Source organism: Vanessa atalanta, chromosome W (genome assembly GCF_905147765.1).
Source record: "Vanessa atalanta chromosome W, ilVanAtal1.2, whole genome shotgun sequence".
NCBI lineage: Eukaryota > Metazoa > Arthropoda > Insecta > Lepidoptera > Nymphalidae > Vanessa > Vanessa atalanta.
In genome coordinates this window covers 8801149-8873237 of record NC_061901.1, presented here as the reverse complement: position 1 = coordinate 8873237, position 72089 = coordinate 8801149, and the positions used below count along the sequence as shown (strand labels likewise).

The following is a 72089-nucleotide window of genomic DNA, read 5'->3' as shown; positions in this document are numbered from 1 at the left end:
CTGGGCTCTCACTATGGCTGTCTTAGGGAATTTCTGTCAACCCTTCTTTCCATCTTTGCACAAGGACGGTGAGTCATTGGCCCATACAGCGAAGTAGAAAGCTGATCTTTTTGGCTCTATCTTCGCGGCGAACTCGACTCTAGATGACCCAGGAAAGTCACCACCAACAATCCCGCGGTGTGATACCACGTTGCCGGAGGTTAAATTCGGGCAAAGTGCAGTTCGTTAAGCAGTTCTTTCTTTGGACATTCATAAGTCGAGTGGACCCGATGGCATCCCTCCTATCGTGCTACGGACATGTGCTCCCGAGTTGGCACCGGTCTGCATGCATTCGGCGTCGTCCCGAACTCCTGGAAGACTGCTTTGGTGCATCCGATTCCTAAAAAGGGTAACCGCTCAGGCCCGTCCAATTATAGGCCTATAGCCATAACCCCCTTGTTCTCCAAGGTAATGGAGTCCATTGTAAACTGCCAGCTCCTGCGGTTTCTAGAGGAGTACCAGCTGATTAGTGACCACCAGTATGGTTTCCGTCGGGGTCGCTCAGCCGGTGATCTTCTAGTTTACCTTACTCATAAATGGGCGGAAGCAGTTGAGAACAAGGGGGAGGCATTAGCAGCCAGTCTGGGCATAGCGAAGGCCTTCGATCGCGTGTGGCACAAAGCGCTTCTTTCGAAGCTTCCTTCCTATGGGCTTCCCGGGAAATTATGCAATTGGATTACCAGCTTTTGGCAGATCGGAGCATCAAGGTCGTTGTCGACGGTGCATGCTCCGACCAAAAATTCGACAACGCTGGTGTTCCACAAGGCTGCGTTCTGTCAGCCGCGATCGTGCAGCGGTAGGGTTCCGTAGGGAGGACGGAGGGCGCTAACGCAGAGGAGCTGGCGGGCCGCATGCGCAGTTCGCTCAAGGAAGTCTGCGATGAGGCCATGCCTCGGACCCGGCGCAGGGTTCCGCGCCGGCACGTCTATTGGTGGTCACCCGAAATTGCCGACCTACGGGCGACGTGCTGCCGGGCGCGGAGGGCCTACGTCCGCTGTCGAAGGCGCAACGGCCTCGACACGGATCTGGAAGGACAGATGCTGGACGCTTATCGCCAGCTGAAAAAAGATCTGCAGCTGGCGATAAGCAAGGCCAGGGAGGAGCTTCTGGCGGGTCTCAATCGAGACCCGTGGGGGCGCCCGTATCGCGGTGTGCGCGGGAAGTTCCGCAACCAAGGCGCCCCCGTCACTGAGACGATGCCGCCGGAACTCCTCCTGCGCCTTGTCGGGGAACTCTTCCCCCATCCAGGCGAGCATGTCCCTCCACAGATGGCCCGCTCCGTGATCGAAGACGCAGTGGCTCCACCACTGACCACGGAGCGGGAGATGGAGATGGCCCACGGCCGCTTGAGGGCCAGGAACACGGCGCCGGGTCCGGACGGGGTTCCAGGGCGTGTTCTGTGCGACGCCCTGGAATTCCTGGGTGCAAGGCTTCAGGAGCTGTTCGACGAGTGCAGCGGGCAGTTTCCGAAGCCTTGGAAAGAAGGTCCTGTTGCCAAAGAAAGGTCGGCCGATGGATTCGCCTTCGGCATACAGGCCGATTGTGTTGCTGAACGAGACGGAAAACTCTTCGAGAAGATCCTCGCAGCCCGTCTCGTTCAGCACCTCGAGGAGGTCGGCCCGGGTCTCTCAGAGGCTCAGTATGGGTTCAGGGCGGGCCGGTCGAGGGTCGACGCTCAGAACGCCCTGAAGACTCGGACGACGGAAGCGGTAGCCCGGGGGCAAGTCGTCCTGGCGGTGTCACTCGACGTGGCGAACGCCTTCAACAGTCTCCCTTTCGAGACGATACGGGAGGCACTCCGATACCATGGGGTGCCGACCTATCTCAGGAGGCTGCTGGAGGCGTACCTCCAGGACAGGGAGGTCCTCTGGGCGGGGGTCGATGGGAGGCTGGTCCGGCGTCAGGTAGGTTGCGGCGTTCCACAGGGGTCGGTTCTCGGCCCAATTTTGTGGAACATCGGTTTCGACTGGCTCCTGCGAGCTCCCGTCCTTCCCGGGATGGGGGTGTTGTATTACGCTGACGACACCCTCGTCACGGCGACTGGACGGGACTTTCGGGAGGCAGCTCGCCTCGCCGAGGTCGGAACGGCTCTCACCGAGGACCGTATGGGAATGCTGGGCTTGAAATACTCTCTCTGAAATAGTAAATTGGTTTAGTGTTAATAATTTAATGTTAAATAGTAAAAAGACTAAATGTATTAAATTCACTACTCCCAATGTAAGATGTGTCAAAACGAGTGTACGTTTAAACGGGGAAGCATTAGATGTTTTAGAATCAACAGAGTTCCTTGGTATGACAATAGACCCTAAGCTCCAATGGGGCCCCCATATAAATAAATTGGCGAATAGACTTAGCTCTGCAGCCTATGCGGTAAAAAAAATTAGACTTTTGACTGATGTGGATACGGCTCGGCTTGTGTACTTCAGTTATTTCCATAGTATAATGTCGTATGGCATCCTACTCTGGGGTAATGCAGCTGACATTAATACTATTTTTGTACTGCAGAAGAGGGCTATTCGTGCAATTTATAAGCTGGGCCCAAAAGATTCGTTAAGAGGTAAATTTAAAGAAATTAAAATAATGACTGTCGCTTCTCAATTTGTTTTTGATAATGTTATGTATGTACGCAAAAACATAAATGATTTTCCCAGAAATTGTGACGTACATTCTGTTACCACTAGGAACAAGAATAAACTTGTTACTCCAAGTACCCGATTACACAGGGTTAGTAACTCTTTTTTGGGGCAATGTATACGGTTTTACAACAGGATCCCAGAAAACGTTCAAAATTATTTAATTATAAAATTCAAAAGAGTCGTTAAAGAGCGTTTGTGTGCTAAAGGACATTACAACACTAATGACTTTTTAGTTGACTGCACACCTTGGGAATGAAATGATCGCCTCCAGGGTGTTTCAAATAACTAAAATTTTACATGGAAAATGGTTAAAAAAAAAAAAATATATATCCCGCTGAGTTTCTTTCGCCGGTTCTTCTCAGGTCTGAGGTGCTTAATTCCGAACCGGTGGTAGATTTTTGACAATCAATAAGCAAGTGTATACACTTCTATATTGAATAAAGATTTTTGACTTTGACTTTGACTACCGATCATAATGAGGGTCTCCATAACTAAAACGGAGGCCCTTCTATTCCACGGTCCACGGAAAGGACCCCCACGAGGGGCGAGTATCACCGTCCGGGGGACGGTGATCAAGGTGCAGGCCCAGATGAAGTATCTGGGCCTCATCCTGGACGGTCGATGGAGCTTCGGGCAGCATTTTGTCCATCTCGGCCGGAGGCTCATCAACGCCGCCGCCGCTCTCGGCCGCCTCCTTCCGAATGTGGGTGGACCGGGATCGCTATGCCGGCGTCTTTATTCCGGCGTAGTGAGGTCGATGGCGCTGTACGGTGCTCCGATCTGGGTTGACGCCCTCACCGCTCACAATCGGGCCCTGCTGCGGAAGCCGCAGAGGGTTATAGCGGTGAGAGGCATCAGAGGGTACCGTACGGTGTCGTGGACTGCGGCGACACTTCTCGCGGGCGATCCTCCCTGGGAGCTCCAGGCGGAGGTGCTCGCGGAGGTGTACCGGTTCCGGGTCGAAACTAGGAACCGCGGCGACCGTCCAGGGTCGGCGGAGATCGGGCGGATCAGGGCTCTAGCCCAGCAAGCCCTGATCGTCCGATGGCAGGAGGATCTGGGGTCACCCACGGCGGGCCTGGCGACAGTGGAGGCGATCCGTCCCCACTTGAGTCGCTGGGTCGAGAGGAAGAAGGGCACACTCACCTTCAGGATGACACAGGTACTTACCGGGCACGGATGCTTTGGTACCTGCACAGAATAGCGCGGCGGGAGGTGTCACCCTCCTGCCACGAGTGTGGTGCGCCAGTCGACACGTCGCACCACACCCTGAGTGAGTGTGCTGCGTGGGGTCCCCAGAGGCACACCCTGGCGGCGACTATGGGCGGAGACCTCTCGCTGTCGAGCATCGTCAACGAAATGCTCGGTAGCGAGACGTGCTGGTCGGAGATGCGCTCCTTCTGCGAAAACGTGATGTCGCAGAAGGAAGCCGCGGAGAGGGAGCGGGAAGAGGATGCCGCTGCAGACCCGCTCCGCCGAAGACGACCAGGGAGGAGGAAGAAGCGCTACGTGCCCCTTCTCCCCCCGCCTCAATAGGCGTCGCAGGGACTGGGGGGGGTCTCAGTACCCTGAGAACCCCCTCTAGGTGTTGGAGGCCGACCGTCAGGGCGTCACGGTAGCATGCGTAAGCGATCCCGTGGCGCTCGCCGAAAGACGGAGAGGGTACCGCTGGTTTTTTAGTGGGTAAACCCGGCGTACCTGGGCGCACTCCGCGTCCAGGGCTCCGGGGAGTCCCACACACCCCCCCACTTACCATCACGTGGGGGAAGCGCGTAAAGCGTTTTTCCAGCGAGAAAAAAAAAGGCTGTGTTCTGTCACCCACTCTGTTTCTTCTGCATATCAATGAATTGTTGCAAATCAGGAACATTCACTGCTATGCAGAAGACAGTACCGTTGACACCTCATACACCGGCCGTGCTAATATTTCTCGCGAAAACGAAAACCGCAACAAACTTGTGTCTGAAATCGAATCTTCGTTAAACGAAGTCTCGAACTGGGGCCGGCTAAACCTAGTCCATTTCAACCCCAAAAAGACGCAAGTTTGCGCGTTAACCGCCAAAATAACACCATTCGTCGTATCTCCACAATTCGAGAACATTCCGTTAGTCGCTACAGCTAGTAAGCGAATACTTGGCGTTGATATTTCGAGCCTCGTTCAGTTCCGCGGTCAATTGAAAGGCAAAGCCAAATTGGCATCAAAAAAGGTTGGTGTGCTCAGCAAGGCAAGACAGTATTTCACGTCGGCCCATCGCCTAAGACTATACAAGGCTCAAATTCGGCCTCACATGGAGTACTGCTCTCACCTTTGGGCGGGTGCTCCCCAGTACCAGCTCCTTCCATTTGACCGTATCCAACGTAGAGCAGCTCGAATTATCGACGATCAAGCCCTTTCTGATCTACTCGATCCTTTGGCTTTGCGTAGAGATGTTGGATCACTCTGCATCTTCTACTGAATTTTCCACGGGGAGTGTTCCGAGGAATTGTTTGGATTCATCCCGGCAGCTGAATTTCACCTCCGGACATCTCGTCAAAATTCCCCTGGTGTTGCAGTTGTCCATGGGCGGTGGTAATCACTTTCCATCAGATGAGCCTCCTGCTCGTTTGCTTCCTATAACATAAAAAATACCATTAAACTTATATGTGAGGCGGATACGCAAATATCAATTGTTAGTAGTGAATTGATAGATCGGCCGCAGCCCGTTCCCATTGTTCCATCGTAACTACGTCATCAAGGGGCGGCGCTTGCGGCGATGCACCAGCCGCTCGGCAGTCAGCTAGTACGCTCACAAGCTATCTACTCATTTCATATTCTCACAAATCGTATCCGCCGCGTCCTATTTTAATTAGTTTATTAATTATGTACTGTATTACCAATTTGTTGTATTTAACTACAAATTGGTGACCCCGAAGTGATATGAGAAATTACCATTACTTTTACTGATGATATTGCGTCTGACAGATGGGCAGACAATTAAATTATAATAAGCAATGCCCAAGCAAGGAACAGACTTAGAAGCTTTCGAAGCTACGCTTCTGTATGGAGATGGTGATGAAACTGGATCCGTGCTCAAGCAACTAGATGAGTCTGTTATAACTTCAGTGAGGCGAAGAAGTCTTAATCTGAAACCATCTGAACGACGAAAGTCTAAAAAACAAGAAGCCAAAGAGAAATCGAAGCCAGTCCAGGTGGAACTAGACAACACAATGAACACACCGCGACCTCATTATCGATACCAAGGATAATAAAGAGTTGAGCTCAGTTCTCAAGATGCGAAGTGAGCGGTACGCGAGACAGGCGCATCACATTATACAACAGCAAGAACTGCTGAATAACTCAAATGGAATTTGCAATGGGCTATTTGAGAAGAACGATCAGTGGACCCCGAAACGTAACTACAACAATAACGGTACTTGCACAAACACCGATAGCACTTTCACTAATTCGAGCGTAAAATACTCCATAAACGGCACAGTTAATGGTACCGTCATATACAATTCCAATGACGTCAATGGACAAGAGAAGAAGGTGACTTATACAAACAGAACCAAACCCAGTTACATACCGGTAGTTTTGATGAATGGAAACCAAAGATACACAACCGGGTTGAAACAGAGGATCCAGAATGGGACTTTGGGTCACAGCGTCAATACAACGGATATTCTGCCCACGGTGAGGACCGGACAAGACTTCTCCCCAGACCCAAAAGTGACAGGGAGATACTGCTGAATCGAGAGCGGAGTATTAAATACCTTGCTCAGAGGTTGACAAGTCCCCTCACTCCTTCCACGGAAGAGATGCCTAAAAGGGTCTCCGAAATGGCAGGAATCGTATCGAAAGCCAAAGAAGAATTAGCCAAATCTAAGCTTAAAGAAATGATAAAAAGTCCAACCATAGAGAAAAGTACGTAACTACAAGAAATGAACATGTCAGAAAATGATTTATACAGGGAAGAGTTGAGAAAGGGCTGCATCAACAGGGAATTCCACTCATGTGACCTGGATTTTTCAGATCTCAGATACGATTCAAGCGAGAAGATGGATTCACTATCTTCGAATGCTATCCCTCCTCCTCCACCTAACATGCTCCCGCTAGTAGGCCTTCCCCCACCTCCACAAAACAATTTCTTCAACTTACCCAAACACTTGCCAACCATGACATCACAATTAGACATATTGAACGATTCTAACAGTTCAACTTAAAAGAAGAATAAAAAGACAAAAAAAAAATTTCTGGCGGGAAATTCAAGAGAAACCCGTGCCATCCCCGGCCAGGCCCAAGAAAGGGCTATTTATTTTGGACGACCTGCCAGAGGTCAGCTTGGATACTGCGATGCCAGAACACCTCTTCGAGTCCAAAATCAACGATTTAATAATCAAGGAAAAACTTATGGGCCAATGAGATACATGATTCTTGACACAAAAAGATCGAACGCGGCATAGTCATGAAGAAGTTGCCTACACCGCAGACTGCCTACATACTGAAGCTGCCCACATTACTATTCTGATTTTATTTTTTTAAAAATGGTCACGTCCAATGCTGTAATTGGAAAGCCATTTTAATTAATTCTTTGTTAGTCTATCAATCTAAATATGTTAGTTGTCTTAAGAATTTCACGCAGATTATAATGAGCATTTACACCATATAAATTATTTAAATATATTAAAAAATATCTCAAAATTAAAAATACCGCACGAGAAATCGAGACAACGACGACGCGGACGCGGAAGGGCGTTCCTACCATCCCCGCACCGTGGCTATCCGCTACCCGCTATCTCCCAAAAAATGTCTATCTAAGCGCGTTATTATGACTTTTTTTTTATGTCAGAGGTGGCATACGAGCAGGAGGCTCACCTGATGGAAAGTGACTACCACCGCCCATGGACATCTGCAACACCGGGGGGCTTGCAGGTGCGTTGCCGGCCTTTCAGGAAAGAGTACGCTCTTTTCTTGAAGGTTCCCAAGTCGTATCGGTTCGGAAAAACCGCCCGCAAAAGCTGGTTCCACAGAGTGGTTGTGCGAGGCATAAAATGTCTTGTCTGAAATCGCGCTGTTGTGGATTTTCGGACATCGAGGTGGTGGTGGTGATATTTGGAATTTTTACGAGATGTCCGAAGGTGAAATTCAGCAGTCGGGATTAATCCGAACAATTCCTCGGAACATTCCCCGTGATAAATTCTGAAGAAGATACAGAGCGATCCAACATCTCTACGCAAAGCCAAAGGATCAAGCACATCGGAAAGGGCTTGATCGTCGATAATTCGAAACGTAGAGCACGTTGGATACGGTCAAATGGAAGGAGCTGGTACTGAGGAGCACCCGCCCAGAGGTGAGAGCAGTATTCCATTTGAGACCGAATTTGCGCCTTGTATAGTCTTAGACGATGGGCCGACGTGAAATACTGTCTTGCCTTGCTGAGCACGCCGTGCTTTTTTGATGCCAATTTGACTTTGCCTTCCAATTGACCGCGGAAATGAACTAGGCTCGAAACATCGACGCCAAGTATTCCGATACTAGCTGTGGCGGCTAACGGAATTTTCTCGAATCGTGGAGATACGACAAATGGTGTTTTTTTAGCAGTTAACGCGCAAACTTGCGTCTTTTTTGGGGTTGATATGCTTAGTGCATTATTGTGCAATGTTTAACCGACCCCAGTTCGAGACTTTGTTTAACGAAGACTCGATTTCAGACACAAGTTTGTTCCGGTTTTCTTCGACGTTTTCCCGAGAAATATTAGCACGGCCGGTGTATGAGGTGTCTACGGTGCTGTCGTCTGCATAGCAGTGAATGTTACTGATTTGCAGAAGAAACAGAGTGGGTGATAGAACGCAGCCTTGTGGAACACCAGCATTGACGAATTTTAAGTTGGAGCATGCACCGTCGACAACGACCTTGATTCTCCGATCTGCCAAAAAACTGGTAATCCAATTGCATAATTTCCTGGGAAGCTCATAGGAAGAAAGCTTCGAAAGAAGCGCTTTGTGCCACGCGCGATCGAAGGCCTTCGCTATGCCCAGACTGGCTGCTAATGCCTCCCCCTTGCTCTCAACTGCTTCCGCCTATCTATGAGTAAGGTAAACTAAAAGATCATCGGCTGAGCGACCCTGACGGAAATCGTACTGGCGGTCGCTAATCAGCTGGTACTCCTCTAGGTACCGTAGGTGCTGGCAGTTTATAATAGACTTCATTACCTTGGAGAACAAGGAGGTGATGGCTATAGGCCTATAATTGGACGGGTCTGAGTGGTTACCCTTTTTAGGGATCGGATGCACCAAAGCAGTCTTCCAGGAGTTCGGGACGACGCCGAATGCATAGGATTGCCGGAAAAGACGCGTTAAGACCGGCGCCAACTCGGGAGCACAAGTCCGTAGCACGATTGGAGGGATGCCATCGGGTCCACTCGACTTATGAATATCCAAGGAAAGAACTGCTTTACGAACTGCACTTTGCCGGAATTTAACCTCCGGCATCGTGGTATCACACCGCGGGATTGTTGGTGGTGACTTTCCTCGGTCATCTAGAGTCGAGTTCGCCGCGAAGATAGAGCCAAAAAGATCAGCTTTCTACTTCGCTGTATGGGCCAATGACTCACCGTCCTTGTGCAAAGATGGAAAGAAGGGTTGACAGAAATTCCCTAAGACAGCCATAGTGAGAGCCCAGAACGCACGTGTTCCTGAAGGGAGGCGCACCAGTCTCGCGCCAATTCTGCCAATGTATTCCGTCTTCGCGTCAGCAATCACGTTTTTGAGAGGCAGAGTTATATTCTTTTCTAAATGCGCTGGTATTTACATAACGAGACGCCGATGCGTTAGCCCAGTCTAGGTAGCATGTTGTAGTGTAGTATATAAGCAGATGACACATGGTATTGAGGGGCAGTAATAAATTTATAATCAAACCTTAAACATCTACTTTATTTACCTAGTCCCGTCCTTACATGGCGACCCTGCCATTTAAGGTTCGGTTTCGGGTTCTAACGAAGTGCAGTATAACAATATAATGTCGCTCTGTTTAATATTGGATATTCGTGTATTTAATTGTTCGAACGTTAGTAGCGTCATAATACAAAATGGGCAAAGAACAACGTAAAGAACAAATTGTGATTGCAATGTCCCAGGAGGCGTGAATTCGGCCGACATGGAGCTAATACACCAAAATCAGAAAGTGACAAATATAATTTTAGGTATTTTTCTTTTACTTTTAATTTTGGGGGCAAAGTTTGCCATATATAAATTATATAAACGCTGCCACATAAACTGGATGCGTCAGGAGATGGCCAGGAGCGCTTTCAGACGTTCGAGGCGTTGACCAGAGACTCAAGAAAGAAATCAGGAACGTATCGTTTAGCCTGGAGACGCATCAATAGATGCTTATAAAAAAAATAGGAGTGTAAAAGTGTGAAAAATATATAAAAGGAGAAGTGAAATAGTGTCATCAGCAAAGGTGTTATGGTATTATAGACAATAGATATATTCATATTTTATCATTATTTCTAAGTGTATATTTTTAAGCCTTTTTTTGTTATTTTTCGGTACTAAATATTATATTATGTTTCTTAAGATTTAAATGGATCATATATTAGATATAAAACATCAAATTGGAAATATAAAAATAAATTTAATTAAACTAAGTAAAGGGAAAAGAACTAAAAAGTTGTTAGAACAGAAATATTTAGAGGCAAAAAGTTTATATGAAGAATATATAAAATATCGTGACGAGTTAAACTTTAATGCATCTAAAGGGTATATAAAAAAGGAAGAGATAAATTACTTATTAGTTGCTTGCGAAGAAATTAAATCGTTTTATCAAAAAATTCAAACAACTTGTTTAGTTAGTGACCAAGATTTTAGCACCATGACTGACTTTGACATGAAAACTGCTACTTCTCTTCTACCTATTATGACAGAAGATGAAGAAGTTACTAAAAAATTAATAGATTGTATCGAATTCTATAGCCAAACCATTAGGAAAGAACATGAACATGTTACTTCTTTCTTTTGTCCTTAAAACTCGTTTAACTAAAAATGCCAAATTACGTTTGTTATCTAACTATGAATCTTCCACAGAACTTATTGCCGACATGAAAAATAATCTGTTGACTGTTGACTGTTAAGTCAGCCACGGCACTACAAATAGAAATGTTAAAATCTAGACAAGGTTCGCAGAGTATTGAGGAATTTGGTAAGAAACTTGAGGATTTATTTGTTGAATTGACTATTTCCCAAGCTAACGGTGATGATAACGCGTTTAAAATATTGAGACCGGTAAACGAAAATTTAGCAATACAGCGATTCACCGAAGGTTTGAGAAACAGTCGATTAAGCACTATTTTAGCGGCCCGCAACTACTCAGAGCTGAAAGATATTATAAGAGCAGCCAAAGACGAGGAACTGTCGCGTCAAGGCTCTTTTACATCAGCTGAAACGATTTTCACGACTCAACATCGAGGTAAGTACCAACCATCTTATAGGGGCGGAGTCTCGTATCGGCACGCGTGTGAGTCGGTCGTCTTAATTAACTGCGTGTTTACTTAGCAACTGCGATAATACGGCTAGGATTCGCGCGTTGTTCGGTGCATAGGTACCGGCTATGCTCTCACGCCGGTGTGCGTTATCAATGCGGTCGGTTGTAATCTATTCATATGAGTAATAACAACACCGCGATGGACGATTTATCGCCTTTATTGTGTAATAATAGAAACAGCAACATAATAAATGATTATAATAAGGCTTTGAATGTTGAAATGGATCAAGTTATGGTAGTTGAAGAGAGTAATAACATAATAAGAGAGTCGAAAAGACAACATAATAGCAGTGAATCAAGTGAGATAGGGGAGATGGAGGAAGGATGGACAAAAATACGTGGCAAAGGAAAAAAAAAGTCTTGCATCCGCAATAATGATATTACGATACATGAAAATAAAACAAATAATTTTAAAGTATATATTTCCTGTAAAGATAAACTTCCTAAGCATTTTGCGTTAGCACGAACATTTATTGAAAATAATATTAAAAATATTATTCAAGTAAAGTACTTATCCCCGTACAAAATAAAGTTACAATTTGAAAATGAGTCTGCCATGAATACTCTTTTTAATTGTGAAGCTTTATTGGATAAAGGATGGAGAATATTCAAGGCTATGGAAGTATCATATTGTTATGGAGTTATCAAAGATGTTGATCTCGATTTATCTGATGAGGATATCTTAAAAAATATTTCTTGCTCTTCTTCCGTGGAATTGTTGTCACTAAAACGTCTAAACCGCCGGGATAGGGATAAAGGAAGATGGTGTCCTAGTGAATCGATCCGCCTATGTTTCAAAGGTGCTTCGGTTCCATCATTTGTATACATTTATGGTCTTAAGATAAGAGTGGAGCCTTTTATTTATCAAGTTTCACAATGTTCTCAATGTTGGAGGTTTGGTCACACTCGTAAAATGTGTTCGTTTAAGAAAACTGTTTGCCCTAAGTGCGGCAATAATCATGAAAACTGCGAGACTCAAGTATTTAAATGTGTAAATTGTAGTGGAAACCACATGGCTCTTTCCCGTCTTTGTCCTGTTTTTTTGAAAGAAAGAATAGTCAGAGAACTCATGGCGGAGTTTGGATGTACGTATAGGAAGGCACTAACTCTTTATGTTCCGCCGACTTCTCCTTGTCATGCTAACGAACAAATTATTGAAACAACCCCAGTGGTACATTCCGAAAATATTGAAAATACAAGGGGAAGTAAAAATCTTACATTTGCACAGGTAGTTACAGCGTCGTGCGAAAATCAAACCCCTGTTAAAAGCTTAAATAATAAGAATACAAGTAATAATAAAGGTGCTCAGCGCGTAAAGAAAAGAAAAACATATGGTACTAACAATGACTTTGAAAATAATATAGAACAAGAACAAGAAAGTAAAGAAGATAATATTCAAGAGGTGTTGGAAGAGAAAAATAGGTCATCTTTTCATGAATTGCTTGTGCGATTAAGGGAAGTCATATTTTTAAAAGGAATAACTTTTGGAGATAAGGTGCATCGTACTATTAAGTTGTGTGTTGAATGGATGATTTTGTTCGTTGTAGAGTATATATCTGATTGGCCTTACCTAAAAAATATTGTAGACTTACTAGTTTTTCATACAAAATGAATTCTAAAGTAATTAATAAATTAAACATTATTCAGTGGAATGCCCAGAGCATTAGACCGAAATTATTATCATTTACAGAACTTTTAAACCAAGAAAAAATTCACGTTGCCGCTATCAGCGAGACTTGGCTTGAACCTGGTAGTGATTTAAAAATTAACAATTATAATATTTATAGACAGGACAGACATGACTCTTATGGGGGAGTAGCAGTATTGGTTCACAAAACTGTTAAATCCTTTGCTCAACGTATACACATAGAAAATACTAATATTGAAGTTGTATGTGTCAAGTTGACTAACTTTTCACCAGTAGAAAATATTATATCAATTTATTGTCCTCCACGTATTACTATTTCCTCATTTGACTGGGATAGAATATTTTCGTTGTTTATGTCAAAAACATTGATTTTAGGTGATCTTAATGCTCATCACTCCACTTGGTCTTCGAAAACAGATACAAGAGGATCTCTAATATTTGATTCATTAATAGATAGTCAATATGTAGTTCTTAATGATGGACAGGCGACCAGAATGAGGCTAGTTGAGGGTATACTTCAGCAGTCAGCCCCAGATGTTACATTAGGGTCTTTAGATGTATCTCTAAAGTTTAATTGGAAAGTTTTAAATGAATTTTTAGGTAGTGACCATTTAATAATTAAATTATCCACTCATAACACTCAATCCTATCCTCCTTTATTACGTAGAAATTTTCGAAAATCCATTTGGGACATATATAAAATGGGTGAAAAGTTTGCTAACTATTCGTTAACTTCAGATCTGCAGAAGGGATATGATGAATTTGTTTCAATTATTAATGACGCTGCTGATAAATCTATACCGATAATAAAGTATAGCCAGAATCCAGAATCGAATTTTGCTCCACGTCCTTTTTGGTCTCCAAATTTATCTCTTTCAGTTGCTCAACGTAGATTGGCACTGGCAGAGTTTAGACGAAATCCGATCCCACAAAATTTTAATAAATCAAAAGATTATATTGGTTTAGCTCAAAGAGCCATTCGACGTGCTAAAGACAATAACTTCCAGAATGCTTGGACTTCAGTGGATGAAAATGTAAGTAGTAATGAAATGTGGCGTAAAATGGCTTGGTTAAAAGGATATAGGACTATAAAACGTAATCTTGATCCTACATGTGCTAAATTACTCCTTCGTTCGTTAACTCCTGACTTTGTGTCCCCGCCATGTCCTGATTTTTTGAGTTTCAACTCTAAAATAGAATGTTCTATCTCGCTGCAGGAGCTAGAATCGTGTATTAAATCAAAGGATACATCTCCTGGATTAGACGGTATAACTTATTCTATGGTTAAAAATTGACATAAGTCAGGAAAATTGGCCCTTTTGACATTATATAATAGCTTTTTAGCTAACAATTATGTTCCAAAACATACATAACATACATAAGCAGCCCGTAAATGTCCCACTGTTGGGATAAAGGCCTCCTCTCCCTTTGAGGAGAAGGTTTGGAGCATATTCCACCACGCTGCTCCAATGCGGGTTGGCGGAATACACATGTGGCTGAATTTCGTTGAAATTAGACACATGCAGGTTTCCTCACGATGTTTTCCTTCACCGCCGAGCACGAGATGAATTATAAACACAAATTAAGCACATGAAATTTCAGTGGTGCCTGCCTGGGTTTGAACCCGAAATCATCGGTTAAGATGCACGCGTTCTAACCACTGGGCCATCTCGGCTCTTGAATAACCTTAATTTCTCTCCAAAACAATGGAGAGAAATTAAGGTTGTACCTATTCCCAAACCCAGTCCAGATCATGACAATAACAAGACGTTCCGTCCTATTTCTTTATTGACATGTTTGTGTAAAATTTTTCACTATATTTTATACAGAAGACTTGAATGGTACTTAGAAAGAAAAAATGTCTTCTCTGTTAATACTGTGGGATTTAGAAAAGGTAAATCATGTTTAGATAGTTTAAGTAGCCTTACAACTAGAATTCAAACAGGTTTTTCGAAAGGTTATTCTACAATAGGATGTTTCATAGATATTGAGGATGCATATAATAACGTTGACAATGTTTCATTAATTAATATTTTAGATAGATTAAAAGTGGGTTCAAAAATTTGTAGATATTTGTTCAGTTTTTTACAAGAATTTTACATATTGAAGTTGATAATAAATCGCTCAGGAAGATCCTTTATCCCCTTTGTTATTTAACGTAGCAACAATAGATATATGTAGTAATATTGAAAAAATCCTATTTATATCTCAATATGCTGATGATTTTGTTATTTATACTCATTGTCAATCGAGTTATGAGGGTCAAATTAAAATTCAAACTGCTCTAGACTCTATTCACAGCATGTTATCAAGAATTGGCTTAGATATTTCATATATGAAGAGCAAAATATGTGTTTTTAAAAGAGGTTATCATACATAATCTATTGACGTTAGAGTTAAAGGACACCAAATAGAATTAGTCAATAGCGTCAAATATTTGGGTCTTTGGTTAGATCGAAATCTAAGGTGGGGTAAACATATTAATGAAGTCCGTGAAAAAGTGCTTAATTACATCAAAATTTTTAAAGTATTAAATGGTACAGATTGGGGTGTACATCCTACACATTTAAGACATTTATACTTAGCGCTTATTCGTAGTCGAATTGACTATGGAAGTTTTTTATGTGATAATAGTTGCGCGAGTAATTTAAAGAAATTAGATCGAATTCAAAATATTTGTTTGCGTTTAATAGGGGGCTTTATAAAAAGCACGCCTATACACGTAATGGAATCCGAGTTATGTTTGTGTCCTTTATTTTTCCGAAGACATTTTCTGGCCGGTAAGTTCTGGTTAAAGTGTAAGTCATTTAAAAATAATGATATTATATATCTGTTAGAGACCCTTTCTAACTTCATGAATAATTTTTATTGGCGACGTAAAAAGAAACCATTGTTATATATTTTACATAATAATTTGAAAGTAAAAGAAATGTCTAGTAGTGATTCAAACGAAATGTTTTCTTTGGATATGTGGTTAAACAACTTTAATTTATCTAATATCGTAAAGCCTGTTATTGAAGGTATTAGCAAACCGAAACATTGTTTTGATTCCGATTATTTAAAAGCTCTTTGCTATCAGAAACTGAGTCAAGAGTATTCTGGATTTTATAAAATATACACAGATGGTTCCAAAGACATTAGCTGCAGTGGCGCTGCTTTTTTAGATTATAATACGGGAATCTATTCAAAATTTCAAATTAAAGCAAGAGTCTCGATTATGTTTGTTGAGCTTGTGGCAATCGCTGAAGCCTTGTCCTACATTGAATCGATTGATTTTCATAAATTTGTTATATTTACCGACTCGAAAAGTGCTCTTTTACATATCTTAAAATGTACAGCACCCCACAGAGGTCTTCCTATTGCTTTCACTATTTTAAAATGTTTATTAAAATTTAAATCTAATAATAAAACAATAATCTTGCAATGGATACCATCTCATGTCGGGTTAGTGGGAAATGAGGAAGTTGACCGACTAGCTAAAGAAGCTATATCCGATGGTATTGAATTTAAGTGTTTACCTAGTCCCACCGATCTTTTAGGGGTTTATATTAAACGAATATGTCGTGAGATGTGGTCTGAATATTTTAATGAAAGATCGCTTACCAAAGGAATCTGGTATAAAACTATACAACCTAGACTTTTTGGATCTCTCTGGTTCCTAAATTCCAAATTAAAGCGCAAAGATATTACAACTGCCTTAAGACTGCGCTCTGGTCACATTCCACTGAATAGTTTCGGATATATGATGAGAAAAGTGAATTCTCATAATTGTACTGTGTGCGGTGTGGTAGAGGATGTCTATCACATTTTAGAAGAATGTGTTCGTGTTAGGGCACTAAAGGGAGCTGTTATCGCTAGTCGTGGTTATAATATTGGTGTTTATAATAGCATTTTAGCTTCTCCATTGTCTAACGAAGCTAAATCTGTATATAAATTTGTAAATTTAGCTCTCAAAAATAGAAATTAGAAAGCCTTATCTATGACTGTATTGTACTAATATGTGATGTGAGAAATGTATTTAACTGTATATAATGACGAGGGTGACATATTCATTTAGACTTAAAGTGGTAGTGCCACACTGCATACCTTCGGGTTGCAGCCGAATGGGCAGGCACGCCCGGGGAAGTACCACTCTCTCACTTAAAATCAGCGTGAAGTGGTAGCTATGTTACCACGTTTCGTCTGGTATGTGAGAGCCCCGGAGGCCCGATCCCCCCCCCCCCCCCCCCTAAACATGATGGTTGTGCAGAATTTGGTTACATTACCCCAGGAGGGTACCATCAGCGACTGCGGTGGAGAATCCCTCCCTGGGCATCCATGCTCAGGGCGTACACCACCTGAGCAGGGATGCCCAGGCTGCCCTCCGAATTCTGGGGGGGGGCAATTTTGCGCTCGCCACTGTTCGGGGCAAGCGGAGCAGGCATCATAAGGCAACCCCTACCACCCTCACTGTGGACTTCTGCAACATAAGGGGACTCAACTCGAACTTGAACGCCGTCCACTTTCACCTTGAGACGGCGAAGTCGGCCTTGCTCTTTCTTACCGAGACTCAGATATCTTCTCCTGCCGATACGACTTTACTTTCCTGCCCCGGGTATAAATTGGAACATTCCTTTGTACCACGAGCTGGGGTGTGCGTTTACGTCAGAGATGATATCTGCTCTCGACGCCTCGGCAGCCTTGAAGGACAGGACCTATCAATTATCTGGCTGCGTGTAGATTGTGACGACCATCCGCGAATCTACGCTTGCCTTTAAAGGTCCCATAGCGGTAATGCCGAAACCGACCGACTGGTTGAGCACGTCCAAATGGCTACAGATTCCGTACTGCAGCAGATCCCATCCGCAGAGATCGTGGTTCTTGGTGATTTTAATGCCCACCATGCCGAATGGCTTGGATCACGTACTACTGATCATGCGGGTAGATCTGTTCTCGACTTCGCTTTAGCATATAATTTGACACAACTGGTCACCTCGCCAACGCGAATACCGGACGTGGAGGATCATACACCTTCCCTGTTGGACCTTCTGCTGACTTCTCATCCGGATAGCTATCAGGTTATCGTCGATCCCCCTCTGGGCTCGTCGGACCACTGTCTCGTTCGGAGTACAGTTCCGGTTATGCGGTACTCACGACCTCGTTTCATGGGCTGCCGCCGCGTGTGGCACTACAAGTCAGCGGATTGGGATGGGATGCGGTCCTTCTTTGCCTCCTACCCATGGGGGCAGGTTTGTTTCTCGCTGGATGATCCGAGCATTATTGCCGACTCTGTTGCCGATGTGGTGCTTCAGGGTATGGAACTGTTCATTCCGTTTTCTGCGGTGCCCATCGGTGGCAAGTCCCAGCCCTGGTTTGGTCGTTTCTACAAAACGGCCTCACGCCGAAAATGGGAACATTACAATGACTGGGCTAACGCATCAGCGTCTCGTGATGTAAAGACCAGCGCATTCAGGAAGGAATATAACTCTGCCTCTAGGTCCTTCAAAAATGTGATTGCTAAGGCGAAGACGGAGTACATTGGCAGAATTGGCGAGAGACTGGTGCGTCTCCCTTCAGGAACACGTGCGTTCTGGTCTCTCGCTAAGGCTGTTCTTGGGAATTTCTGTCAGCCTTCTTTTCCATCTCTGCACAAGGATGGTGAGTCATTGGCCCATACCGCGAAAGAGAAAGCTGATCTTTTAGGCTCTCTCTTCGCGTCGAATTCGACCCTGGATGACCAAGGAAATTCACCACCAACAATACCGCGATGTGATACCACGATGCCGGGGGTTAAATTCCGGCAAAGTGCAGTTCGTAAAGCACTTTTTTCCTTGGACATTCATAAGTCGAGTGGACCCGATGGCATCCCTCCAATCGTGCTACGGACATGTGCTCCCGAGTTGGCACCGGTCTTAACGCGTCTTTTCCGGCAATCTTACGCATTAGGCGTCGTCCCGATCTCCTGGAAGACTGCTTTAGTGCATCCGATTCCCAAAAAGGGTAACCGCTCAGACCCGTCCAATTATAGGCCTATAGCCATCACCCCCTTGTTCTCCAAGGTAATGGAGTCCATTGTAAACTGTCAGCTCCTGCGGTATCTAGAGGAGTACCAGCTGATTAGTGACCGCCAGTACGGTTTCCGTCGAGGTCGCTCAGCCGGTGATCTTCTAGTTTACCTTACTCATAAATGGGCGGAAGCAGTTGAGAAAAAAAAAACACCATTCGTCGTATCTCCACGATTCGAGAACATTCCGTTAGTCGCCACAGCTAGTATCGGAATACTTGGCGTTGATGTTTCGAGCCTCGTTCAGTTCCGCGGTCAACTGGAAGGCAAAGCCAAATTGGCATAAAAAAGGTTGGTGTGCTCAGCAAGGCAAGACAGTATTTCACATCGGTCCATCGCCTAAGACTATACAAGGCGCAAATTAGGCCTCACATGGAGTACTGCTCTCACCTCTGGGCGGGTGATCCCCAGTACCAGCTCCTTCCATTTGACCGTATCCAACGTAGAGCAGCTCGAATTATCGACGATCAAGCCCTTTCTGATCTGCTCGATCCTTTGGCGTTGCGTAGAGATGTTGGATCACTCTGCATCTTCTACCGAATTTTCCACGGGGAGTGTTCCGAGAAATTGTTTGGATTAATCCCGGCAGCTGAATTCCATCTTCGGACATCTCGACAAAATTCTAAATTTCACCCACACCACTTAGATGTCCGTAAATCCACAACAGCGCGATTTTTAAGGCATTTTCTGCCTCGCACTACCACTCTGTGGAACCAGCTTTCGCCGGCGGTTTTTCCGAACCGATACGACTTGGGAACCTTCAAGAAAAGAGCGTACTTATTTCTTAAAGGCCGGCAACGCACCTGTAACCCCCCTGGTGTTGCAGATGTCCATGGGCGGTGGTAGTCGCTTTCCATCAGGTGAGCCTCCTGCTCGTTTGCCCCCTATACCATAAAAAAAAAAAAAAATTCACTTAGTGAAAAAAACCCTCTATAATAAATAAAAATAAAAAAAAATCTTATAGGGGGCATAGTAGAGGTCGAGTATTAAACAACGCACGCCAACATTACACGCCAAATCGTTCATTTAGGCCGATGCCGAATCAAACATCTAGTTTATACCACCGAGGAAACAATAGAGGATCCACAAGTAATTCTCGAGGACGCGGACATAATTTTGAACGTGCAGTATCGAGAGGTAGAAATAATAACGGTAGAAAAAAGCATGGGTATCTTATGAATCAATCCCAAAACGATATACAGGTTACTACTTCGGAAAATAACCAAAACTTAGAGTTTTTTCGATCCTAACTTTATTCTAGCATGCAATACATATAATAATTTCGTAGAGTTTACAATATTAGGTACCAAATATAGAATGCTAGTTGACACGGGCGCCTCGATGTCAGTGATTAAATACGATGTAATAAGAGATAGGAATATTCCAATACATCTAAAACGCGTAGCCGTAAATGGTATTGGTGGCACCTCGTACACCGAGGGCTACGTTTACATACCGTTTACCTTATGTGGAATAGAATTCAAACATAAGTTTTATGTCTTAAAGAATTTGCCTTGTATTCAAGATGGTTTAATCGGACAAGAATTTTTAACTAATTATAATTGTGTATTAAATTACGAAAATAATACTTTTACTTTAAATAGCTTCGACAAACCAATTACGCTCTCCTTAGGTTTAGGAAAATTAGGTAAAAATACATTTATAAAGGTAACTCCGAGGTGTGAAAAGTTTTTTCAAGTTGATTCTTATTTGAATGAATCGTATGTTATATTTCCCAGAGAAGAAGAAGAGAATTGTGTGAAGGTGTATTTATCGCTGGAAGTATCTGTCAACCGAAAGAGGGAAAAATATTTATTCAAATTTTAAATACTCGCAAAACAGAAATTAATCTTAGTTATTTTAGGCCTGAAATTGATTTATTATCGAATTATAATATTTGTTCGTTTAACAAAGAAAATTTGGACGGAAAAAGAGTTCGGAAATTATTATCCTTAATTAAATTGAATAATTTGAACAAAGAAGAAAGCTTTAGCATACAAAGTATTTGTGTAAAATATGCTGACGTATTTTTCTTGCCAACGTTCCGAACAAAATATACAACTAAAAGCTAATATGAATCCGGTCTATACTAAACAATATAGATTACCGTTTTCTCAACGTGATGAAATAGAAAAACAAGTTCAAAAAATGTTGGCCAATGATATTATCGAACCCGCTAACAGCGAATGGTCTAGCCCAGTACTATTAGTACCTAAAAAATCAGAAGATAATAATAAAAGCTGGCGTTTAGTGATAGATTTTCGGAAATTAAATGATTGTATAATGCATGACAAATTTCCCCTTCCGAATATAAGCGATATATTAGACTCACTTTCAGGAGCTATTTATTTTTCTCAATTAGATTTAACACAAGCTTATTATCAAACGAAGCTAAATGCTGACAGTAGGAAATATACCGCATTCACAACACCGTCTGGCCAGTATCAAATGACCCGTATGCCTATGGGTTTGAAAACCAGTCGTGGTTTATTTTCACGCTTAATGACAGTAGCAATGTCGGGACTTAATTACTAATAATTTATAAATTAATATTAATTTAATTTGTTTCGGAAGAAATTTAGATAGTCATAATAAAAATTTGTTAGATATTTTAACAAGGCTTAGAAAAGTTAATTTAAAATTAAATCCTGATAAGTGCGATTTTCTTCGAAAGGAATTTTATACCTCGGACACGTGGTATCAGCGGACGGCATTAAACCAGATCCAGAAAAAAATAAGGCATTAATTAATTATCCGGTTCTTAAAAACGTAGACGAGCACAAACGATTTGTAGCCTTTGCGAACTATTATCGAAAGTTTATTCCGAATTTCGCCCAAATCTGTATTCCATTAAATGATTTATGTCGTAAAAATGTAATATTTAATTGGGATAAAAACTGTCAAAAATTTAGTACTTTAAAAGAAATGATAATGAGCCCTCCAATATTACAATATCCTATTTTCGATTATAATAACACATTTATACTACAGACAGACGCCTCGGGGTATGCAATAGGCTCGATTTTATGTAATGCTGATCGTAGACCAATAGCTTACGCCAGTCGTAGTTTAAATAAAGCTGAACGTAGGTATCCAACGATTGAGAAAGAGCTTTTGTTTTAAAGAGCGATTGTTTGGTCTGTTAAATATTTTAGACCGTATCTCTATGGGCGAAAGTTAATTATAGAAACGGATCATAGACCCTTAATATTTTTATACAATATGACAGATCCTTCCAGTAGATTTTTAAAATTTCGGCTAATACTTGAAGAGTATGATTTTAAGGTTACTTATGTGAAAGGGTGTGATAATGTAGCTGCAGATGCATTGTCACGCATAGAAATTAGTAGTGAAGAATTAAAGGCGATGAATGATCATATTTTGTCAGTACTTACAAGGGCACAAAAGAAGAAGCTTGATGAAAAACCTTGTAATTCTACATCGGTTTCTAATATTTCTACTGACGATTGGACTGATCACCCAAGAGTTGTAGAGATGTTAAAACTACCGAAGTATTACACGGAGTTGGTATTTGTGAATGGAGAAGAATGAAAAAAGTTTAAAAAATGCGTATCATTATAGCGTGGTGATTATGCATACTCGTTGTCAAATCGTACAATTTTTGTGAAACTGTTTACCCAATCCCAGTGTACACGAGCTGTCTCTGTGAGGAAAATGGAATCATTTTGTATCGATTTAAAAATAAATACGTTATATGTAATAAAGGATGAGAATAATTTTCAAATAATTAAAGAGCTAGCTCAGGTTATAAATAAAATGTGTATGTGGTCCGGACCCCGTTTATGCGTAATTAAAGGAGTTACAAAAATTATAGACGACGACACGAAAAGAGTTATATTAAACGATTATCATATCCTGCCCACTAGCGGACACGCAGGAATAAGACGTATGTTAAATAACATTCGTAAAAAATATTTTTGGCCAGGATAAGAGCATGATGTTAAGCTTTTTGTAAAAAAATGTAGTAAATGTCAACGTTATAAATATTTAAATACCATAAAAGAACCTATGACCATAACGGACTGTGGAAATTCAGCTTTTGATAAGATTTATTTAGATTTGGTAAGTCCATTGACAAGAGATAATAATTATAATTTTAACGCTCCAATGCGACCTCACCAAATATGTTGAGGCATATCCGATAGCAGGTAAGGATGCGCGCACAGTAGCTACAACTCTAGTAAATAATTATAAAAAAAAAAAAATTGTTTATTCCTGTAACTTATACCTAGATACAACAGATATAGCTAGGGAGCTCCTTTTAAGTAATGGAATTAACTTGTGTTAGGAGTCCCCGCTCTTCCACAAACGGAAACAAGTACATCGAGGTAAAAACAAGGAAAAAGTAACATTATTATACAAATTAAGAATCGTTTAAACAGGTAACATATAACTTCAACGTAGTTATATTCATATAACGCGCGTGTAGGGTTGTGAGTGAGTGAGTGAGTGTGTGTGTGTGTGTGTGTATGTATGTGTGTTGTACTATTAGTTGTACTATTAGTTTTTAAATAATTATCTAATTATTTCCATTAATTTTTCAGCTTCATAGTAATCCAATTTTTTTAACCAGTCTTTTAACGTTTATTTGCAATTATATGTGTTCATACCATAAATGTTCACTTTACGGTTTATTTTAGTGTATAGATAAGTAGCTTGTCTTCTAAATTGTTTTCTAGTAAAACTAGTTTTTGCAGGGGGAAATGCGCAGAGTAATTTAATATCCTTACGTCTTTTAGTTAATATTTTAGGGTCAAATTTAATGGACTTGTGTAATTTTATGATGGAGAGTAAGATATATAGTTTTCTCACTGACAGACGGTTTCCATATTCGTAAAGTTCGGTAGTTGGGAATCTGTAGGACTTAAAGTACATCATCTTTAAAAGAGATCTTTGCACTCTTTCCAGTTCCAAAAAATTTGTTTTTGAAGTCCCACTCCAAATCGGAATACAATAGGATAAGACTGATTGTGCCAAGGCCATATATACTTTATTTAACAACTCCTTATTAGCAACGTGTCGCAAGTTCTTAAAAACCCAGGTAAGTTTTCGCATTCTGTTAGACACTAAATTAAGTTGAGCATACCAGTTTAAAGTTTGATCGACCATAATACCAAGATACTTTGTTTTATCTACCTTAGATATAAGCGGACATTTACAAGGTAGAGAAAGTTGATAATCACATTTATGTATCCTGATACTGTAGTCATCATTTGGCTGCGTCGAATTGCGTATAGAAAAACATATATAGTTTGTTTTTGTTGTGTTTAGCGTAAGAAGATTATCATTTAGCCATTCCGAAACTTGAATTAGCCCTAAGTTTGCGTGTTTGTAAACATCCTCCCAAGTATTGCCACAGAAAACTATTGCAGTGTCATCGGCGTAAGAGAAGACCTGACTTGAATCAATTTCTAATTTACAGAGGTCATTTAGATATATAAGAAAGAGGGTTGGACCCAAAACACTCCCCAGCGGGACGCCATAGGTGACATTTGCATCCTCACTAATATGTTGCCCAATTTTTACGCACTGTACGCAATCATTTAAGTAAGATCTTAAAAGATTAAGTGGAGTACCACGAATTCCAATTTGTTCTAACTTGTGTACAAGAATAGGAATAGAGACTGTGTCGAATGCTTTTTTTAAATCCAGAAATACTGTTAAGCACTTTTTACCTTGGTCAAGTTTATTAACAATTAGATCTGTAACTGCGTTTTCTGTAGATAAATGTTTTCTGAATCCAAATTGTGTCTTAAAATATTAAACTTTTTTAGGTAATTTACAATACGTTTGTTTATAAGTTTTTCAAGAATCTTAGCAATAGATGGTAGGACAGAAATTGGTCTGTAGTTACTAACTTCACCTCTATTTCCACTCTTGTACACAGGTGTAATAATTGATTTCTTCAGTGCTATCGGGAAAACTCCAGTCTTAAAACACAGATTTGCTAATTGAGCGAGAAAGGGTAGCAGAAAACTCCTGCATAATTTTATAAAGCTTGTAGGGATCCCATCCCAGCCATTTGCACTCGTAGAATTTGATTGCATCAGAATGTGCTCTACTTCAAAAGGATCTGCATCAAGTAAGACAAAAGAAGACACACAAGTTGTCACTGGTGAAAATTTGTAGCGTAAAACTTTATCGGTCGATATGATTTTTTCTGCCAAATCTTTACCAATATTAGCAAAAAAATTGTTTACAAAATTTACAGAAAGTGTTGACGATGGTAGAATATCAAGTAAGTTAGTATTAGTAGTTTTACATTCTTTGAATTGTGTTATTTCATTGATTATAGGCCATAAAATTTTATTATTTTTACAAGATTTAGCTAATTTTTCTTTGTTATATTTACGTTTAACTTTTTTAATAAGAGAATTACAGAAATTTCTATATCTTCGATAAGTAATTTTTAATATTTCATTATTGGGATCTAATTTAAGTTTTCTTTGCATGTCATTTCTATTTTTAATATATCGTAGTATGCCCTGTGTTAGATAAGGTTTAATAGTTTGTTTGCTTCTAGAAATAGTAATAGTTGTAGTGTGCTCTGTAAGGGAGAAATATATTTTTTTAACCAAGAGATCCGTATAAACATTTGGATCAGTGTAGAGAAAAAGTTCTGCCAGATTCTGTTCTTGTAGTAATTTACAAGCGTTTTCGTAATCGACTATTTTTTTAGTTACTTGATTTTTGTTTGATTGGGTTACACTATCAGATAAATTAAGTGAAATCATAAGATGATCCGTTATAGATGTGTTTAGAACAGCAACAGTTGCTAAGGTTAACTTTTTGTTTATTTTTAACATAAAATGATCTAGACATGATTGATCCCTTGTAGGAAACGTGTGCCCGGGCAGGATACCATGCATTATTAATGATGTAAGATATTTTTATCGATTATTTCGCTCATAGATTTGTGCAGTTTCTTTAGCGATTATGTTTATATTAATGTCGCCCGTGATTATAATATTATGTCGTGATTTGATCGAATTCAAATGTGCTAGTAGCGAATTAATGAAGTCTTCTGCGTTTGTATTAGAGGGTGATCTATAGATGGCCAAAATTATGCTATTGTGTATCATTATTTCCAATCCAGACGCATGTACTAAGTTCATTTCCTTTACTTTCACTTTATGTTCATTTTTAATGTAAACCACGACACCATCATTTTGATTAAATAAAGTATTAGTGGAATAGACAGTGTAATTCGATAATAATGGAATATTTTTATTTGAATTTAAACGACATTCTGTGATCTGATAGTGATATGATAACGTCAATATTAATTTTAAATTGTGAAAAAGTTATTTCAAATAATCACTAAAATTGTTATATATGCTTCTTATATTCTGATGAATTATATTTAAACTCGATTTCTTAAAAATATTATTTTGTAAGTCTCCAATGGGACATTCAATGGACTTAGAGATTTCTGTATTATCTATGTCTTGTATAATTTGCAGAGACTTATCCATAATCATAGGTTAACTCAATATTACGTTGTAAATATATAAGGGATGCGTATTTACATTGGTACAACATTGCTTTATGAATTATTAAGTAATAAAGAAATAAAGGAACGTGAGTGTGTCAAGTGGTTTGCATGAGAGTTTTGTGTGAACGTTATATGATACAAGAAAAATATTTTATACTTAAATCTAATTTTACAAACAAAAAACAACAAAAACAAAATAACAAAAGTGACTAAATTGAAAGAGTAAAAACAATAGTTAGCAAAACAAGAAATGAGAAAATATAGTCAAGTTTTTGTGCATCAACTGATTGATCTGCGATTCATTATTAATACGAATAACAGGTGATGTCTCGTCCTTGCGCACATAAATTTTACCGAACGAAGTCCAACAGAACCTGTACTGTTTGGACGAGGAGAGATCTCTTGCCAAAAAGAACAGTCGAGCCGCTCTAGCCGTTAATTGTTCCGAAACGTAAATCGGGGTATTTTCTTCTGTCCAAGATCTTTGGCCCGCAGTTTTTCTTTATTTTTAATATTAAAGTTTTTACAAGCTTTTAGTATATCTGTTTTAATAATTGTTGAGCTTGTTTCAATAATTATTGGTGTATTTTTATTTTTATCCCTTTTTCCTTGAACCCGATAAATGTCTTTAATATCAGAGTTTTCAATTTTGCATTTGATGCTTTCTGTTAGGTTTATTACCATATCCATTAAGTCCTGCCTAGTCTCATTATTAATTTTATTTATTTATTTATTTATTTACTTATTTGGTAACCCAACAGTTTTTATACATAAGTTGATATATTGACTATTATATAACTTATAATTAAAACCAAAATAGGATTACACAGGTAACTTAAACAATTTTCGGAACATTTTTTATTTTGAGGCAAGTTTTCCTATTATTTCGCTGCATATCCTCGATCTTGTCGTCTAGTAAAGTAATACATTCCCGATCCTTTTTTGATTGTATCTCCAACAGATTTATTTCTTTATTTTAGTTCTGTAGATCCCCATTTTTTTGGGTTAAGAATTCCATGGTTTTTTCAATGTTGATATTTGTCTGTTTAATGTCTTTTAGCTATATATATGTTAATGGGAAGTTGAGAACAGATCTACCCGCATGATCGGTAGTGCGTGATCCAAGTAATTCGGCATGGTGGGCATTAAAATCGCCAAGAATTATGATCTCTGTGGATGGGATCTATTGCAGCACGGAATCTATAGCCATTTGGACGTATCCAACCAGTCGGTTGGTTTCGCATTACCGCTATGGGACCTATAAAGGCACGCGTAGATTCGCGGATTCGTCGTCGCAGTCTACACGCAGCCAGATAATCGATAGGTCCTGCCCTTCAAGGCTGCCGAGGTGTCGAGAGCAGATATCATCTCTGACGTAAACGCACACCCCAGCTCGTGTTACAAAGGAATGTTCCAATTTGTACACGGGGTAAGAGAGCAAAATCGTATCGGCAGGAGAGGATATCTGGGTCTCGGTAAGAAAGAGCAAGGCCGGCTTCGCCGTCTCAAGGTGAAAGTGAACGGCGTTCAAGTTGGAGTTAAGTCCCCTTATGTTGCAGAAGTCCACAGAAAGTATGATTTTATTGGACATTTTAGGTAGCATTGTAGAACTAGGCAGAAAAGAAAGCTTTCTTACTACAGGACTGAGGCCGTACATAAAAAACCTAGAACAAAAAAAATAAAAATGATACTGAGAAGTCCGAAATTGATTATATCTTTTATCTGGACGACAATGAAACTATAAAGTGTAACATTGGAGGAGTAATTGTTGATATGTTGATAGATTCGGGAAACAAATGTAATGTGATCACTGATAAAACATGGCAATATTTTAAAAACAATAGTGTACAAGCCTCTAACCAGATACGCAATCCTAAGAAGACACTCATCTCTTACGTCAGTGTAAGTGTAAATATGTGTAATAAGTATAAATCGTAATAATGGTATCAACTCTACCATTTATGTTATAAAAAATGGAACACGTGATTTATTAGGCAAGGAGTCTGCGATTTTATTACACGTGCTTCAAATTAATGCTCTAAGTAACCCTCCTTAAAATAAATCGTTCCCGAAATTCAGAGGAGTGATTGTTCACATCCCAATAGATCAATCCGTTAAACCAGTGGTCCAAACCTATAGAAGAATAGGTTCTCTTCCTTTAGAAGAGAACGTTGCTAAAAAATTAAAACAACTAAAGGATGCTGATATTATCAAAGAAGTAAATGAGCCGTCACCGTGGGTATCACCAATTATTTCTGTACTTAAAAAGGTCAAAAAGAGGTACGTATTTGCGTCGATAAGAGGAGGGCCAACCAAGCAATTATAAAGGAAAACCATTCCCTTCCAACAATGAATGAACTACTTCCTCATTTCCGCAATGCTAAAGTATTTAACTTTAGCTCTCTTGACATAAAACATGTCTTTCATCAATTAGAAAATCATAAAGATTGTCGCCATATTACTACATTTAGCACTAGCAAAGGACTGTTTAGATACAAAAGATTAATGTTTGGAATTTCTTGTGCTCCAGAATTGTTTCAAAAATTTTAGATAAGATTTTATTAGGTTATGAAGGAACCTTCAATGTTATAGATAATATTATAGTTTACGGGTCCACAGAAAAATAACACGACGAAAGGTTAAATAAGGTATTACATGTATTAAAAGAAAATGACGTACTACTGAATGAAATGAAATGCAAAAGAAACTTTCAGGTAGTGGAGTCAGACCACTAGATAAACTTAACTGCAATAAAAAATAGTAGAACTCCCAATACCATAGAAGAAATTTAGTTTTTAGGATTGGTTAATTACGTTAGTAAATGGATTCCAGATTTCGCTACCCTTACTGAACCTTTGCGCGAAATGTTACGGCTAGCCCTAGATGAGTCAGCAAATATACAAAAAAATGGACAACTAGGCAGGACAATGCATTTGAAGCTCTAAAGAAAAGCTTATCTAATATTAGATCCTTTGATTCTTATGATAGAACCCAAGTTATTGCCGATGCCTCTCCTGTGGGTTTAGGTGCAGTATTGGTGCAGATTGGCGAAGATGGTCTGCGTATGATCGCTTATGCTCTTACAGACTGGGAAAAAAGAATTGTCAAACCGAAAAGGACGCGTTAGCACTAGTTTGGGCTGTTGAACATTATTTAAAAAATACCTGTTCGGCAAAGATTTTGAACTAATAAGTGATCACAAACCATTGGAAACCATATTTGGAAGAACATCTAAACCATGCGCAAGAATAGAACGATGGGTTCTTAGGTTACAAGTTTATAAGTATAAAGTCATTTATCGTCCTGGCAAATCAAACATATCTGAGACCATTTCGAGACTTGGCAAAAGTTCCCCATCAGAACCATTCGACTCCGAAAATTATATAAACTATGTTGTAAATTATAGTAGACCTAATGCAGTACCATTAAATGAAATTAAAGAGTTCTCTGCTAAAGATGGGGAAATTTTGAAAGTCATTAAAGGCGTCTATTATGACGAATGGCACGATTCCATTAATAATTTTAAATTAATACAAAATGAACTATGTTTTAACATCAAAACATCATGGTGACATCTTTCTCCGAGGTTCAAGAATAGTTATTCCTCAAAATTTGCGTCAACCCCCACTAGAAGCAGCAAAGTAAAGGATATCCAGGTATAGTAGCAATGAAGGCTCATCTTAGAATAAAGGTTTGGTGGCCAAGAATTGATAAAGATACTGACCTATTAGTAAAACTTTGTCGAGGCTGTACTCTGGTGTCTAATGCTAATGGGTTAACGTAGCGATGGACGTTGTAGGGCCCCTCCCTAGTCGCGATTACCTTTTGATATTTGTTGATTATTATAGTAAATATACGGAAATTAAAATAATGCGTAATATTACTTCCCTTGATACAGTAAAGGTCTTAAAATAATCTTTCTCCAGATTAGGTTACCCGACGACTTTAACATGTGATAATGGAAATAAGTTTACTAGTGAAGTTTTCCAGAACTATTGTAAATAATGTGGTATCGACGTAAATAATACAATACCCTATTGGCCTCAAATGAATGGGAAAGTGGAGAGACAAAACCGAAATGTTTTAAAACGTTTAAAAATTAGTTAAGCAGAAAAGCAGGACTGGAATGTCTCTTTAGTTATTTAAATGATTTTCGTGGACTGTAGTTGATATAAATCTTAGTAATAATAATGTAGTACATAATAACGAATTAAATTGAATTATTCATGATTGACTTGCAATATATTGTTTACATGTTATTTTGTATTTAAAATAATTAAGAACAAGATGTAATATTATAATTTAATTGTAATTAAAAAAAAATCGAAAATAAATAAGGGATGTAGTGTATGCACAACCCGATCACTCGCTTAGTGATCGCTCGCTCACGGGTCGTGACCGCGTGCATACGTGCTCGTGTTGCGTGTACATTATTATTACATACGTAATTACAAAAATAAAAACGTGTTCTATTAATACAAGTAGACAGCAAACATTACAGTATCTACGAATAATCCAGATCAGTGCGTGAACATATTTATAGCTCTGTTACAAGCCATTATTTTGAAAAATACTCTCACTAGAAGACTTTCACGAACATGAAAAAACCCTGGATCACCATAGGTTTTCTGAAATGTATAAGAACGAGGGTAAATAGAAGGTAAGGGAAATGTATAAGAATGCACTACAAATTAAAGAAAGAAGTCAATAATGAGACTCTAAGAATAACATACAAACGTTACAGAAATATTTGTAATTAAATTTCAAAAAATGTAAACGGGACTACGAAAGAAACGAAATTAAATCCGCTGGAAATAATAATAAAAAAATATGGAATGTAATAAAAAATATTAATCACTTAAATAAAACGTTATTGTGACCCCACTGACCTACTTATTTAATAAATATTTAGTCGGAGGTGTATTCCCCAATTCTCTAAAAAAATCCCTCTTTAAACTACTTGAAAAAATTATAAATAATAGGCTTCTAAAATATTTGGAAAATAAACGATTGGAGGGATGCCGTCGGGTCCACTCGACTTATGAATGTCCAAGGAAAAAAGTGCTTTACTAACTGCACTTTGCCGGAATTCAACCTCCGGCATCGTGGTATCACATCGCGGGATTGTTGGTGGTGAATTTCCTTAGTCATCCAGAGTCGAATTCGACGCGAAGAGAGAGCCTAAAAGATCAGCTTTCTCCTTCGCTGTATGGGCCAATGACTCACCGTCCTTGTGCAGAGATGGAAAGGAAGGCTGACAGAAATTCCCAAGAACAGCCTTAGCGAGAGACCAGAACGCACGTGTTCCTGAAGGGAGACGCACCAGTCTCTCTTCGCCTTAGCAATCACGTTTTTGAAAGACCTAGAGGCAAAGTTATATTCCTTTCTGAATGCGCTGGTCTTTACATCACAAGACGCCGATGCGTTAGCCCAGTCTTGGTAGCGTTCCCATTTTCGACGTGAAGCCGTTTTGCAGAAACGAACAAACCAGGGCTGGGTCTTGCCACCGATGGGGACCGCAGAATACGGAATGAACAATTCCATGCCCTGAAGTACCACATCGGCGACAGAGTCAGGGGGTTCGACGATAATCTGGTAGCCATCCGGATGGGAAGTCAGCAGAAGGTCCAACAGGGAAGGCGTATGATCCCATTCTGGTATTCGCGTTGGCGAGGTGACCAGTTGTGTCAAATCATATGCTAAAGCGAAGTCAAGAACAGATTTACCCGCATGATCGGTATTGCGCGATCCAAGCCATTCGGCATGGTGGGCATTAAAATCGCCAAGAATTACGATCTCTGCGGATGGGATCTGCTGCAGCACGGAATCTGTAGCCATTTGGACGTGCTCAACCAGTCGGTCGGTTTCGGCATTACCGCTATGGAACCTATAAAGGCACGCGTAGATTCGCTGATGGTCGTCGCAGTCTACACGCAGCCAGATAATCGATAGGTCCTGTCCTTCAAGGCTGTCGAGGCGTCGAGAGCAGATATCATCTCTGACGTAAACGCACACCCCAGCTCGTGGTACAAAGGAATGTTCCAATTTGTACCCAGGGTAAGAGAGAAAAGTCGTATCGGCAGGAGAGGATATCTGGGTCTCGGTAAGAAAGAGTAAGGCCTCCGGTACTCTTACATACCAGACGAAACGCGGTAGCATAGCTACCATTTTACGCCGGATTTAAGTGAAAGAGTGCTACTTCCCCGGCCTGGCCCATTCGGCTGCAACCCAAAGGTATGCAGTGTGGCACTACCACTTCAATTCTTCACTTCAATTCGACTTCAAGCACCCTCACTCTAAATCCAAATAAAACAAACTCAATATATAAACTTTTTTATACACAATATCATAAAATTATACATCAATAAGTGGCTCATTCCTGTAACCAAGAAAATGACATTAAATGTATCTGTCCCATTATTAACAGAACAGATCAAACTAAATACTTAGGTATAACAATCGATAAAAGCCTCATTTTTAAAGAGTATTTAATACAATTGAGTCAAAAAATTAGAAAACTCAGATATATTCTTAAAAAATTTAAGAAATATCGCTGACGGGACGCTCATCAAGACTGTTTATATATCATTATGCCAATCTTTAATAGCATATCGCATATCTGTATGGGGTGGTTCCAGTAAAACACTAATATTTGAGGTATTTTCTACCTCAATTGTTAGTAACTCATATCTAATTATAATAATTATTAAAAACTCAAAGAATGTTGCTTAAAGTAGCTGTCTCTAGGCCTCGCTTATTGCCAACTGTAATTTATATAAGGAGGCAAATGCTTTGTCTGTCAGAAAACTTTAAATACAAAATATGATTCTAATAAAACATTAATTGTTAAATACATCTTTGTAGTTGACTCAAGAAGATCTAATGTATATACAAAACATTGGGATTATCCCTAAAATATAGGTGTGAGAGATTGGCCATAAGATTACTTCTAAACTTCTCAATACGATTTGTGGTCAAATAAAAAAACATATTTTTTTCAGAATTGCTTATTTTTTTAACATGGAAATTAAATAAAGCTTCTTGTCCACAAGGATCTAAATTTAGTTTATTAATAATAGTTTTATTTTGTGGAATATGGGTTGCGAATATGTTATCTATGCAGGTTGCTGTGGAATCTGTTATTCTAGTTGGTTTTAAGAACAAATATATCAGATTATATTAACTTAACAAAGATCTGAATCTAATACTCGTGGTTGAATTATGTAGTAAAATTATATTAAAATCTCCACAAACAATAATTTCTTTATTAGATTCAGATAATTCCGATAAAACATTTTCTACGCAAACAACAATAACACGCTCAAGCTCTGCACAAGATATTTCTATAGTTTGCTCAATAGAAAGGCTCACAATATCCGCACCAGGTTTACAATTTTATAATTATTTAATTTCCTTTTTTTATTGGCTTCTATGTTGACTATTTTGTCATATTTATAGTTGTGATTGGTGCCAGAGACTACCTCTATTGTCTTAAAATTTAATTTAAATTTCTTGGAACATGTTCCAAAATACATGGTCTTATATTATTATTATACTGCTCAATAGAAGCAGTTGTCTGGTCAACCAAACATTTGGTTGATTTTTTTTCTTGTGTGGTCACCATCGCCCATAGACAATGGCGTTGTAACAAAATATTAACCATTCCTTACATCACCAATGCGCTACCAGCCTTGGGAACCAAGATGTTACGTACCTTGTGCTTGTAGTTACTCTGACTCAGTCACCCTTCAAACCGGAACACTACAGTACTGAGTACTGCTGTTTGGCGGTAGAATATGTGATGAGTGGTAACTACCCATACGGGCTTGCACAAGCCCTACCACCAAGTAAATTGATTGAACTTGTAATAATAAAATATGATAGCAAACTAGCTATCTGTCTCTTATAAAAAATTGATAGGTGACACCTACCACATGTCAATAAACATGAATTATTGTTAATTATGTTATTAATGTCAATTAATTTTTTTTTTTATGGTATAGGAGGCAAACGAGCAGAAGGCTCACCTGATGGAAAGCGACTACCACCGCCCATGGACATCTGCAACACCAGGGGGTTTACAGGTGCGTTGCCGGCCTTTAAATATTTATTACATACATTTTTTTTTTTACATACATATATCATTTTTTGTAACATAATAATTATTTGTCATGATATTTAACATATTATTTCATTTAAATCTAATTGAATTTTCTTGTGGCACTTCTTTAATGTAAGGAAATGTGAACATTAATATTATTTCCACATTTAAATTTAATAATTTTGAATAATAATTTTTCAAGATTTTTTGTTACCATTTCCTCTTCTCCCAACTAATATAATAATTAGTATAGTAGAAGGACACTACTATTCACAGTACTATTCAAAATACCATTCATTATATGGGAATAACTTGCACCCGAATTATGTTAGGACTATAAGAAAAAGTATTTTAAAAAAAATATTTATTTAATTTACAAAATATCGTTTGTTAACATGTAGTTCTGAGACAAAAGTGATTTATTAGTTAATAAAATTATACAGAATGAAAACCCTGCGTTAGCATTTCGATTATATGATAAATCTACAACTAAGCTATTTCACGTCGCTGGTGTTCTGGTAACGCCTCCCCTCTCAAGATGGAAGCGCAACTTGCAGCTTCCTCAGCGTCCTCGCTGTCTTCCTCGCTAGCACCAGGGTTTGGCTTTGTCCGTTTGCTCTTGATCAATTTTAATATCTTTCTCGAGTTTATCACGAAGCCGATGATGTAGAGGATTATTGTAGTCCAACTCGGGGTAGCCATGATGAGGGGCAGATTAACTTCATCTGGCTCTTTCACCTCTCTAGCCTGGTTGATGAGGTCACGAAGGCTGTCTAGTGATATATCTTCAAGTTGCAATGTGTAGTCAACTGGGGATTTATATAGTCAAAGTCAAAGTCAAAAATCTTTATTCAATATAGAAGTGTTTACACTTGCTTATTGATTGTCAAAAATCTACCACCGGTTCGGAATTTAGCACCTCGGACCTGAGAAGAACCGGCGAAAGAAACTCAGCGGGATATATATATATTTTTTTTTAACCATTTTCCATGTACAATGATAATTATATTTTAGTTATTTGAAACAGCCTGGAGGCGATCATTTCATTCCCAAGGTGTGCAGTCAACTAAAAAGTCATTAGTGTTGTAATATCCTTTAGCACACATACGCTCTTTAACGACTCTTTTGAATTTTATAATTGAATAATTTTGAACATTTTCTGGGATCCTGTTGTAAAAACGTATACATTGCCCCAAAAAAGAGTTACTAACCCTGTGTAATCGGGTACTTGGAGCAACAAGTTTATTCTTGTTCCTAGTGTTGATAGAATGTACGTCACAATTTCTGGGAAAATCATTTATGTTTTTGCGTACATACATAACATTATCAAAAACAAATTGAGAAGCGACAGTCATTATTTTAATTTCTTTAAATTTACCTCTTAACGAATCTTTTGGGCCCAGGTTATAAATTGCACGAATAGCCTTCTGCAGTACAAAAATAGTATTAATGTCAGCTGCATTACCCCAGAGTATGCCATATATGGCCATATGCCATACGACATTCTACTGTGGAAATAACTGTAGTACACAAGGCGAGCCGTATCCACATCAGTCAAAAGTCTAATTTTTTTTACCGCATAGGCTGCAGAGCTGAGTCTATTCGCCAATTTATTTATATGGGGGCCCCATTGGAGCTTAGAGTCTATTGTCATACCAAGGAACTCTGTTGATTCTAAAACATCTAATGCTTCCCCGTTTAAACGTACACTCGTTTTGACACATCTTAAATTGGGAGTAGTATTTAACATTAAATTATTAACACTAAACCAATTTACTATTTCAGAGAGAGTATTGTTCACATCGTCATATATTGAAAGACGTCTTTTTATTTTAAAAATTAAAGAAGTATCATCAGCAAACAATACTATCTCGAGTTTATCACCTAGGAGATGTGGCAGGTCATTTATATAAACAAGGAAGAGAAATGGTCCAAGAATTGATCCTTGAGGGACCCCCACAGTAACTGGAGACCCGGGAGATCTCTTTCCATTTAGATAAACCCTCTGAATCCGATTGCTCAAATACGAAATCAGAAGACTGAGTGCAGTGTCCCTAATTCCATAATGAGGTAGCTTCCTGGCCAATGTTTCGTGTTGCACACAATCAAAGGCCTTAGATAAATCACAAAATATCCCTAAGGCATCCTGTGACTCCTCCCAGGCCCTGTAAATAATTTTAACGAGCTCAACACCAGCGTCAGTTGTCGAGCGACCCCTTGTAAATCCAAATTGTTTCTTGTGTAGCAACTTGTTATTGTTAAAATGTACTAGCATTTGATTTAGTAATAACTTTTCAAAGATCTTGCTAAGAGTTGGTAGTACAGAGATGGGCCTATAGTTGTTGGGGTCTGATGTACTACCTGACTTAAATATTGGTAATACTCTACTATGTTTCATGAGGTCAAGAAACACGCCACTAAGGACACATTTATTAAATATAGTGACAAGGTAGGGTGCGATTACATCAATTATTGAATTGACTACCTTGACAGAGATCCCCCACAGATCGGCCGTTTTCTTAATATCTAGTGATCTGAAGGAACTTATTACATCACTTACACTTACTGTATTAAATTTAAAGCTAATATTACATTCTTCCACATGTTTTTTTTAATAATGATTCAGCAACGGTAGGAGAGGAATTTAATGAGTTAGTTGTCGAAAATGGAATGTCAGCAAAAAATTTTTCAAAAACAGTTGCAACATCCCGATCTGAGGAAAATAAATTGTTGTCAATAGATAAGCTAAAGTCGGAGATGTTATTTTTGACTCTTCCAGTTTCACAATTAATCCATGTCATTTTAATTTTATCAGGTGCCTCACTATTTTTTTTTTTTATATGCAATGATTTAGCTGTATACATACACGTTTGAATAGTTTAGAGTAGGCACTAACATAACTGACAAATGAAAAAGACCGGTTGTATGATCTTTCACTATAAAGTTCATACAACCTCTGCCTACTCTTGTGAATTCCGACAGTTGCCCAATCATTAAATTTAAGAAAATTCCTAGAATAGACTATCTTGGAAGTAAATATGGCATTAAATTCTGTTTTAATTAATTTAAAAAATTGTTATAAAGCTCATTAGAATTATCATTTAATTGTAAATATGACAGCTTTGCCATGATATTACTTCTGAACTTCTCAATTCGATACAAATTGATTGGAACAAATGTCTGTTTTAAATCCTTAGCATTATTATTTATTTGCGAATTAAATGAAGCCAACTGTCCACAATGATCAGAACTTAACATATTTATAATACATTTATGATTAGGTACGCAGTTGGTAAATATGTTGCCAATACATGTTGCAGTGGATTCAGTGATTCTAGTTGGCTCTAAGAATAAGTTAATGAGGTTATATGAATATAATAATGATCTGAATCTAATACTTGTGCTACAGTTTTCTAATAAATTTATGTTGAAGTCACCACAAATAAAAATATATTTACTTGATCCAGATAATTTCAATAATGCACTTTCCAATATTTTCTCAAATGCTTCATATAACCCGCTAGGAGGTCTGTATACGCATACAACAATGACATGCTCAAGCTCCGCACAGGCTATTTCAATAGTCTGCTCAATAGAAAGGCTCACAACATCCTTACGTTCTTTAAATTTTAGATTTTTGTTAATAAGTGTTAATGAGCCACCACGTATAGCTTTTTTTCTACTGAACATACTAGCCATCTGGTGATCACTGAAGTTAAACATAAACTGATAATTTACAACCCAATGTTCTGTTATACATAAAATATCAATGGCATTACTGTTTATGAATAACTCAATTTCTAAATATTTTCCTGTCATTCCTTGAATGTTTTGGTGCACTAGGTTTACAAGTTTACTATTATTATTGTTTTGATTTTTTCTAATTTTAAAATTTAGGAATTTATCCAAGGTTAAATTACTATAAGTAAATTAATATTAGTATTAATAATACTTGAGCCAGAGACTACCTCTTTTGTCTTAAAATTCAATTTAAATTACTTTTATCAGTGTTAATATAAATTAAATTGTTATTTTTATTATGCATATGATCCTTGGTAACATTAGGCATAAAATAATTATTGATATTGTAAGCAATTAGGTTACCAATTTGTCTTCTCGATTTTATTGGTAGGTACATAGTATCCTCTGTCAACTTAAATCTATATATGAATTTATTAATGTCAAATAACATAAAATCATTGCTACAATGTCGGATCAAATTGTATAAAGATACATTTAAGTCATAAATATGTAAATTCTGTGCATCTGTCAAGGTATGTGAATATGGAAATGTACTAATTATAAATTTGCATTTCTTTTGATTTTGAATTTCACATAATAATTTTATATCCTTAATTAGATTATTTTTGTTCAGAGACAAGCTGTCTCCATGCATTAATACAACTATATTATAGGAATCCAGATGCATAGAACTTATCTTATTTATTTGGTACTGATAGGTTGCCCCGGGTGAGACACTACTATAACATTTTTAACATTTTTATTTATATTTATTTCTAACCGCAGTTTATTGTGGTTGTGGAACCCTGGTGAACATTGACTCAACTTGAGAGGTCGTTGAAGTGGCAATGGTATAATTTCATTAATATTAAACGTCCTTTGGTGAACATGAAGCGTTGTATTCATTATTTTGATTTGGCATCCTTCGGAAATAGTTATAATTTTGGGTTCCTTTATTTTTTTCGTACTGAGTACTTCCATGGCATATAGTCCTTATGAGCTCTTCCTCTGATGGAATAACCATCCAGCTGTTGTCCTTGATCTTTTGAATTTTTCCCCTTCTTAAAACCATCTTAGCTCGTGTGCGGCTCGCCGGTTCGTGTTGCATGTTCAGGGCGATGATGCAGTCTTCACTTTTCCTTGAAGATACTTCATCAAGTTGTCTGCATAGGAATGAAGACTCGGAGATGCGACGACATCCACCATCGAGGTAAGCGTACCCTTCACTTCCAAGTGCAAGGTATTTGGATTTAAGAATTATGGTAAAGTTTTGTTTGTCAGGAATGGAATAGAGGTGAATAAGGTCATACATCTCGAGGTCAACCGAAGGGATTTCTAATATAAATTTTATTGTATGCATTGTTTTATAGGCTTTAACTACCACAGACTTTTGTATGTTATCTATTGTAGCTATTAATGTTTCCGAAATTGGATTAAAAATATAACTTTGTTTAATATTTAACAATTCATTTATAAAATTTTGTGCATTTATTATACTTGGATGCATGACACCCACTCTGGTAAATGTAACTGCGTTTTCTAATACCGTAAGCTTATTTAAAATTAATTGCAAACTAAAACTTAGCTAACGTAACGTACGTAAATATCTAGAAAATATAATTGATTAATATACTAAATTAGAGCTAGTAGACACATTATTAACTAATGAAGCTAGCTTATTTTGATTTTTATTTATCTTGTCAAATTCTGCCGTAAACTTATAGGATTTTCCGCCAAAACAATTGTTTTCTGCTGCGTATTTTAATGTTACTAACAACATTCTGTATATGTTTTACAAGTGGTAGTCCCACACTGCATACCTTCGGGTTGCAGCCGAATGGGCCGGCACGCCCGGGGAAGTACCACTCTCTCACTTAAAACCGGCGTAAAGTGGTAGCTATGCTACCGCGTTTCGTCTGGTATGTGAGAGAACCGGAGGCCCAATCACCCATCCCCCAATCATGATGGTTGTGCAGAATCTGGTTACATTACCCCAGGAGGGTACCATCAGCGACTGCGATGGAGAATCCCTCTCTGGGCATCCATGCTCAGGACGTACACCACCTGAGCAGGGAAGCCCAGGCTGCCCTCCGAATTCTGGGGGGGGCAATTTTGCGCTCGTTACTGTTCGTTGCAAGCGGAGCAGGAATCATAAGGCAACCTCTACCACCCTCACTGTGGACTTCTGCAACATAAGGGGACTCGACTCGAACTTGAACGCCGTCCACTTTCACCTTGAGATGGCGAAGCCTGCATATCAATGACTTGTTGCAAATCAGGAACATTCACTGCTATGCAGACGACAGTATCGTTGACACCTCATACACCGGCCGTGCTAATATTTCTCGGGAAAACGTCGAAGAAAACCGGAACAAACTTGTGTCTGAAATCGAGTCTTCGTTAAACGAAGTCTCGAACTGGTGCCGGCTAAACCTAGTCCACTTCAACCCCAAAAAGACGCAAGTTTGCGCGTTAACCGCCAAAAAAATACCATTCGTCGTATCTCCACGATTCGAGAACATTCCGTTAGCCGCCACAGCTAGTATCGGAATACTTGGCGTTGATGTTTCGAACCTCGTTCAGTTCCGCGGTCAATTGGAAGGCAAAGCCAAATTGGCATCAAAAAAGCTCGGTGTGCTCAGCAAGGCAAGACAGTATTTCACGTCGGCCCATCGTCTAAGACTATACAAGGCGCAAATTCGGCCTCACATGGAATACTGCTCTCACCTCTGGGCGGGTGCTCCCCAGTACCAGCTCCTTCCATTTGACCGTATCCAACGTAGAGCGGCTCGAATTATCGATGATCAAGCCCTTTCCGATCTGCTTGATCCTTTGGCTTTGCGTAGAGATGTTGGATCGCTCTGCATCTTCTACAGAATTTATCACGGGGAATGTTCCGAGGAATTGTTTGGATTAATAAAACATTTGCGTTACTTGGCAAGTGACTTATAAATTTTTATTTTAAATTTCATACGTGACTTAGTCTAGTTGTTTTTTATGAAATGTATTAAATAATAAAATAAATGTAAAGGTCAAAGGCTACGGAAAACTGGAACAAATAAAAGTGTAATAGTGAAGTGATAAAAACAACAGAAACAGTTCTTTCTTATTCTTTTTTTCTATCATAATTCAAGTTATTGTCACTACCTATTTACTAAAACAGAAAAGTGAAAAGAAAGAAGGAAATTGTGCAGTAAAAACAATAAATTTACTTTGTTTATAATAGAAGTATATAAGTCGTCGGTATATCATGATTACGATTTTTATGGCTACCTGATTACTCTGTTTCGAAGAATTATAAGAATTTCAATAACTAACATAATTAGAATATTCGAGTCATATGAGAATTGGTGTAATGGAATCACTATAAGAATTAAGTTAATGAATGCGTCGAGTGTTGAGAGTTCTAATCCACGGTGAACGTAATAAGTTCTGTTTTTTTTTTTTTTTTAACTTTAAACAATAATTTATATATATTAATTATAAATGGAAAACGTAACAATTAGAAAACTTCGAAACAATTATGATTCTGATTCTGATATATCATATACGTCTTCTTCTCCTCAAGAATCCTTTGTCCACTCATCTAGATTAAGACTTCGAAAAATTTGGCAAAATCGGAGATGGACGAGTATCTCTTAGATGATCTTAAACAACAAGTAGAAGACTTAAAAGGGGAACTTCAAAATATAAAGGCTGAAAACAGCAAACTGAAACTAACGCACAATCGTATAAATCTCCATTGCAATTAGCCAAGATACAATGTAATCAAGCAAATAGGTTCTTTTCAACACCACGGCACAGATATGTAATAAATCAAATACCGAGATCTTCTTGCTATTATCCTATTACAAATAATAAAAGTTATGTCAGCATGCCAAAAAGACTTTTTCAAACGCCATTAGCAGAATCAATATGCAACCAAAGACTTACTGAAAATAATAACAAAGAGTTGGATCTAGCAAAGATTGTGTCAAACATGAATGTGGAAAATAAAGTATGTACTTTTCCCAACGAGATATTGGAGGCGCACTCAACTTGCAAAAAATCTAACATTTCTAACAAGAACAATAACAAAGAAAAGAATAAGGCTAAACTTATAATTCTCGGTGATGAACAAGTGCAAGGATTTTCAACAAAATTGAGAAATTATCGAAGCCAAATAGAAAACGATATCTATACCATATCATCTTGGGTAAAACCATATGCGACCTGTGAACAGGTCCTCAGTAGTTGCGATAATATATTGCAAAATTTGTGTAATGAGGATATTATTGTATTAGCAGTTGGTTCAAATGACAAAAATTCTTACATTGTCTTTTCAGAGTTATGTCATGCATTACACAAATTAAAAAAATATCACGTTTTTGTATTAAATGTAAATCGCAATCCACACTTAAATGAAAATTTGTTAAATAATAATATAAAGTTAATTGTGCAAAATTTTATGAATTGTAAATTTATTGAATCTCCTAGTTACAATAAACAAAAATTATATAATTTCGAAGATTTTATGTCATGGCTCTGTTTTAAAATAAGTGTGGAAATTGATTACATTCATTACAGGAATTTTTTCGTTTCTAAACACAATAGCTTAACTATTCTGCATCAAAATATAGCTGGTGCCTTACACAAACAAGATTTTCTTGAAATTGCATTAGGTGAGCTTGAAAATAAAATAGGTGCTATAGATATTATATGCTTGACCGAAACATTCTTAAAGAAAGGACATGAGTCAAATTTTAGAATTAAAAACTATAAATTAGCAAATTATTTTTCGCGACCTAATGTAAAAAGAGGAGGTTCTTGTATATTATTAAAAATAATCTTGAATTCTTCCCAATTTACGTCCCTAATATTATATATGAATTTGAATCATGTGCCATAGAATTATCATAATATAATCTTATAGTAATTTGTATATATAGAACGCCAGGATCAAATGTTAATATGTTTTTTCGAGAATTGAAGTTAATTATAAACAAATACAGTAGGAATTTAAAAAAACAGATAGTTATTTGTGGAGATTGGAATATTGACATTATGAAAAAGACAAAATTGTCGAATCAATTAATATCAATACTAAACAATCACAATTTTAAAAACCATATAGCTAAACCGACAAGAAAAGAAGCATGTCTTGATTTAATAATAAGTAATTTAGAAAGCAATGTTGACTCAAATCTTCACTATTTAGCTTTATCTGACCACGAAACTGCTCAAGTTATTAAGTTTGAAGTAAAAATAAAGAATGAAATAAAACATGATTATAAATTTTGGTTTGAAGAAAGAAGAGATTATGGAAAGGAAGATATAAAAAAATTTTTAGATGCAATGTCAGCTTTATCTTTCAATAAAATTTATAACGAAAATGATGCAGAAAGGGCATTTAATATTTTTTATGACACTATAATTCTTTTTTATAATTTATGTTTCCCCAAAATATACGTAAAAATTTCAAACAAAAAATATCATAATAAATGGCTTACCAGTAGTCTTCGACGTTGTTGCGTTAAGAAGCGTTTTTTGTATCTTAAATATATTTCGTGTAAGAGCAATAAAAGAAATAATAAGAAAAACTATCGGAAATACTCAACAATTTTAAAAAAATGTATTCAAAATGCACAACGTATAGACAATAATCGAAATATAAGTAAAGCTAAAAATAAGTGTAAATCAGCATGGCAAATCATCAAAAATAATTTCAAACACGATAATAAATGTAAAACAATACAGAAAATAAAGTATAATAATAAAGAATATACAAATCCGAAACAAATTTGCGAACATTTCAATAGATTTTTCTTAAACATCGAAAATTCCTTAGCACCTGAAAGAGCATACTGTTACAATATCCCCTCTAATCCTAAAAGTTTGTTTTTAACCCCACCAAATAATATAGATATTTATAAAATTATTTTATCTCTAAAAAATACGAATGCTACAGGATATGATGAAATAAATACAAAAATTTTAAAATATAGTGCTAGTATTATCGCCTTTCCCATTTGTCATATAATAAATTTATCGTTGCAACAAGGACACTTTCCAAATCAACTCAAATACTCTTTAGTGAAGCCTCTTTTCAAAAAAGGAGATGCCACAGAAATGAATAATTATAGACCTATCACATTGATTCCAATTATATCTAAAATATTCGAAAAAATCATGTATGATAAAATTTACAATTTTATTGTTTCCAGTAAATTATTAAAATCCGAACAATATGGCTTTAGAAGAAATAATTCTACAACAAATGCGTGCTTTTCTCTAGTATTACTGAATGCATAAATGCGGGTACCATCCCGGTGGCCCTATTTCTTGACATGAGTAAAGCCTTCGATCACGAAAACCATAAAATTTTACTAGATAAACTATATTTTTACGGCATTAGAGGAAATGCAAATAAATGGTTGGAATCATATTTAAAAGATAGGAAACAGTGTGTTGTACTAGATAGTATAGTTAATAAATATAAAATAACTCATAGATCTGATTACACTAATAAGAATATTGGAGTGCCTCAAGGTAGCATATTGGGACCCTTACTATTTATTTTGTATATAAATGATCTTCCTGATCATATAAAGCATGAATGTATTCTCTTTGCTGATGACACGGCTATTCTAATTAAATGTCAAAATCATACGAATTTAAAAGAAAAACTAAAATCAGCTCTAGTAAAAGTAATTCATTGGCTTAAAGCAAATAATTTAAAAATCAATTTAAACAAAACAAATTTTATAACATTTCAAACTTATAGAAGTAAATTACAGGCCATTAAAATTAATTTTGACAAAACTGATATATCAGAAGCTAATAATACAAAGTTTTTGGGCATAATAATAGATAAATATTGTAACTGGAAGAATCATTTTGAAAATTTATGTACCAAGATTGATAAATTTATATATGCATTGAGGCGTATAAGCCAAATAGTTTCTGTTACAGCTGCAATTACAGCTTACCATGAATATGTTGAATCTTTGCTAAGATATGGTATTGTAATATGGGGTAATTCTGTAGACTTGCATGTTGCATTTAAGACACAAAAAAAATGTATAAGAACTATTTATAATATTCATTTCACCGAGAGCTGTAAACCCATATTTAAAAGTCTAAATATATTACCCGTTCCTTGCCTATACATATATGAAATTAGTATATTTGTTCATAAAAATATTTATTTGTTTAAACGAAATTGTGATGTAATAAATACGCGTAGCAGATTTAAGGAAAAACTGTACGTTCCAGCTCAACGATTAGCTTTGTATCACAACAATGTATATTGCATGGCCATACGCATTTACAACCACCTAGAAATTGTAAAGAATTATCTCTAAATTTATTTAAGAATTTTTGTTTTAAATTACTGATAGATAAACTGTATTATAGTATAAATGAATTTTTTGACGACAAATTTTAAATTATAAATAATATTGTAATTTTATTTGAATTAATTGACAAATAACTATTTATTTATAATGATGTGATTGAAAATTATTTATTTAAATTGTAAAACTATAAACTTTATATTTGTAATTGTAGTAAATTCATTAATAGTATTATTATTTTCTTCAAAAATATTTGCACGCCAAATCGGCAGAATATGTTGGACCACTCTAAATGTATGAAATACCTTTGTTAACCCATATTCGAGCAAATAAACTATTATTATTATTATTAATCCCGGCTGCTGAATTTCACCTTCGGACATCTCGTCAAAATTCCAAATATCACCCGCATCACCTAGATGTCCGAAAATCCACAACAGCGCGATTTTTAAGACATTTTCTGCCTCGCACAACCAATCTGTGGAACCAGCTTTCGTCGGCGGTTTTTACCCGAACCGATACGACTTGGGAACCTTTAAGAAAAGAGCGTACTCATTCCTGAAAGGCCGGCAACGCACCTGCAAGCCCCCCGGTGTTGCAGATGTCCATGGGCGGTGGTAGTCACTTTCCATCAGGTGAGCCTCCTGCTCGTTTGCCACCTATGCCATAAAAAAAAAAACGAAGTCTCGAACTGGGGCCGGCTAAACCTAGTCCATTTCAACCCCAAAAAGACGCAAGTTTGTGCGTTAACCGCTAAAAAAACACCATTCGTCGTATCTCCACGATTCGAGAACATTCCGTTAGCCGCCACATCTAGTATCGGAATACTTGCTGTGGCATTGATGTTTCGAGCCTCGTTCAGTTCCGCGGTCAACTGGAAGGCAAAGCCAAATTGGCATCAAAAAAGCTTGGTGTGCTCAGCAAAGCAAGACAGTATTTCACGTCGGCCCATCGCCTAAGACTATACAAGGCGCAAATTCGGCCGCACATGGAGTACTGCTCTCACCTCTGGGCGGGTGCTCCCCAGTACCAGCTCCATCCATTTGACCGTATCCAACGTAGAGCAGCTCGAATTATCGACGATCAAGCCCTTTCTGATCTGCTCGATCCTTTGGCTTTGCGTAGAGATGTTGGATCACTCTGCATCTTCTACCGAATTTTCCACGGGGAGTGTTCCGAGGAATTGTTTGGATTAATCCCGGCAGCTGAATTTCACCTTCGGACATCTCGTCAAAATTCTAAATTTCACCCGCACCACTTAGATGTCCGTAAATCCACAACAGCGCGATTTTTAAGGCATTTTCTGCCTCGCACAGCCGCTCTGTGGAACCAGCTTTCGACGGCGGTTTTTCACATGACCTTGTGACAATACTGCAACAATCGCAACTTCTGATGCATCTGTCGTTAGTATAAATGGTTCATCAAAATTTGGGTATTGCAATAAGGGTGCATTTGTTAATATTTGCTTGCATCGATTAAACGCATCAATGAATTCGGGTGAATGAATAACTATATGATTTTTCTTGAGACATATAGTCATAGTTTTCGTCAGTTTTGCAAAATCTTTGATAAATTTTCGGTAATATCCTACCAAACCTAAAAAGGATTTGATTTTCTTCTGCGTTTTTGGAAGTGGAAAATCTAGCACAGCTTTAATTTTATCCTTATTTGGCTTTAGGCCCTGATCCGTAAGTTCATGGTTTAAAAATGTAACTTGTGTTTGGAATAACTCTGATTTATCTAATTGTATTTTTAAATTATGCAATCTAAAACGTTCAAATACCTGGGATAATTTATGTATGTGTTCTTATAACGATGTAGAGACTATAATGACATCATCCAGATAAGTAAATACATTTTCTACGCCTCGTAAAATATGATCCATAAGACGCTGGATGTGCTAGGTGCGTTCTTAAGTCCGAATGGCATTCTAAGAAACTCATAATGACCTCGTTCTGTTGAAAACTCTGTTTTTTCCACGTCATCCGGGTGCATTTCTACCTGATGATATCCACTAGCCAAATCGAGTGTAGTAAAATATTGGGCTCTACCTAACCTATCTAAAATATCATGAATATTAGGAAGAGGGTATTTATCTTCTATTATACGGTCATTAAGCCTCCTATAGTCTATTACGAGTCTCCATTTTACTTTTCCAGATGCATCGGGTTTTTTGGGTACAATGTGCACAGGCCACAACCATGGAGAAATGCTTGCTCGAATCATGCCTTGCTTAAGAAGATTATCTACTTGTGCACGAATCTCTCGGCGTTGATGAGGAGATTGCCTGTAACTTCTAACGAATACAGGAGTTTCGTCTGTTGGCCTAAGTTGGTGTTTTACTAAATGACTAAAAGTTAATGAAATATTTTCAGAATGAAACAGTTCTCTGTATTGATAGTATAGCCGTAATATTTCACGCTTTTCCTCTTCGTTCATGTGATCTGTTCTTATTTTTGCTAAGTTATTACAGAGTTCTTTATTTATATCCGGTTTAGTAGTAATTGAGTTAAGCTCACATGATGTTTCAGTGTTATCACTGTAATAAGGTTCTAACATAAAAGGAGCTGAAGATTTTATAATTTTCTTTTCAGTATTTAAATTTAATACTGACGTTAAGAAAAACCCATCCTTTACTTCGACAATTGCAGCGGGTGAAATTAAACCTTTATCCCAGAAATAATCCTCGTACATATATTGACCATCTAGATAGTTAGTCTTAACCTTAATTAACTTTTCGCATCGTGGTTCAACACTAACCTTTTTTTTGGATAATCAAAGTAAAGAGGTATATTTGCACTTGCCGTACAGAGGACTTTATTTTTAATATCTATATTACTAGATAAGGCTTTTAACAGATCTAACCCTATTAGGCCTTTATATTTAGGATCAAAGTCAAATATTAAGAATTTGTGAAATAATTCGTTATTAAAAATCGGTTTTAACGGAAGATAAGCTACTAGATCGTGTCTTGTAATACCATGAGCAGTTTTGACTTCGAATGGTTCGTGGTCTATACAGTGTTCAAAAATTGTACCGCTTATAGCATCGGGTGCTATCATTGAACGCGATGCTCCTGTATCTATTAAAAATTTACCTTTATATTCGGGTATTTCAATGTAGGGCAAATGATCTTTATAATTGTAATTAAGTTTTACTATATTTGGGTGTCTATGTTGTTGTACTCGTGAAAATCCGGCACATTACATGCATTATTCGCCTGATTTTCAGAAGCAATTTCTCCTTCAATTTCGTCAGCAGATTGCTGTTTCTCAAAATATTGATACTGATCCTCATGCGATGGATAACCTACCTGGAGTGTAAAACAGCTCTTCAAAAATGAGCTCTGGCTTCTCTGGTTTATCTACGGATCTCATACTTACGTCGGACTCTTTCTGCGTCGGGTTTATGTGTTGTTGAGGTATGTTAGGCTGATGTCTAAAATTATTTTGAATATTACCTGAAGGTCTGTTATGTTACCTTGGGGAGAGTTTTTCCACGGTAACATAGACTGAATCCATTGTTGTCGTTGTTATGGAGTCATATTATTTTGTTGGGGTACAAAATTACGCTTTATAAACCTCAAAGGGTTGTTATTAAAAGAACGCGTATAATTATTTTGTGGGAAAAACCTAGGGGGATCGGTTTTCGGTCTCATATTTTGTGAAGTAGCTTGGCTTTTTCCTGTCTAGCTGCTACAATAGCAAGCTCTAAAGTCGCGGGTTTCATAATCCTAACACCAATTCCTACGTTAAATTCTAATTGACTTAAATAATGCTCTATAACCATATTTTCATAATAATTTTTATCAGTATGTTTTCCTACTGTAAATAAAGTATCTAATATATCTCTAAGTCGTTTACCATATGTTTCAGCGTCCTCCGAGTTAAGGCGACGCATTTGAATAAGTTCCTGCATGACTTGGATCGCGTTTCTCCTAAACGTCTTAGCAACGCATGCATAACCTCGAGCCATGTATCTATTTATCGATTTTTCGTACGCGATAGCATCGATACCCGCACCACTAAGTCTACTCTTAATCTTAACTTATTAACACGGGGTGCGTATGCCAACGAGGCTCTATTAAACTTATAACGCTTTCTACCTCTCGTATGTAATAATTTAATATTTTAGGATTTCCATTATATCTTGGAATTAAATCTCCTAGAGTTTTAATAACACTGTCGCAATCTTTATTTAATAATACGTAAAAGAATAGAGTATCATATAACTGTGTGGAATCCGCGGCAATTTTAGCCTACCGACAATGCACACTATGAACTATATTATAATTATTATATTCAAATTATTTTCTCAATTTTAAATAATATTAAAATAACACTAATAATAACGACAGGAAAAAGAGCAAAGGAACTTGGAAGAAAAAGAGTACTTAAGAGTAAGAGTACTTCTCTGCATCTCCCGCCGGACCTTGCCTCATGACAGGATTTTCAATTTTCCGAAATTCCCGTGAAATCGTCCTTTTTTTTGGTTCTTATTTTTCAGATCGCGATTATTACGATTAAAACCGTACACTTGATTTTGAAAGTGCCGCGATCCTACCGACTGCGCCAGTTATGTTTGGACGATAAGAAAAAGTATTTTAAAAAAATTATTTATTTAATTATTACTTATTTCATTTACAAAATATCGTGTGTTAATATGTAGATCTGAGACAAAAGTGATTTATTAGTTAATAAAATTATACAGAATGAAAACCCTGCGTACCCTGCTGGTGTCCTGGTAACGAGCGTTAAATTTTAATTTTTATTCTCTTCTTCCATAGGGGATCTGTCTGAGGCTTTAAAACTTCGCTAGGTATGTAAGGAGATTGTTTGTTATTAATTATGAGTGTTTTTGCTGCTGCATAAATTAAATCATTCGTATCTCGGAGAGTACAATTACTTGCCAGAATATTGGGAAAATAATTGTTAATTATTGCTAGGTTATGTATAAATTGCTTATTATTTTTGGCTTTTAGCAAGTAAGTACGACCTTCGATAGGTATTTCTTTTACTCCTGCAAATATTTGCAGGAGTAAAAGTTGGAGGAACGCCCTTTGCGCTGCTTCAAGTACATGGGTCTTGGTCACACTAAGGCGCTCTGTCCATTTAAGGTGGAACGAGGAGGATTGTGCTTCAGATGTGGTTTCGAAGGACACAAATCAGCTACCTGCACCGGAAAATTGCACTGCGCAGTGTGCACCGACGCTGGCAGGCCCTTCGAGCACTTGATGGGGTCAAGGGAATGTAACCCACCCATCACCAAAGGAAAGGTGGTCGACGGCACCCAAACCACCAGTAACGGCGGACGGCGCCACGCTGAGGAGGAAACTGCCATGTCATCATGAAAGACAAGCTAAGCTTCTTTCAGACGAATGCCAACCACTGCGCCGGGGCTCAGGACCTGCTACTGCAGTCCATGGTGGAGTGGCAAATCGACCTGGCTGTGGCCTGCGAGCCCTACTTCATCCCTTCCCTACCTCACTGGGTAGGGGATTTGGATGGCGTGGCGATACTGATTCGGAACGGAGCGGGTCCCCCCCTCTCACTCATTGAAAGGGGGTCGGGCTACGTAGTGGCGGGGTGGGGAGAGTACGTAGTTGTAGGAACGTATTTCTCACCCAACCGCAGCCTGGCGGATTTCGAGATCTTCCTCGGCTCCGTCAGAGCTGCGGTGTCCAGGCAGTAGTCGAAACCGACAGTGGTTCTCGGTGACTTCAACGCAAAATCACGTGCCTGGGGAAACGAATCCACGAGGGAGGGCCGTCCAGGTGTGGGCCCTACTCTCCAACCTGTCCCTACTTAACAGAGGGCAGGTGAAGACCTGCGTGCGGCAGCAGGGTGGGTCGGTGGTGGACCTATCTTTCGCCTCCCCTGTTGCAGCACATAAAGTAAGGAACTGGAGGGTAGAAGAGGAGGTGGAGACTCTATCGGATCATAGATACATCCGATTTGAAATCTCCAACTCCGGGAGGCCAGCGGATCCCCCGAGGGTGCAAACTACACTCCCATGGTGGTCCCTTGGCCAGTTGAATCGGGAGCTGGTCAACGAAGCTGCCATAGTGCAGCGGTGGGGTTCTGCTGGAAGGAGGGAGGGCGCCAGCGTCGACGAGATGGCGGGCCACATGCGCAGCGCTCTAAAAGAGGTGTGTGATGCGGCAATGCCGAGGACCCGGCGGAGGGTATCACGCCGTCAGATTTACTGGTGGTCGCCCGAAATAGCAGAGCTACGGGCGACATCTAACCGGGCGCGGAGGGCGTACGTTCGCTGTCGCAGGCGCAACGGCCTCAACTCAGTCTTAGAGGGACAGAGGTCCAGACGGTGTTCCAGGACGTGTTCTGCGTGACGCCCTGAAACACCTAGGAGGGAGACTTCGGGAACTTTTTGACGAGTGTCTTTCCAATGGACAGTTCCCGAAGCTGTGGAAAGAGGGAAAGTTGGTCCTGTTTCCGAAGGAGGGGCGTCCACAAGACTCTTCTTCGGCATACAGGCCGATTGTGCTGCTGAATGAGACGGGCAAACTCTTCGAAAAGATTCTCGCTGCCCGTCTTGTTAAGCATCTCGAGGAGGTGGGACCGGGTCTCTCAGAAGCCCAGTACGGGTTCAGGGCGGGTCGCTCAACCATTGACGCTCTGAACACCCTGAAGACCCGAACCATGGAGGCGGTGGCTCGAGGGAACGTGGTCCTGACGGTATCACTGGACGTGGCGAACGCCTTAAACAGTCTTCCTTTCGAGACAATAGGGGCTGCACTTCGATATCACGAGGTGCCTTCCTATCTCAGAAGGCTGTTGGCAGAATACCTCCAGGATCGGGTTGTTCTCTGGGAGGGGGGCGATGGGCGACTTGACCGGCATCGAGTGGGCTGCGGCGTTCCGCAGGGGTCGGTTCTCGGTCCCATATTGTGGAACGTTGGCTTTGACTGGCTCCTGCGGGCACCGACCCTGCCCGGGATGGAGGTGCTGTGCTACGCGGACGACACCCTCATCACGGCGACGGGGCGGACCTTTCAGGAGGCGGCTCGCCTAGCTGAGGTCGGAGTGTCGCTCACTGTGGATCGAATCGGGATGCTGGGCTTGAGAGTCTCTGTAACTAAAACAGAGGCCCTCCTATTCCACGGTCCACGCCGAGGTCCCCCTCGAGGAGCGTCTATCACCGTCCACGGGACGGTGATTAAGGTGCAGGCCCAGATGAGGTATCTGGGCCTCATCCTGGACGGAAGATGGAGCTTCGGGCAGCATTTTGTCCAACTCAGTCCGAAGCTCATCAACTCTGCTGCGGCCTTAGGTCGCCTTCTACCCAACGTAGGAGGGCCGGAAACACCTTGCCGGTGTTTATACGCTGGCGTGGTGCGCTCTATGGCATTGTACGGTGCACCCATTTGGGTGGACTCGCTCACCGCTCGTAACAAGACTCTTCTGCGGAGATCGCAGAGGGTCATAGCGGTAAGAGCGATACGCGGCTACCGTACGGTGTCATGGACGGCGGCGACCCTTCTTGCGAGCGATCCGCCCTGGGAACTACAGGCGGAAGCGCTTGCGGAAGTGTACCGGTTCCGGGCGGAAGCAAGGTCTAGCGGCGATCGTCCAGGACTGATGGAGGTAAAGTGAGTCAGGGCTCTAGCCCAGCGAGCCTTGATTAGAAGGTGGGAGGAGGACCTGGGGTCCCCCTCGGCAGGCCTGGCGACAGTGGAGGCTATCCGTCCCCACTTGAGTCGCTGGGTAGAACGAAGACACGGCACACTCTCATTCAGGCTGATGCAGGTGCTTACTGGGCACGGCTGCTTCGGTAGGTATCTAGCACCGGCTAGCGAGGCGAGAGATGACACCCTCCTGCCACAAGTGCGGCGCGCCTTCGGACACGGCCCACCACACTCTGATTGAGTGTTCCGCATGGGGGCCTCAGCGCCATTCCCTGACGGCCATTGTAGGCGGAGATCTCTCGCTGCCGAGCGTGATAAGCGCCATGATCGACAGCGAGAGATGCTGGAAGGAAATGGTCTTGTTCTGTGAAAACGTGATGACACAGAAAGAGGCCGCGGAGCGGGAGCGTGAGAACAGTACGGCCGACCCGCTTCGCCGAAGAGGACCAGGAAGAAGGCGTCTTCGTTATGGACACCTTCTCCTCCCGCCATAAGGCTCACCGGGGATAGGGGGTCTCTGTACCCCGAGAACCCCCTAGGAATTGGAGGCCCACAGAGCTGGGCCTACCGTCAGGACGTCACGGTAGTATGCGCAAGCGATCCCGTGACGTCTCCCAAAAGACGGAGTGGGTACCACTGGTTTTTTAGCGGGTATTCCGGCGCCTTCAGCGCCGGCGAGCCCCACATACCCCCCCACAACATGTGGGGGAAACGCGTCATGCGTTTTTCCAGCGAAAAAAAAAAAAAAAGGGGATGAAAGGTTCCTTCTGCGAAAACGTGATGTCGCAGAAGGAAGCCGCGGAGCGGGAGCGGGAAGAGGATACCGCTGCAGACCCGCTCCACCGAAGACGACCGGGGAGGAGGAAGAAGCGCTACGCGCACCTTTTCCCCCCGTCTCACCCCCTCTAGGTGTTGGAGGCCCGCATAGGCGGGCCGACCGTCAGGGCGTCACGGTAGCATGCGCAAGAGATCCCGTGGCGCCCGCCGAAAGACGGAGAGGGTACCGCTGGTATTTTAGTGGGTAACCCGGCGTACCTGGGCGCACTCGGCGTCCAGGGCTCCGGGGAGTCCCACACACCCACACAATTACCTTCCATCACGTGAAAAAAAAAACAAAAAAAAAAAAAAAGGGGATGAAAGGTTGTTAGATGTTGAAAGTATTTTCATTTTAGAAGTAGAAACATAAAACGTATATTTTAGGCTGCACACTTATAAACTAACATATCATGACACCCACTAACGAGGGAATTTTTCAATATTTTAATTTTTATTAAAATATTGTATTTATTATGATCATTTATGGGTTATTTAACAAAACTTCGATTTTTGAATCGTAATCGTCTTTATATTTATAATCTGTTCGTTTTGTGAGATGGCAGCACTGCGTTGTCTACGTCGTTCATTTTATCGTTGTGCGGGCGCTGGTCACCTACCGACGCTTGTCAGTTTAAAACGATAAAATCATTTATACTTCGTGAGTATATTCAGTGAATATTCCAGAATATTGGCATAAATATATATTGTTTCTACATTTCGTATATTGGTTTTTACATTCATTTCAGATTATACACGAATTATATGTAAACGGAGGGTAACCTACGTTATCATCATAATATGTTTCCATTTTTGAGAGGTTCAGGTTACTAAGCCGTAAGTAAAACAATTTATATTCGTTTAATCGAGGCAGATTAATTGTATTTAGAGTGATATTTAATCAGTTTTTCGTTCAATTACAGTCTTTGTACAATCAATATCCTACATGGCTCAGTAATAATTTCTATTCATTTTCTCATATTTTACTCAAAAACTGAACATAGACCTTTTCCTATAGTAATTTTAAATCGTTTAAAGGCATGATTCCGTTAATATAAAAATAGTTCTTGCTTTTCTATATTGTATTATTGTCAATTAAGCAATAATTTCCCATATTTTTTCTGATTCTGTCTCAGTTGGATTACTGTGATATTCTTTATGGCCCCTGCCTTTATAAAAAGACTGAAAGGAAAATACAGAGGATACAAAATTCTTGTCTAAGATTTTATTACAATATACCTCGATATTCACATATTACATTCCTTATTTAAATTCCAAGAATATATTGAATATGAAAAATTGCCGTACACTTAAATTAAATAATATCACTTTCAACTTAAAATATCGTAAAATTCCCAATTTGGCGGATAAACTTAAATGGTCCGAAACAAATGAATCCAATTGTAGATTGAGTCGAGTTCCGCGACTAATACTGCCTAGACCACATTTGCAATCATTTAGAGGTAGCTTTCACTTTGCAGCTTCAAAGTGTTGGAACGATATCCCACCTCCGATTAAGAACAGTACGTCTCAAAATAAATTTAAGGCACAATGCAAGCAATGGCTTCTATCAATGCAAAAGACGCAATGTGTCTGGACAAATGTGTGTAAATAAACTTAATATATTTAATTATTATTTTGATTGTAATTTATTAAAATATATATCGCTATTTACTTATACATTTTAAATATTATTATTTTTATTCAATATGAAATATTTTCCTTTTAAAAAAAAAGAAATATAAAAAAAAAACAAACCTCTCTGTTTTAATAATGCTTGCATGTTTTTTATTTTAGCCTATTGGGCGTGTAAATTGTATTCACTTTTATTATTTGGTAATTATATCTTCGTTTACCTTTTATTGCAATGACTGTAACGTTTGTGTTGGCAGCATATGTACAAGGCGTAGACTGAAAAGCAGCCTAGCTGAGACTACGACCTTTTCACCAAATCATCAAATATCATATTGTTAACTTTTTTTTTATGGTTTTGTACCTTAATTTTGTCTTTGTTCCTTCTTGGTGAATAAGTTACTTATTATTATTATTATATTTTGGCACTTTAAATATCCACTAGGGCATTCTTAGGACATTCTTAGTGCTTAAGCAAGATAGGTAATAAGTTGTTTTGTTCACAGGGAGTGTTTTTTTATATATATGATATAAACTTTGAAAATTATATTCCAAAGTATAATAATATTGCTTGGTGGACTCAACTGAGGAGTTTTGCTGAGTTGAAGCTGCTGTTTTGTGGAGGAATTCCTGCCTGTCCAGTGCTGCTGCCGCCGCTTCTGCTGCTGCTGCTGCTGTCGCTGTCGTTGAATAACAGTTTCATTTCATTATGTTCGCTTTCTGGATGAATTATTTCATAAAAATATTTTTTTAATAAATACTTGTTCAACCAACAACATTTTTTTTTGTCCCCGTGACAATTTTTTTTTGTCCCCTTGACAATTTTTTTTTGTCCCAATGACAATGGGTGAAATAGAATTTGAACGTTTGTATGGAAGTCCGTCACTTTTTAAGATGGAAACATGAAACTCTATTTTTGGGATACTGATTAAAAATTACTAGATACGTATTTAAGCGTTTCTAGATAATCTACCACTAAGGCGGTGGTACACAACTCTACCAATAAGGGTTGAAAGTTTTTATGGGAGCCAGTCATTTTTAAAGTTAAAAACATGAAACTTTATTTTTGAGGCATAATAATTAAAAAGGAGTAAATAGGTATTTAAGCGTTTTTTGATATTCTACTGTAGGGGTGTAAGGGCGTGCACACTACATCTTAGCGCCCCAAGCCAACCTCACCTGCCCGTGGTGCATCCTACCGATCAGCAAACGAGGCTCTGGCGACCGACTGATGGCGGTATAACCATCAAGAAATAGGTGTAGCTAAATATCACAGGCCGGTGACGGGCAGCAGCGTCACCGGTCCGAGAAGCTGCGTCCTGCGATCGCCAACCCGCCTGCCCAGCGTGGCAATTACGGGCAAATTACTCCATATGCAGAACACACGCAAGCCGACGGCCCCGCTATTCCTCGTCACGGTGGCGACGATAGTAACGGCGGGACGAGGAGTGCTAAGAAAAACCGCGCTACGGGAGGCCACCACAACCGACTGACCCTGGCGACGTACAACGGACGCACGCTACGGCTCGACTCCAACTAGTGCAACTCGAGGTGGAACTTGGGAACATTAGGTGGCACATATTAGGGCTATATGAAGTCCGTAGAAAGGGAGAGGACACCGTAACCCTCGAATCGTGCTACCTAATGTACTTCCGAGAGGGAGATCAACAATCCCAATGTGGCGTTGGGTTTCTAGTTAATAAGTCCCTAGTGGAACAACGTTGTGGAAATCTCCAGTGTGTCGAACAGGGTAGCATACCTCAATGTAGAGCTTATCGAGAGGTACAGCCTCAAGGTGGTGCAAGCTTACGCACCTACGGTACGGTTCAGGAGGAGGGTCAACCTCCATTATAAATTTTCAAAACTACGGATTATTAAAATACTGTAAATACTCAAAATATGTAAAAATGTTAGTAACACCTCTTAACCAACTAAATATAAAATTTTATTAACGATAAAAAATACTACAGAACTATACGTAAACACTCAAAATCTCTTAACACGTGTCTCTTAAAACCTTAACCAACGTTAACGCAAGCGAAAAAAAAGAAAACAAATTTATTTAAGTAGACAATCGATGACTTGACTATGAAGACTAGATAGTAGTAGCAATTTCCTTGTTAATCCTTAACCTAGAAAAACACAGACATTAAGGGTTTACGTTTAAGTAAATTAAAAATATATATATTTTTTTCTTTATTTAAGAGCTTTGTCGCTAAAGCGACTATGTCGCCCTGTTATTAAACATTTATATTAATTCAGCTTCTTTTTACACTTACAATCAATTTGTACAATTTCTTTGCCGAGACAGAATCAGGTATGGACAAAATACTGTTACATTCTCCAACGTTACAAAAAAAAAAGCATATCACAAAAGATTTGGCGTCTTATAGTTTCGTTCTTGACACACTCCATCAAAACATGATAGGCATCCTCCACAACTCCACAAACCGAACAATAAGGATGCGGAACCACTCCCATCAGATGCGCAAATTTTCCAAATGGAATGTGTCCAGATCGCAGCCGTAAAGCATTGACTACGTCTTTCCTGTTCAATAAGACTGTGTCAATCCTAGGCTGATTAGGTAGGAAAGGTTGTATGGCCCGATACCAGATACCCTTGTCCTTCGACCTTTTATCAAAATATTCTTTCCACTGACCCATACACTTATTCTTAACTATATGTAAACATTCGGAAAAATTAGGTTTAACATTAATTTCTACGCCATCACAAGCTTCAGTCCTAGCAAGAGTATCTGCCATTTCATTGCCTACTAGATTAATGTGAGATGGAATCCACTGCAAAACAACGCATTTAGATCGTTCTCTCAGACTACAAAGTTTTAAAATTGTATATGCTACGGGAGTACTTCTAGCGTTAGATGTACATCGAGCAATATGTTGAAGGGCATATTTGGAGTCCGAAAAGATAACAAATTTGTCGTAGTCAAGGGATGATATGTATGATAAGGCTTCAGAAACTGCCAATAACTCAGCGTGCATGATAGAAATTTCACTACTAATCCTAAAATAAATTGAGTCCAACGATTCTGCATCAAAAAATGCAGCACCTATGTGTTGACCATCCTTGGAGCCGTCAGTATAGATTTTATAAAAGGTATTGTAATTATTGTTAATAAAATTCAAACAATGATTTTTTAAGAATGCTGTATTATAATTTCTTTTAGGTTTATTCATATTAACTATATCTGATTTTACTATATTTTTTAAAGGAATATTGCTCGGCTAAGTATCAAGAGAAAATAATTCCAAAGAGTAACTTTTATGCACCGTAGACCTCTATTAACAAAGACTTACGTTTCCTTTTCCATGAAATAATTAAATTTGAAGCCAAGAATTCGTCTAATACAGGTATGAGAGAATTACTGGTCATCGACGTTGATTTTAATATGAATTTGCCTGTTAAAAAAACAAAAAATTCGAAAACAAAGAGGTTGTATACACAAATCTGATTCCATTACATAAGAAGGTGTACTTCTAATGTATCCACCAATTATTCGTAAAGCTTTGTTTTGCATTCTATCTAATTTAACCAAATGAGCCACACTACAATCGCTATAAAGAAAGCAGGCATAATCTATTCGGCTTCTTATAAGTGATAAGTACAAACGCCTTAAATGTTTTGGATGCACGCCCCATCCAGGACCAGCTAAAATTTTGAATATTAATATATTTCGAAATTTCGAAATTCTGATACATAGTTCATTGACATGCTTTCCCTATCGCAGCGACCTATCCAACCATACTCCCAAATATTTTGTAAGTTCTACCGCAGACAAAGATATACCCTTGACATTAATGTTTACTGGACTTCTATTAAAACCCTTTTTGAATACGCAAATTTTACTTTTTATAGACGAAATGTTTAATCCTAAATTACCTAAAATAAAAACAAATGTATCAACTGCAGCTTGAAGTTTCCTCTCTGCCTCAATAATACTTTGCGTAGTAATGTACAAGACAAAGTCGTCGGCATATTGAGAGATATGAACATTATTGCTAATTTCTTCGCATATATTTCTCGTTGCAATATTAAAAAGTAGTGGGGATAGTGGATCTCCTTGAGCTAAACCCTGGCTAGTCTTACGAGTAATTATTGTATTTTTAATCCTTAGTTTTAGAAATCTTTCGCTGAGAAAGTTCCACAAATACCGACAAAATTTTGTACCTACGCCCAAATTGTCTAAAATGAGCAATAACGAATAAATATCAATATTATTATACGCGTTATCAATATCCATAAAGCAGGCAACGGTCACAAAACTCTTACAAAAACCATTTTGAATTCTAGATACAAGTGTACTAAGGCTATCACTTGTAGAGTGCAATTTTCTAATTCCTACAGTGTCTGGAGATAGGAGATTGTTATTTTCGACGAACCATTCCAATCTTTTATTAATAACTGAGTGAAAAATCTTACATAGACATGAAATCAACGAGATGGGTCGAAAATTAACTAGATCGTCACTTTTTTTAGGAATAGGAACAATTGAAATATCACGCCACTGATGGGGTAGATGACCGGATACAAAAATTTTGTTATAGAGAACAAATAAAATATTTTTAGCAATATCTGGAAATTGTTTGATCATAGAAAAATAAATGTTATCATACCCTGGTGTGGTATCACTAGGTTTTATACAAGCTTCTAATTCATGTACTGAAATTTCCCGTTCCAAGTTGTGATTATACGAGGTGAAGTTAGGAAAATGTCGACAAGCAAAATCAAGGCATAAGCTATGTAGCATTTTATTCACGTTTTCTTCACTAATTATGGATCTTTGAATTTTATAGCCTTTAATCCATTTCATATGGTTCCACATTTCTGAAGTTGTTGATGAATAGTGAATAGATGAACAGAATTTGTGCCAAGTGTCACGTTAGGCAGCTCTAATAAGTTTCAAAGAATGTTTTATTTTATCATTTAAGAAAATTATATTACTTGGGGAGGGATTACGACGAAAATTTTTTAACGCTAGTCGGCGAATAGCCACAGCTTTTGATAGCTCAGGAGTCCAGTAGGGTTTGGGGATAAATTTATTGTCTGGCGCAAAACTAACTTTAATGTAAGGTATATATTTTTCTGCTGCCTTGTTAACATAATAAATAAACAAATCATAATATTTTTGAATATCATCAGATAAGTTGAAATCAGAAAAAAGAGACCCCAAATACGTTCGATAATGATCCCAATCAGCGCGTTTGAAATTACGTTTCTTTAACGGATCCAAGTTACAACATACTGTAGTATTCATTTTAATGATGAGGTGGTCACTGCCCAGAGACTAATTTGAAACAAGCCAAGCAAAATCTATAGCAATATCTGATGTTATTAAGGTTATATCCGGTGAAGACTTGCGTAAAATATTTTGATTCAATTGTAGTCGAGTAGGGCTACCATCATTGAAAAGAACAAGATTGGTATCAAGTAAAGCATCATGAATTTGCGTACCTCTAGTATCTGTTTTAACAGACCAGCTCGAATGGTGAGCATTAAAATCACCCATTAATATTGATTTACCAGTAACTAAAGCGAATAAGTTTTCCCAAACTCTTTTTGTTATTCGAATATCACAAGGGCAATAAACAGAATAAACGGTTTCAATTTGTGTACAATTAAATATTTTAACACCTATTATTTCTATACCACTATTAACAATTTGTACATTATGTATGTGAGCTTGGACAGATTTATGCGTAATGATTGCAACACCTCCGTAGGAACTATCTCTATCCCTTCTAAAAATATGGTAATTGTTAATTTTGACAAGGGCATCAGGTTCGAACCACGTTTCACTCACTACAGCGATATGGACCTTCTCTTGGATTAACAGATGTTCGAACAGCTTTATTTTTGGTCTTAGGCTTCTACAATTCCACTGAATAATGTTTATTCTGCTGAGCTTTTTGTCAACTTTATCCATTGCTTTGTATATAACTAAAAAGAGTTTTAACCAACGGAAAGTCTGAAAAGATGTTTACAACAGCTAAAGTAATCCACTTGACGGCGCATTCGTAATCCCGGAAGCCAAGTTGATTATTTTGTAATAAATTGAGGGTAGTTTTAGCGCCTTAGCAAAGCGAATGTTACTGACAGCTCGGTTAGAGGACATCTCGCTTGACGGAACTCGGGTGACTGGCGGCATTGTGCTCGGGTCGGTGAAAGAGTCCGGTCATATTCGGCGCATGCGCCACGTTGTCCGCGGAACGTCTAGTGATTTCAGTTAATATCAAGTTTGAACTGTATAATTGAACTTGGATATCAGTGCTTAGTTAATTGTAGTGAGTTAATTAAATTGTGAAGTGTGTTAAATCAACTATTTGAATTATAACGTCGATTATTACATTAAGTGTTAATTATTTTCTCCTCGCCCGTTAATCCACGCCACTATGGAGCAAAGAAATAATTCTGATATGGGCCAAGTTCCTATATCAGAAGTGGGATACGAAGGGCATTCAAATGAGGAGAATAGTGATCGTCCGTCATCGTCAAACTTTCTGCAAACAATGGAAGCCTTGTTGACGAAAATAATGTCAGCCTCTCAACCTACTTCGATTACACAGTTGATCCAGTTCGATCCTGATAGTACAGATGCGGATATAGAAGGTTGGTGCAAAGTAACTGAAATTATCGTGAACAGTAAAAAGTTACAAGGGCCCGAATTGTTATTAGTTTTGACACATGCATTAAAGGGCAGAGCAGCAACGTGCTTAACTAAATTAGATGTAACGCAGTTACAATGGCCCCAAATAAAAGAAATGTTGCTGGCTAAGTTTGCAAGGCAAATGTTACCCCAAGATTATTTTGATAATGTCATAAGATTTCAAATCGGTAACAAAGAAAGTGCATGCGAAGCCGCCATGCGTCTATGGGGCTTAATTGAGCGGATTCCTCGAGTAGAAATGGCTGAAGATATGAAAGTAGGTCTTGTTACTTCGGTGCTGTGTCAAATAGACAACTGTTTACGTCGCGAGTTGAACTCCCATGTTATATCGACACGATCTCAACTTCTTCGAATTTTAAATGGAGTGTCTCTGAAAAGGCGATCAGAAAGCGTTGAAAGCCATGACGTTGAAGCAAAAAGACCACGCTACTCCGAGTACAAGTTCACGGGTGCCTGTCATCATTGCGGTATATTGGGCCACAGGGCGGTAGATTGCCGCAGAAGAAAACAAGAAATTACTGTTACGCCGAAGCCAAACGACAAACTACGAGTACCGACGAATGAGAGGTACCAGTCTGTCAAATGTTACGTCTGCGGTCAGCCGGGACATTTGGCCTCATCGTGTACCAACCGACAAAATCCCGGCGGTTCAAGCTCAATGGTTAAGGAGGTGTACCTCTGCGACCAGAGACCGATTCAAGGCGAGTTGACGACATCATCTGGTGAGGCTGTTTCTTTTCTTTTTGACAGTGGGTCTGCCTGCTCGCTTGTATCTGAAAATTTTTCGGATAAGTTTCCGGGTACAGTACATAACGAAGTAGTTTCTTTGAAAGGCATCGGTTCATCGGTAATTTATTGCAACAAACAAATTTTGAGTCAAGTTAGAATTCAAAATGTTTCAGTATCTCTTTTGTTTCATATTATCCCTGACAATATTGTCTCCGAACCTGTAATTATTGGGCGGGACCTTATAGAGAAGGGGGTAAAAGTAGAGATTAACAGTGACTGCATTATTTTCTCAAAGCCTGAAACGTCTCAAGCGGATTTGTGTCCAACCTTAGACAATTTTGACTTTTCTTCTATCGACACTGATTTAGAAGGCGATGATAAAAAAGCGCTTATCGATATTTTAAAGACGTATAGCTCTTTTTTTATTGACGGCATCCCTAAACGTAGAGTGAAAACAGGTTCTTTGCGCATTGATCCTGTAGACCCTAATAAAATAGTACAGAGAAGACCCTATAGATTATCCCCGGTCGAAAAAGACATTGTCCGCGAAAAGGTAAATGCTCTCCTTGAAGCAGGCGTTATCAGAGAGAGCAATTCCCCTTTTTCAAGTCCCATTCTGCTTGTTAAAAAGAAGGACAACACTGACAGAATGTGCGTAGACTATAGAGAGATAAATGCGAATACCAAACCGGAACATTACCCGTTACCAATAATTGATGAACAAATTGACAGATTGAATGGTGCCTACACTTTTTCTTCATTAGATATGGCATCAGGTTACCACCAAATTCCAATAGACCCCGAAGGTGATAGTATTGCACGCACGGCTTTTGTCACTCCCGAGGGTCAATATGAATATTTGACCATGCCCTTTGGCTTGAGAAACGCCGCTTCGGTGTATCAACGTTGTATAAATAAAGCTCTTGGTTCCCTCAAAGATGAAGTAGCGCTTGCGTACATGGATGATGTTCTGTGTTTTGCCCAAAACATTCCTGATGGCTTAAAACGTCTTGATTTAACACTGAAAGCCCTATCAGAAGCTGGCTTCTCTTTTAATATACGCAAATGTAAATTTATGAAAAAGGAAATTGACTACTTAGGCTATGTTATAAGATCTGGTAAAATTACTCCTAATCCTAGGAAAGTGCAAGCACTTGCTAATGCACCAGCGCCCAAAACTGCTTCCCAAGTACGCCAATTCTTAGGGTTAGCCTCCTATTTTAGAAAGTTTATACCCAACTACACCCGCTTAGTCGGACCGTTGTACCCGCTCACTAAGTTAAAGGGTCCAATTAAATGGTCAGACGTCCACAATAGCATTCACAAACGAATAGTTAAAATCCTCACCACAGAACCCGTTCTAACTATATTTGATCGCGAACTTCCTATAGAATTGCACACGGATGCCAGCGCTGATGGTTACGGTGCCATTTTAATTCAAAGAAAGAACAACTTTCCTCATGTCATTTCATATTTCAGTCGCCGGACGACTGACACGGAATCGAGGTATCATTCCTATGAACTCGAGACCCTGGCAGTCGTTACAGCGGTGGAATATTTCAGGCATTATCTGTATGGCCAACATTTTACTGTTTTCACGGACTGCAATTCTTTAAAAGCCTCTAAGTCAAAAACAGACTTAACCCCAAGAGTACATAGATGGTGGGCTTTCCTACAAGCATATGACTTCGACATTGTCCATAAGCAAGGCAGCAGCATGGAACATGCTGACTACCTTTCTCGCAATCCCCTTCCGAACCCTGAGCAGGGTACTTCCAAAAGTGAGATCAGCACGACTCAAGTGTCTAGTAAGCCTGTAAAGTTTGTAGAGTTACACCAAGGGTGGTTAGCGGTAGAACAAAAACGTGATGCATATATCCAAGATCTAGTTGCCAAGCACTTAAATAATGAATTTCCCGATTCAATCAGTCATACTTACGATGTCAGAAACGAAGTCCTATACCGCAAAATTGAACGGAACAAAATTAGTCGTTGGTTACCTATTATACCTCAGTCGCTTGTTTGGACATTAATCAACCATATCCATACTGAAATCAAACACCTGGGTGTTGATAAGACGCTTGATAAGTTGTACGAGCAGTACTGGTTTCCCCAAATGGCTAAGCAAGTACGTCTTTTCGTTGATTCTTGCATCGTATGCAAAGCGTCAAAAGGTCCTTCTGGGGCTCAACAAATTCGTCTCCACCCGATACCTAAAGTACCCTGTCCCTGGCATACTATTCACATAGATGTAACTGGGAAATTAAGTGGCAAGAGTGACAGAAAATAATACGCTTCAGTGATAATTGATTCTTTCACCAAGTATGTCCTTCTGGAGCATACTCCATCTCTCGATGCCAGTTGTGCTATTAAAGCATTAAGAAAAGCCGTCTCCCTTTTTGGCGCTCCCAAGCGAATTGTATCAGATCAGGGAAGGTGCTACGTAAGCTCTGACTTTAAAGAATTCTGTAAAACACATGGCATAGAACTTCACCTTATCGCGACAGGGGCTAGTAGGGCCAACGGTCAGGTAGAAAGAGTCATGCGGACTTTAAAATGTCTGCTTACTATTATAGAAAACGACCCACATAAAACTTGGCGTGATGAACTCCCTGAGGTACAATTAGCGCTTAATACCACTCGCTGTAGGGTTACGGGATATACTCCCACTGAATTAATGTTTGGCATACGTGCTCAATCTTTAGGGATATCGTCAATAACTCAAAATCCTGACGAACCAAGATTAGACCTAGACACTATCCGCAATGAAGCCTCCGTTAATATCGAAAAGGCAGCGCAAAAAGAAGTAATTAGATTTAACAAGGGCAAAGCTCAAGTAAAACCATTCTCTCAAGGAGACTACGTTTTTGTTAAATGTAGCGAACGTAACCAGACTAAACTGCAAAGAAAGTTTAAAGGACCTTTCATTATAACTAAAATTCTGGATAACGATAGGTACGAACTGAAACATATTGATGGTTCAAATCGCGTTTTAAAATACCCCCACGAAAATTTGCGTGCTGTACCCAGAGGCTTCCAAGGGTTAGTCAATATATCCACTGTACTAAGTAATAATGAGGCCGAGACGGCGGAGCATGGTCGGGAAGATAGAAACGAAGTATCATCAGATGATGAAAGTGACACCCTTTCGGTTTCGAGCGCCCGCACCATGACTGCTAGCTCAGCAACTCTGACGGCCTCAGATATTGATGAAGCATAAATGGCTAATGTGAGTTTGAATATATTTGCATTGTCCTTAATTTGATGAGTGTGTGTGTGTGTGTGTGTGTGTATGTGTGTGTGTGTGTGCTTCTGCGGGTTACTATATGCTATCGATGAAAATGACTGGCTTAGCAGCCGATGTTTCTAGTGTAGCTGAGAGCAAAGCATGAAGGGGCTGGCTCGAAGGAGTCCACGTCCGGTCGATGCTTTGATAACTAGTGAAGGGACTAGCTCATAGGAGTCTAGGTCCCGGACCATTGTTGAATTGCTTGCGTATAACTAGTGTAGATGAAGGGGCTAGCTCATAGGAGTCTATGTCCGGACCATCGTTCACTCACATGTGGATAACTAGCGAAGGTGAAGGGGCTAGCTCATTGGAGTCTATGTCCGGACCATCGTTCACTCATACGTGTGTCAATCTGATTATAAATTTGTCAAAAAAGAGAGATATTAAAGGCAGTGACAATATTGACTCAGCGCAGTTGATTTTAGTCAGAGATGGACGAGCTTTACTCTGAGCTTCTTACTTCATTTCAGATGAACGCCCATAGGACGCACAGAGACGTGCGTTCGTCAGTATGGCCGTGACGGCGCATTCGTAATCCCGGAAGCCAAGTTGATTATTTTGTAATAAATTGAGGGTAGTTTTAGCGCCTTAGCAAAGCGAATGTTACTGACAGCTCGGTTAGAGGACATCTCGCTTGACGGAACTCGGGTGACTGGCGGCATTGTGCTCGGGTCGGTGAAAGAGTCCGGTCATATTCGGCGCATGCGCCACGTTGTCCGCGGAACGTCTAGTGATTTCAGTTAATATCAAGTTTGAACTGTATAATTGAACTTGGATATCAGTGCTTAGTTAATTGTAGTGAGTTAATTAAATTGTGAAGTGTGTTAAATCAACTATTTGAATTATAACGTCGATTATTACATTAAGTGTTAATTATTTTCTCCTCGCCCGTTAATCCACGCCACTATGGAGCAAAGAAATAATTCTTATATGGGCCAAGTTCCTATACACTCAATAATGATTTTAACAATATTTTTAAATTTATCTGACATGTTGCTATTCTTTTCAAAAATCACACTTTTAAGTTTATCAATTAGTTCACAGTGCAAAATTATGTTTTCCTTCGTAAAATTGTCCTCACTGTCCTTATTAATATAACTGTCATCTACTATACTGTTATCAGCATCAGAAGAAGCGTCTTCTTTATCCACATATATATTTTCAGCAATGTTAATAAGTTTTTTCTTTCTTTTCTTCTTTGACATTTTATTTTTCGTTCCAGAAATTTGAGGAATTTCCTGAACCATAGATTCTACTTCTAAACAAGTTATAGGAACCGCAGGTGTTGGAGCGTAAACATGCTTTTTCATAGATTTTATTTCGGAGCAGCTAGCGGTAGGCAAAATTGGAGACGGAGGGACATACAAGGTTACCGCTTTCGAGTATGAACAATTAAGTTCTGCCATTATCTCTCGAATTCGTTTTTCTTTTTTAAATATAGGACAAACTTTATCCAGAGGCATATGATTGCCCTTAGAGTTAATGCATAGAAAATCATTATTCTCGCAATTTGGATGGTTACTAGGACTGGTATGTTACTTACTGGTACATTTAGGACAAATTATTTTATTGGATGGACACATTTTTGCTGTGTGCCCAAACCTCCAGCATCGAGAACATTGAGTAACTGGGAATATATATTGTTCTACTTTCACTCTCAGACCTAAAATATATACATATTCTGGTATATTCAACCCTTTAAACGTTAATTTAATTGTTTCGCTATGCACCCAACCATCATCTGTGCGACGTTTGAGACGTTGTACAGCTACGACTTCAATATCACAATGTAAACTATTGATTAATTCTTCTTCTGATAATTCTTTGTCTATATTTTTAATAATTCCATATGACATACCTAAATCCCATGATTTTTGACACCGCCATCCCAAATCTTTAAATACTTGACAAACTAAAAAATTTTCTGCACTAGATTCTTCATCAAATGTTATTCTAATTTTATACGGGTTTATATATTTTACTTTACTAATATTCGTGATTTGGTTTTCTCGCCACATTTTCGCTAAAGCAAATTGTATAGGTAATAATTCCTTACTAGTAATACCGATTTGAATTAAATTTTCTTCTAAACTCTTATCGAAAACCCTTATTTTTTTCTTAACATGTTTAGTAACTTCGTGCCACTCTTCTGTGTTTTCTTCTATATAGTGTAACATTCGTTTTCTATTCGACTCCATCATTTCCATATCTTGAGTTAAATGTGTTTGTTCCTCGTAAGTTTTTTAAGCTAAGCAATCGTTGTTAGTATCGTTCTCGACTAAATGTATTGGAAAATCTTCTTTATTCAAAATTAGATCTTTAGCCATTGTCAATAAGGATCATATCGAATTGTTAAGCTTAATGAGTAAGTTATACGCAGCGATAATGCAGTTCGGGGAATCGACCGACGCAGTTTGTAAACAACAAAAGAATTGTTTGTTTAGATGCGCGCCTAGCACACGTCGTACCCGGACCAATTGATTCACGACACTAAATTAAAAATAATTATTAGTTCTCTAAACTACATATATATAATAAAATATAACACTCAATTAGATTTCACAACTTAATTTTATTACATTTAATATATTTACATAAAAAAGAGCAAAATGGACTAAACACAAAAGTCAACAAACATTCAACATTTTTAGGGAGAGTGACATTAGGAGGGAGAATGTCGTAAATGGGATGAAGAAGTTTCGGGCAAAGGAACAGGATATGGGTTGCGGAACCTTCGTCTAGGCCACATTCACATGGGGTACATGTCAGTCACCTCCTCGTGGTGTACCCTGGGCAACGGAGCCGGCTTGAGCTTGCTCGTCGGCCACGGCTACGACTGGCGGGAGGAATGCCGCGGGGCTGCTCCTGGTACGTCCCTGGTCGGCGTCAGGGCGGACCATGTGAGTAGCCTCGTTGGCTAGGAGGGAGTGGGAAGGCTCGCTACTCGAGCCTCCCAGGTGTTTTACACCGGCGATCAGCGGCGGAGCCTACCATCTTATCCGCCGCAGGGCGTCAGCTTCGTTGACGCCCAGTCTCCAGTGGCCGACTCGGGGGAGTACGCCACATTTCCACGTGTAGGATGAGGAGGAAGGCGCGCATTAGGCGCGCTTTCCATGAATATTCAGCCGCCTTACGGCTATTGCCGCTGGTGGGGTCGTTGTTGCATGCCCTTGGTGATTCCTTGGCTTCACCACTCGGCGGCATAGTAGGAATCCGAGGATGGTTTTAGTGGGTAGGACAGGGCATTACCATTAGCGTGCCCTGGCACGGGGCATTAGATCCCAGTTGAGTCCCACATACCCGTCCCGGTCCCCCGACCGGGCGGCATGCGTAAATGCATTTCCTCCTCGTTAAACAAAAAAGAAGGCCACATTCACACAGCGGCTGATCTCGAACTCTTATCTTTGCTAGGTGAGCAGGTGTGCATGAATGGCCGAAGCGTAACCGACAGATAGTGGAAGTGACCCAACGATCAGTGTGCCTGTGAAATGAAAACCAAGGTCACCTCGGAATTTCAGGTTGTAACGCCGAATTATACTTACGTATTATTTATTATTACGTATTTTGTTACAACTTTGCGTTGAGGCGTTTGAAATTCCGAGGTGAAACTCCTTAACTGATTTTGATGAAATCCAAAAAAAATTCCACGATTTATACATTCGAGTTTTCGCAAGAGTGAGCAAGTCTCTAGCGGAATTGACAAAATGTTCGGATGAACCAGATTGTATAGCAATCTTTGCATATGGGTCAGCTATTTCATTTCCAATAATACCTGAATGACTTGGAATGCAGACGAGCAAAACTTGTAGACCCTGTTGATGACAGGACAACGACAACAGAGACTCTCTGGTCTTAAAAACGATAAAAAGTCTTAATATGCTACGAAAAGGATTTTCCTTAATAGCCAACAGACAGCTTAATGAGTCACATAAAATAATTGATGATGTGGTATATTGTGTGACTGGGCATACATAATAGCTTCCAGTAAAACAATCGCTTCATCGGAAAATATAGAAGTTTGTTTAAGCGCCTGCGAGAAATTTAATGCAGCTGCACTTATTGCGCCGTCGTGCAATTAGATGTACTTAGATTTAAGTTACATTTTTTTTTTGTCGTCATTCTGAATATAGCAGTTCACCACATACACGTCTTATAATTTTTTCTATCGAAGTTTTCTCGTTAAATCCCGCACATGGTCCTTTACCAACCCGATTTTATTGAATTAGCGGAACACAAGCTGTATCAATTGTGGATTATTGAGGCACATACAACATTATAATTATTCGAAGAAATAAATAAGTTGAACCTTATCTCCGGTCAAGGTTAAATAGCGTGAACGTGGATTTGAACTGAACTTTTTTGTTAATTTTCTATATTGCTTTAATACTAGGGTAGTATGTCTACGACATATAAATATTACAATATTTTATATATTGTGGTATCTATCTAGATATACACATGTTTAGTGCCATCATAATATAAAACCCACACCAGTAACGTAATAAAGTAGTCTTATATCAACATTCGGGCGTTTCATTTCCCTCGTCCTTATATGGCGACCCTGCCAGCGCAGTATGCGCATCGGTAACGCGAGATGCTTTAATTTAAATTACCGACACGTGTAAATTCAAACTCGCCAAAGTTCAAAGTTAATAATGATCACTGTAGTTTAAAATATGTGTAATTCGAAAGTAGAAGAGAGGACATTTTTATAAACCAAAATTCTGTTGCTGCTGAAAATAATGCATATATAAAAAAATTGAAATTCCATGCGTCCACCACAAACATTCTTTTACTTATAATATTACTGTTGATGAGTCTGTTTATCATCTACGTTGTATGGAGAGTATACCGAAAAATGCATCATCGCTGGGTCCAGCAGGGTATACATCAATATGTACTTCGTGGATCGTTCAGACGTCAACGGGCTACCCTACACGGTTCTCCAGCTGTTGCTGAACAAGAAACATAAATTGAAGTGATTTTGGATTGGAGCCGCGTCTAAAAATTGTTAATATTCAAGAAAGAAAAATTTGTGATTTGTCCAAACAGTGCGCGAGTAACGTGACTCCAGAATGCAGAACATGCCTATATAAGGGATGCAATGCAGAGACGGACTTTGATAGTTTTATATAATTATAATAATACATATTATGTAGCAATGTATTTGTAATAACTAGATAATTAGTGTTAAAGTATTCATATTATTTTTGTATAACTTCAAAATACGTAATTAGTAATAATGAATTTTAGTAATATGTATAATTTTTATATTTTGATATGGCAGATGATTTAAAAATATTGTGCCAAGAGTTAAAATTGATTAAAGAATCCTTAAGGAAAATTGGTCCTGGGGGTAGAAAGGGTAACATTTGTATTGTTAAGTTAAGCGAAGCAAATAGTTTGTATAGCCAATATTTAACATTAAATTCTTATTTGCAAAAAGAAGTAAATTGTGGTAATATTAGTGCTAGCGATAGTGAATTGATTGTCGATTATTCACAGCAATTTCTTTCATTGTATAAAGATGTTGTTAGATACTCTTCAACGTCATCCGATTCGAAAGAATTTATTAGTAATTCAGGTCAGACTATAGAAACTATAAACATGGAAAAATTTGATTTAAAAGTTGCTCTGAGTTTGATACCGGTTATGAATGACGACTTATCTGTAACTAAACAATTAATAGATTCCGTTGAATATTATGAAACCACCCTTA

The 72089-nt window shown here is 38.9% G+C and overlaps 1 long non-coding RNA gene and 1 pseudogene across 1 annotated transcript; one reads left to right on the top strand and one right to left on the bottom strand.

Annotated features, from left to right (window-relative positions):
- Window positions 1-35000: 35000 nt before the first annotated feature.
- On the bottom strand, window positions 35001-40022 carry LOC125075657 (annotated as a pseudogene).
- Window positions 40023-54638: 14616 nt separating this feature from the next.
- On the top strand, window positions 54639-54968 carry LOC125075725. Its single transcript, XR_007120238.1, has 3 exons — window positions 54639-54695; window positions 54784-54871; window positions 54958-54968. It is a non-coding gene; the product is annotated as an uncharacterized LOC125075725 (long non-coding RNA).
- The last annotated feature ends 17121 nt before the right edge of the window (window positions 54969-72089 follow it).